The sequence below is a fragment of the Malus domestica genome, chromosome 09 (assembly GCF_042453785.1).
Source record: "Malus domestica chromosome 09, GDT2T_hap1".
Lineage (NCBI taxonomy): Eukaryota > Viridiplantae > Streptophyta > Magnoliopsida > Rosales > Rosaceae > Malus > Malus domestica.
In genome coordinates, this window is record NC_091669.1 from 32,692,852 (window position 1) to 32,764,940 (window position 72,089).

Consider the following 72,089-nt stretch of genomic DNA (forward strand, 5'->3'; position numbering starts at 1 on the left):
AGCAAGACATGTGTGGAGAAGAACCCCTTAGCTAGCCTTCCATTATCCATTCAACCCAAATTTGTTTAAAATCTATTTAAGTTTTTAGTTTATTCGTTTTTACTTTCAACTTCACCAAACTCAAATCCCCCTTTTACTTTCTTGTTTTAAAATCTTTTGTTTACATTTTTAACTTTGTTTTTATGTTTTTAAATTAGTTTTCAAGTGATTTAGCAATCCCTCCTAATCCCCGGTTTAGAACGATCCCTACTTACATCTATACTACAATTGTCAAAAAGAGGGTTAAATTTGTGTGCTTATATTATTCGCATCAAATTTTTGGTGCCGTTGCCGGGGATTAGCAACTTTGCTAATCCCTTTATTGTTTCTTTTTATTTCTTTTTTTTGTGTGTTTTAATTTTAGTTTTAATTTTATTTGATTTTGTTTATTTCAGGTACTAGTTTATGACTCGTAGTTCTCAACCAGTTCGTGCACATATATCGGAGTTTGACAACAATTTTGAACGAACTTTGAGAAGGAAAAGGAAAGTACCAGAACCTAGTTCACCTAGTTCTAGTTCTGAATCCGAATTTGAAGAAAAGGAGGAGACAGAAAAAGACATGGAAGTGGACAATCGAACAATCAAAGAACTTTCAGCCTCGGGATTGGACAATGCTGCGCCTCTATGCATCCAATACCCCGCAGCAGCCCAAGGAAAGACAGAAGAATTTGAATTGAAGTCAAGCTTGTTACACCACATTCCGAAGTACCATGGGTTGTCCATGGAAGATCCTAACAAACACTTGAAAGAATTTGAGGTGGTGTGTTCGAGCATGACCCCCGTCAATGTCGATGGGAGTATTTTGAAGATGAAAGCCTTCCCTTTTTCTCTCTTGGAAAAGGCGAAGGATTGGTTGTACGAATTGGCGCCCGGAACCGTCACATCATGGGAAAGCATGAAATGGGCCTTCTTGGAGAAGTTTTTCCCAACTTCTCGAGTCATCCTCCTACGGAAAAGGATAAGTGGAATTCAACAAGAGGAAGGTGAATCTTTTCCTACTTATTATGAACGTTTTAAATCTCTTGTTGCTTCTTGTCCACAGCATCAGATGAAGGAGGAACTTCTTTTGCAATACTTCTACGAGGGGCTACTACCTATCGAACGTCAAATGCTAGATGCCTCGGCAGGAAGAGCCTTGGTGGACAAGACCCCCACGGCAGCAAAGACTTTAATTTCCAACCGTGCGTTGAATGCTCAACAATACGAAGGCGTTGGACAAAGGAGTAACCCACGGCCACATCAAGTCAATGAGGTAAGTGCCATAACCGAACTTCAAAATCAAATGGCTAACCTTACTACTTTGCTTTCTCAGGTGGTGGAAGGTCCAAAAGTGAAAAACGTGGCAGCTTGTGGCGTGTGTTCCATGTAAGGCCACCTCACGGACAAGTGCCCACAGTTGATAGAAAATGGAGGGTGGGAGACCCTCAATGCCGTGGGATTTGGCAACCAATACCAACCAAGGAATGACCCCTTTTCCAATACTTACAATCCTGGTTGGCGTGATCATCCAAATTTCAAATGGCGAGAACCCCAACAAGGCCAACAACAAAGCGGATCCCCGGGTTTCTATCAAAAGCCGTTTGCACCAACTCAACCCCAAGCACAACCTGCCCAAAAGTCAGGTACTTCTAGTGATAATGATCAGATTTTGAATTTACTAACTTCTATGGCGCAGAGCATGCAAACTAGGGACAAGAAGGTGGATGAGTTGGAGAAGCAAGTGGGACAAATTGCCGAGTTTATGGGGCAGTTTCGTGAGCAAGGCAAGTTGCCTAGCTCAACCGTAGTGAATCCAAAGGGTGGATTTGAAACCGCCAAGGCCATCACATTGAGAAGTGGTAGGCAAGTTGGGGCTGATCCAAACTCATCAAAATCAAGTCAAATAGAGGATGAAAAGCTGCTGCAAGAAGAAAAACATGGAGCCCAACCCACGGCAAGGGTAGAACCACCCTTGCCACAACCACAACATGCCCCTAAACCATCTCAACCCGTCAAGGTAAGTCCAAATTTGAATTCTTCTAGTTCATTTCCACTAAATGTGCCCTTTCCTGGTAGGTTTTTGCAATCCAAGAAAGAAGAGGAGGAAAAAGATGTTCTAGAGACATTTAGGAAAGTTCAAGTCAATATACCCCTCTTGGATGCAATCAAGCAAATCCCGAAATACGCCAAGTGTTTAAAGAAGCTTTGTACAACAAGGAAACGTTTTCGGGAGAAAGAAGTGGTACAGGTTAGTGAGAATGTGTCTGCCATAATACAACGTGAACTACCTCCTAAATGCAAAGATCCGGGTAGTTTCACCATTCCTTGTGTCATTTGTAATACTAGGTTCAAATCTGCCATGTTAGACTTAGGTGCATCTATAAATGTTATGTCATATTCCGTTTATGCATCTATGAATCTAGGAGTGTTGAAAAATGATGGTGTAATCATACAATTGGCCGATAGATCTAATGCCTATCGAAAGGGAATTGTGGAAGATGTTTTGGTGCAGGTTAACCATTTGATCTTTCCGGCGGATTTCTATGTTCTTGAAATGGATGAATCGGATCATGCTCCTTCATTGCCCATTCTCCTTGGACGACCTTTCATGAAAACGGCTCAAACCAAGATTGATGTAACCAAAGGAGAAGTAACTATGGCATTTGGTGGTGATATGATTTGTTTTAAAATTTCTGAATCCATTGAGACTCCTAACGTTGTTCGTTCTTGTTGTGTTATTGATACAATAGAAAAGATAGGGACGGACCATTCAGCCCCTAAGGTTGCTTCAAGAACCATGCAAGATGAAGGAATTGGAGTGAAGCATAAGGACCACACGGCCACTGCCCTCAAAATGTCCAATTTGGCCGAAAGCACCATGGGAAAGAATGTTCACATTGCTACCACTTCATCACATCACATAGGTAAGCCACCTAATCCAAATCCAACGCCCATTAAAGTTGATAGGTGGTTTCCTTCTTTGGTGCAGGTACCCAAGCATATCCCGGATGGTGGGAGAATTCACATGGATTGTAGGATGCTCAATGGCCCAATCAAGGAGAATTACTATCCGCTTCCATTCATAGAGTTAGAGGATGAAAACCCACTCCATGTTGGGGGAACTCATGGGGCATGATTGTGAGTTTCGTCCGGCTGTACGACGTTAAAGCAAGCGCTACTTGGGAGGCAACCCATGCAATTCAACAAAGGAAGCTCGAGGAATCACTCCAATTCCAGATTTGCACTCCTAAACCCTTCTCTTTGTTGAATCTTTCTAATCTGCCTATTTAGTTGTTGTAGTTGCTGTTTGTGTGTTTCTTTTTGTTTAGTGTGATTTTATGCTAGAAACATTGAGGACAATGTTTGATTTAAGTGTGGGGGGGGGGGGTAACTAAGTGTTTTTGATGCAAATTCGTGGGATTTTATCACCCTTAACTTAAAGACTTGTTCCTTGCTGTTTTTAAGTGTTTTTAAGTTGTTTTGATGTGTTTTAGTGTGTTTTGAAGTAAAAATCCGAAAATCACATAACAATTTGAAAAATTTGTTTTAAAAACCCAAAAAGGGTTGTTTTTGTGTGTTTGTTTGCGTCTTAGGGTACCTTCCAACACAATAATGAGGATTCGGTTTGTAATTGCATAACTGTTGAAGTAAGTTACAAACATGGATGAAAGTTTGACATGCTCTTTGGTTTATGCTTAGTTGTAATTATAGTTCATGAATTCACATGTAGTCAAAAGAAAAATTAGTATTTGTAACATGCTTGAAGGAAGAAACTCAAACTAACGCTACAACCCTGAGAGACTTGAGCTTTTAACGTTCTTTGGAGAGTTAATAATCTGTGCATTTGTTGTCTTCTAAAGTCGTTGCATGATCTCATTATTCTTTGATTGGTCACTACTTAGAAGGCGTTTTATCATGTAGTTCCAAATGCTAGAACTCATGCCCATTTCATTCAAAGCATGCTATTGATTTGCATAACACATATTCAAGATGAAGTTGTGTAGTGACCACCACCAAAGCCAAATTGTCGTGTATCCTATTTCATTATGTGTTTAAATTTAACCCCATTGAACCTTGTTTAGCCTTTTCTTTGTTAACCCACATCATCCTCACCTAGCCTAGATTAGGACTATCCATACCCTCGTTCTTAAAGTATAGTAAGCATGATTCAAATTGAATTCCTTTTGATTAATGTGGGCAGAAAATAAGTGTGGGGGAAGTGTTTATCATGTGAGTTTGTGTGCCATAGGCACGAGTAAAAAAAAAAAAAAGAGTTCCAAAATATTGTTTGTTGAAGAAAGGGTCCAAAACAATGAATTCGGCCCTAAGAAGTTGTTTAAATCTTCCCTTTGTGTTTTAAAGTTAATTTCTGCAATCTAAGTGAATTCTAAGTCTCAAATTTACTACTTTGCTTACTAATGCTTGAAGAACGTTTGTTTTCCCTATCCTTTCTTTGTTAACCATTCCCCAAGCCCCGTTACAACCCTTAACTTCTATCTTGAGTGTTATGTATTTCAATATGTGGAGTTTGGGATTGGTTTGAGCATATGGTGTCCCTGGTTCTCGCATCTAAGTAGTAGCGTTCCATTCATGAGATCATATCTATAAATGCTTAATCATTCCAGAAAATTGCTTCTTTTATAACATGTGTGAGTGTTCGTTTCCATGTTTACATCAATCTTCTCACATATACTTAGTATAGGGAGAGTAGTTAGAAAATCTGTGTGAAAATAAGAGTGTATCCAGTAAGGAATTGAGTGGATTCTCTAAGGCATGTTACTACGTCCATAATGTTGTTTTAAACGATTAAATGTGAGCTAGTGAATGGTAACTATGATTAAGTATATGCTCAAGAGTAGGGATGACTAAAATCTGTGGGAATAATGATCTTTGGCATGTTATGTATCGTTGGAAATCCCTGTAGCAAATGTTGGAAGGTTAGGTTATGTTTTGTTTGTTTTATTTTGCTCGAGGACTAGCAAAAGCTAAGTGTGGGGGAATTTGATAGACGCATATTTATGCGACTTAGTTAACTAGTTTTCTTGCATTTACGTTATTAGTTCTTAGTTATTTTAGTACTTTAAGCCATTTTCGTGTGTTTGTAGGTCCAAAGGGCTAAGGTAGCAAGAAAGTGCATTTTGGTGCATTTTGGAGCAGTTTTGAGCTTGGAATGGATTACATATAATATGAGCAAGATGGATGGACGAATTTGAAGACAAAAGAGGCTAAGAACATGCTAAAAATCTGGTGAAACAAATACAAGTTGCAAGAAGGGATAAATTTCTAGAAGGATTGGCTAAAACTTCACTCAAAACACATCAATGCCGTGGCTTTTATTCCACCTCCACCAGAAATTTGAGTAATGATGCAATGCTTAACTCACCATGACATGTGAGTGGATGATGCAATGCTTAGCTCACCATGACATGTGAGTGGATGATGCAATGCTTAGCTAACCATGACATGTGAGTGGATGACTCAATACCTAACCCACCAACAATTCCCACTCTTTGCCATGCTCACCTACTCAATTCCACCAACATTTTGTGTTAAAGTATGAAGTAAGACAGGGGGAGGCACCGCTGCCCCTTGGTTATCGCGGTCCCTTACTCCTTTTACTAAAATGAGACTGGTGAGGATGGAAATCTTTCCTTTTGCCCTGAGATTGATATGTCTGTTGACTTGGTAAAGTATGAAGTAAGACAGGGGGAGGCACCGCTGCCGTTTGGAAGGTCGATGTCTTCTCATTTGGTTGGATTTGGCTTCCACTCCCTACTTGCTGATAAGGGGTGGTTGTGGGGGGTTTCCCTTGATATGTCATTGCCTCGGTGGAGGCATGGTTGTAAGCCTGTGCCATCACCTCAGAGTAAGTCTTCCAAGTGTCTTGTCATCTACCTCAGTGCAGCGAGAATACTCATGGCTGAAACGACCGGCATACTCTCGTAGTCACTCGTTCGTCTTCTGGCGAATAGTGTACAAGTCATCTGTAGAATGCAAGCGATCGGTCTAGAAGATGTGTTAAGAGACAAACAGTTTCCTCAGTTCCTCAAATGAGTCTACTGTCTCAAGTGGAAGACGGCAATACCAGTTTAGAGCTCCGCTAGAAAGGGTAGAGGGGAAGAGAAGACATCGCTCTTCGTCGGTGTGCATCCAATATGCCATGGTGGACTCAAAGAGGTTAAAGTGTTCAATTGGGTATTCCCTTCCAGTATAGAGTTATAAACCAAGCTTTTGTTTTATCTTTGCTTGAAGGGGGGTGTCGAGGATCCTCCCTGTGAGAGGGCCAAGCCTGGGTTGGTTCCAATCAGGTATCTCAGCCTGACGTTCGGCCTTCAACTTGTTTACTTTCTCAAGGAGCTGTAAGACAAGGTGGTCCTGAGTGGAGTCATGTACCACTGGGATTTTCTTTCGTAAGTCTCTATCGCCTTTTAGAAGTAGGAAAGTTTGAGCAAAGGCGTGTGATTTTTCCTTAGACTCGCCGTACTGATTTCTAGGGCGAGTCTGTCGGAATACCTCAGAGTCCCCTATACCTTCATATCTCTCTGGGACCTGTCGTTCCTTTCCTAGATTGGCAGATGGCCTGGGTCGTGGGAGGGGACTGAGTATTTCAGAAACCCTTGGGTCATTGATCTTTGAGCATATGTGGAGGGGATTCTCTCGACGTTGCTTTAGGAAGTCTCGACAGTCACGATAAACGGCTTTTGATCATTCCAACCTTTTTGCAAGGAGGTGTCTTCCTCCACTTCTCCTGCTTTGGGTCGAAGCAGCTGGGTTGAGAGATGTCTCATGTTGATCAATGTTTTGATGATTAGCTCACTCTTCATCGGGGATACCCATGTCGAATGAAGGTGACCCTCCGTGTTAGAGGGCACCCAGATGATAGTTGATGTCCACATGGGCAACGAGCTTGTGTGTTTGAGTATGCCTAGTTTCGAGGAGTGTCTCAAATAGCTTCTCATACTGTTCTTGGAGGACCTCATTCTTCATTGCTATCTTGTTGTTCTGAGCTTCTAGCTCATCGACTTTAGCTTGAAGAGCAACCGTCTTTCCTTCATTCTTTCGTTGCTTCACACTAGGTGCAAGATGGGTGTCATTCTGTATGTTGTGGCTTCCTTCGCTCCCCATGTTAGAGAGGGATGCTTGGTCAAAAGAGAGTGTACGAATGGTGGAAATCAGCTTGACAAAGCTGAAGAGAGTGGGAATAAGTGTCGTTCCCACAGACGGCGCCAAATGTTGATGCACAAAATCAGTGAGGACTTTGGTATAACAGAAAGTGTTAAGTTTATGACCTTCTTTAGATTGCTCCGGTCACTAGTGTGGATAAGTATGTAAATGGATATGGACAAGGAAGCAAACACAAGATGTACATGGTTCACCCAGATTGGCTACGTCTACGGAGTAGAGGAGTTCTCATTAATTGTGAAGGGTTTACACAAGTACATAGGTTCAAGCTCTCCTTTAGTGAGTACTAGTGAATGATTTAGTATACATGACATTAGGAAATATTGTGAGACAATGATCTCTATTTATAGAAGAGAGTTTCTAGTTTCATTCTGACATTGACACGTGTCGTGTTGTGATTGGCTTCTGATGTTGACACGTGTCGCGCTATGATTGGCTTCTGATATCGACACGTGTTACGCTGTGATTGGCCTCTTGGTTAGAGGGAAACTCTTCTGGGTCCTTGACGGTATAACGTTGACCAGTGCTCAATAGTTTTGGAATTTGTCAAGTATGGTACAAACAAGGCTTATTTATACTATTACACAATAAAACTCTACATAGAAAATAAGACCAAGAAACCAAATAAATTAAAATAAATTAGGAAACATAATTCTAAATTAACTTGGAAATTCGCCCAAATTCCTTCACAGCTATGTTTTGGACCCATATCAGCTCGAAAACCAGCCCAAAATAGCTGGATTTAAAGCTTGGACTATTCTGAACACTTCTCCAGAAGGCCATGAACCCATCTGAGATCATCTTGGGCTCCAAAAACGTTACTTTCCAGCAATGCGCACTGCTTCTTTATTTAATTGCTAGAAAATAACAGCTTGGTAGAAATTGCTGAAATTTTGACACGAACAAGTTGAGAGATATATGAACGTTCTTCAATTTGAATCATTCCAAAATTTGTCCATTTCATCACTTTTTGCTCCAGAGGAAGTCGAATATCCTACATTGAAAATACGTAACAAAATATCAAAATTTTATCAAAATAACCAATAAATTAATACTAAAATTCGTGTAAAATATACAGTACAATAACGCCTCATCACTGATCACCTTGAACAAATCGCCCTTAACAGCTTGTCACACTCTTTCATACGAGAGTGAGTTTCTCGGACTTGGATTCTCTGCCCTCCCATTTCGATGCCCTCCCCGTGCCCTCCTGTTTTGTGTGGTCACGGTTAATCCATGCTAACATTTTATATTGTTTTTTATAAAAATAATAAGACAAAAAAAAATAGTAATATAAAATATTGACGTGGCTTAACCGTGACCACACAAACAGGAGGGCACGGGAAGGGCACCGAATTGGGAGGGCACCGAATTGGGAGGGCAGAGAATCCAAGTCTGAGTTTCTCACCCTTGATTTTTTTTTCAGATTGAATTTGTATTTGACAAGTGTTCTTGTGGGTTGTCCTTCAGTTGCTCCAAAGAAACCATTTTCTTGATAAAAAGCTTTGGGTGGTGGTCATTGGATTTTGGGGAAACAAAGGAGAGAGGAAGGAAAAAAGATGGGTTCTTTAGATCTCAAATTCTAAAGCTTGTTTCTTTTTGTTGGGTTCGTTGTGCTATGCCTTTTTATCATAACAGGGTGAGCTGCTGCAGTGGTGGAGGCAGAGGCAGTGGCGGAGGCAGAGACAGCGGCGGAGTCGAAGACATTGCCGAAGGCGGAGAAGAGAAGGAACAGAACCTGCCCTTTTCCAGCTCTTCTCCTTTGCAGTACGTTTGGCTGCGAATGATCTTCAGAAGCTTAGGGACCCTCGTGCACGGCTCCTCCGTGTTCTTCCTCATATTTGACTAAACGGTTGACAGATTCGACAAAAACCAAATGAATTTGTAGAAAATAACCAGCTGGAGGCAGAAATGGCACGTTGGATGTACACCGACTACCGACTAGAGGCAGGTGAGCACTCGATGATGAACATCGTTTGGGTTGTGCAACCACGCAGATTCCACTCTTTTTTTTTTTCAAGTTTTTAATTATACAAAAAATTTGTGTATTCGGTATTTAAATTTCAACATAAAAATATTTAATTAGACTTATGAGATCAAATTATATGCCAAAGGAGCACATAACAAATTTTTTTACAGAATTACGATGGAATGACCATTGCAACATTTATTTTTAAGAATTACATTCATCGATTTTTAATTTCAAAGAGTATTTTCACCTAATGTGTGTGTATATATATATATATATTTTTTTTTATCAAAAAATTATATGTATTCAGTTAGCTTTCAATTGCAAAATTGATTCAGTTATTGCAGAACAAAATCAACAGAAAACCATTGTAGCAAAAGTTTACAACGACGACCGCATCCAATCGAGAATCAAACTGGTTGTTTGAAACTTTTATGTGATTTTTACAAATAAAGATATATATCAAGATTTTACAGATGTTTAATAAGGTGGGGGAGCTTTTATTTTTTTATTTTTTTATAATCATACGACAATACTAAACTAGTACGATCGAGCAAAGAAAATAATAGTAAGCAAGCTTGATGATACTAAAGAAGTGGAATCATTTTCTCTAGCTATTCTTCTTTTGAATGATTCCAAAGGTCCATGTAAAAGGAGAAATCACCTCTATTTTTTCCTACTTCCGGAAAAGTGACACATGATCTTGACGACTGTTGCATATCATCAACTGAAGTGTTCTTCCTCTAACTCAAGGCTGGGACATGCAATTCTTTCAAAAGCATCCTCGTCTTCTAACAAGGTTTCCCACCAATCATTTCCATTCTTTGTCGATGACGACGTTTGTGGTAGCGTACTTAAATCTTCTGCTGCTTGAATGTGGTCCAGAATTGGTTCTTTACTGTTCAAGTAATATGAACCTTGGATGAATTTCTGGGGTTGAGGTCTTATCGCTATGGTCTTCCTCGTTTCTTGGAATTTATTTTTCATCGTTTTCACGCCAGAATCGATCCGCAATTGAGTGTTCCAATAATTTTTCACATCATTCGATGTTCTTCCTGGAAGTCTTCCAGCAATCAATGACCACCTGTGTACATTACACGCATGAAAAAAAAATTTATGACTACATTTGGATGAGAATTAAGATGAACAAAGCAAAAAAGAAAAAAAGAAAAAAAAGAAAAAAAAAATGTTAGAGTGCATAAACATTTGTCTCTCTAGAATTTAATGTAGTGAACTAATTCTAATACAAAAATCACATTTCTGCGTGTAATTATTACATAACAATATAGGTTGGTAAAGAATTAATTTAAGCTCTAAAATATAATAACATTTTTTTGAACAAATAAAATATAATAACTTAAGATAATTATTTGAACCACTGCATATTGAGTTCAAACCATTTATCATCCTACAACGCTTGAAATAAAAAAAAAAAATTATTTGAATTCCTTTGGTACGTTGAACTTTATTAATTATTTAACAAAAAAAAAATTGTTAATTATTAGTCTTGGCTATATTTTCATGCAATTGATTGTCCTATCAGGTGTTTAGTGTTGTGAATCCAGATTCTTGCCGAATCTTTTTGTGAGAATCTCAAGAATTCGTGAATCGTGTTCATTCATCGTACATCATGCGATCAGAAATTATTTTAAAATTTTTATTTAAAATTAAACACAAACAGTACTTGATAAAAATTAACCACATAATGTATAATAAACGGACATGATTTACGAATTTCCAGGATCTTTACCAAAAGGATCCGGAAAAGATCCTGTTGGTACTCTTGTATCTGATTAAAAATATTAACTATTTTATACTATATTTGGTATTATTCGAGCACCAAATAAGGGATACAGGAGAAGTACCGTTTAATGGGGTGTTTCTACACAGCGGTTAATTTCTACTAATTAATAAAACACTCATTGTCAACCAAAATTCTATGAAATTATCAGTTTAATCCTCTAATTAAAACAGAACATGAATAAGAAATATGGAGCAAAAATATAATTTCACACAACCAAATTTTGTTGTTTTTTTCTTTCTAAAACCTCACTTACATGTAATCCTAACATATCTCATCTCTTATTTATAAAAATAAAAATAAAAAAACTTCTCACTCTCACATTCTCTATCACTCTTTTCCTCTCTCATTCTATTTCAAAAACAAAAATAAAAAATGTTCTCACACACTTTGTGTGTGTCCATATGCTAGTATATTTTAAGAGACTATATATATCTTACACCGAAGATTTCCCAATTTTATTTTTACGACAAATTTTTTATTTTTAGTTTTCTCATGACTGAAAACTACATTGATAATGACAGAGAAACTTGTTCAGCATTAAGAAAGAGAGTCAGCATAATGGTTACTCCTAGCGTATTCGTAAAAACTTTCTTTTGAATTTGTTCTTAGTTGGATCCTTTTGAAGAACCAAGATTCAGATAGCCAATGATTTTGTAATTCTTTATTTTTCCTAAACAAAAAATATTGAAGAAGCTTCCTCTTCGTACGTCTATCATGCGCCCTATACAAACCGTCCGCTTTTTAGATTGTAATTTGTAAATCCCTCTTATATGCTTTCAAAAAACTCATTGATTGCTGTGTTACTCCTTTATTAACATTTTGCGTCTATTTGTTACTAACTTGGCTTCAATCTCTTGAGACATGAAAATCTCTCGTCCAAACATAACCTAAAAAGATCATGTTGAGAGATTAGAATGGGATTAGACATGAAGGAAACTTCATCTTTCTAATCTTATCACTTTGAGGAGATAGGAATGAATAAGTTTTCTTCATAAGTAATTCATATTTTACCTCCAAGTTGAAGGTATATTCTTATTCATAAGGGTTGAAGTAGGGATTAGACTTGAAGAAAAGTTCTCCCTTCTAATACACTTTTTGTGGAGACTTTGAATGGATAAAGTTTCATCTATTCTAATCCAAGCTTCGATACCGAATGAGGCCGAATACAAAATCTCAAAGGTTTGTTGAGTCGAGTAGGGATTAAAAGCATGAAAATGACTTTACTTAACAAAAATCATTAAGAAATATTTATCTTCCATAAGAAGCATTATTTGAGTCGAACGTAATATTAGAGCATGAGTTCAATTAATTGGTAATATGAGGAGTATTTCAATTACTTGTAAGTAAATGCAAGGTTTCTCTTCTCATCAATTTGGGACTCATCTCCAATACACCCCCTTATGTATGTTGAATTTTCAAGTCAAATACGTGGACAACACAAACAGGATAACGTGGAGCACGTGTGACAGTTGGGCTTCACACGTACTTTGATACCATAAAAAAAAGTTGAAGTTCCATCGTAAAACTAATAGGTAGTATAAAAACTAGCCCAATTTACTTCTCATGCAAGGTCCTTAATAAGGACGATAGGAATTGAAAGAGACATTTATTTATTTATTAGTACCTGTTTCCTAAAAGCTTGTGAAGTCTAACTATAAGATCTACTTCATCCTCTGTAAAGTCTCCTCTCTTGATATTTGGCTTCAGATAGTTCAACCATCTTAGTCTGCAGCTCTTCCTGCACCTGTTTAAGCCTAAGTTTATATAACATCTTTCTACGTGAACAATTATGTGAGGGACTAAGTCTCTCGGCATGGCCCTCTTCACATATGCAGAGGTCACTTTAGCCATATATGTAAACAACATATATTATGTGAGGTGAGAGCAGGTATGACCGTTAGACAGTTAGCATGTTCTAAAGTATTAATAAAAATTAGAACATTCAACTTCTTGATACCAATTAGCAAAAGGTCTTACATTGTATGATTGTAACACTAATGAAATGCTTTACTGGCAATACACATATCCATCTTTCATAGTTAAATATACACATTAACATATATACCCGCTTTGTAAGGAACTTGGTGCCACTTTCCTTCCCCAAGAGTCTCTATGCACCGCCTGAGAAGATCATCTTCCTCTCGAGTCCAGGCACCTTTTCTCATCACACTCAAGTTAACGTTATATCCCTCCATCTCTTATCTGCTAGCTAGCATCAAAGCTTAGCTTATCTTTTGCCTGCGAGCCACTTCAAAGACTCCAGAAAGCTACCTAGCTACCATTATGTATAAATAGAGTGTCTGCCATAACGTTAAAGCCATGGATACGACCGAACTAACTAAATCTTATACGGCCAGTGACGTGCATGTCTGGATATCCACAGAAGCAAAAAGTGACAGGTTTAAAACATTTAACAGTTGGTAGCTACCAGTCTAACCTTTGAAATATATGCATATACACACACGTACATTATATGTATAACACAGAAAAGCTAACATTTATGTATGAGACCTACCACATCTTGGAGTAAAACTTAAATTTTAGGTTCTAAACTTACCCCAGCTTGTTCCAACCCTTGGGCTAAATATGAGTTTTAACCCAAACCCTTTTTTGGGGAAAATTCAATCCATAATTCTCCCCTGAGTTAGTGGGCTAGTCCAAATTTAAATATAACTGCTAAAAGAATTAAAAAACAAATTCTTCATGTGTTTCATATTCTTTCATAATGTTACACAAGTTTCATAGTGTCAGTTTAGTGATTGTTCAATATTTATTGGAATCTAAATATTTTTAGGTTACAATGTTCTTTAAATTAAATTAGGATAATATATATTAAAAGTTATTTTAAGAAAAACAATTATCCTAAATTCATTGTTTAATAAGCTCAGGCTCAAATTTAACCCATAAGACTATTTCCAACCCTTAGGTTAAAACTTAAAATTTTTAGCCCAAAAAATTTAGGTTTTAACCCAGAAACAACTTTTTTTGTTTCAATCCTTTGGAGTAAAAATTTTAGCCTAGATTATTAAAGAATGAATTTAGGCTAATTTTTTTTTTCTTAAAATAACTTTTTTAAAAAGAAAAAAAATTATGTAGACTATCCTAATTTAATTTTATGAACATTTTAACCTAAAAATATTTAGATTCCGACAAATATTGAAAAATCACTAACCGACACCATGAAACTCGTGTAACACTATAAAAAAATATGAAACGCATAAAAGAATTTCTTTTTAATAGCCGTTGGATTTAAATTTAGACCGTTAGATAATTTTTTACCATTGGATTTCATCAAATTAGATCTTAACCATTGGATTCAATAAATTTATAAATATAAAACTAAAAAAATATACATATATGGTGGGCCAGCCCCTCTAACCCTAAGGGAAATCCTGGGCTAAATTTGGCCCAGAAATGAGTTTCGAGTTTTAACTCATATTTGCCCTATGGGTTGGAGCAAACTGGGGTAAGTTTAGAACCTAAAATTTGAGTTTTACTCAAATGATTGGAGTAGGTTTAAGGGTTAGAGTAGAAAAACGGTTTCTAATTAAAAATTTTAGGTTTTAACCTAAAGGTTGGAGATGGTTTGACAAAAAGAAAATTTAAAATTTGAGTTTTACTCCAAGGATGATTGGAGTAGGTCTAAGGGTTAGAGTAGAAAAACGGTTTCTGGATAAAAAAATTTAGGTTTTAACCTAAGGATTGGAGATGGTTTGACAAAGAAAAGTCAATTTTCTAGGCATAAAATTATATAGCTATAATATAAAATTTTGTAGCTGCAATATAATAATTAGACGTTATTACATTACAATATTTGACGAAAGTTGGGATTCCAACATAAAACTAATTGGCAATATGGGGATTAGGCCAACTTACTTATAAAGTCATGTAAGGTCCCTCCTCCCATCAATGTTGGATTCATTTTCTACACGTCCCCTCACATGTGACGAATTTTCAAGTCTAAGAAGTGGACAACACAAAATGGGTGATGTGGAACGCATGTAGTCGGCGACTTCAGACTAAGACAACATGCTCTGATATGATGAATGCGACAACCCATCCCAAATTTTATATTTTTATTAATTTTAAAAGCGTGAATTTATGAAAATGCCCTCAGAGGCGAGGGTCTTGACTTCTGTTGACCAACACATAGCGAGGTGTATGAATTAATCCATTAGTGTTTTCTTGAAGTGCTCGACATTACGGAACTGTAAACCCGAGAATTACTTTTGGTTTGGTCACTATTTATATATTTGTATATATATTTTTCTAATGTATATATTTTATTTATCATTTAGTGATATATAAAAAAATAAAAAAGGGAAAAAGAGGAAGAAAAAAAAAGGAAGAAGGGGGAATGGGAGAGGGAAGACAGATGGGCTGCTGCCCAATCGCAGGAGAGGGAAGACAAATGGGCTGCTGAGGAACTAACCAACCAGTGAGAAGGGAAAGGAGGGAAATAAGGGAAGGGGAAAAAGAGAGAAGGAAACAGGGTCTCCTCTTTGACCCACGTGACCCGGTCCGAGATACCAAGCTCCGACGCCAATTCTGACGTTTTTCTGGCGAGTTGGACATCGCCACCTCTTTCAATCGACTCAATGACTCTCCTTCTTCCAATTTCAGCTTAAAATACTAGGGAATTGGTTTTGATTTAGTGTAACGCGCACCGGTGGGTGCGATGGGTCCGTGTCTTCAATTCCCCAATTCTGAAACAATTCCATCAAATTACTATCACCAATAGACTCCCCTGAAGCTCAGGAACAAAGCCCAAACAAGTTTGGGGGTGTCAGAGTTGCTATGAAGCCGAATTGAGGACACCAAAAACTAGGGTTTTCGATGGGTTTGAGCAAAATTTGGGCTCTTCTAGGCCAAATTGGAATTGGCCACATGTATAAAATTTACTTTACTCATTGAGATCTTCATTTCTGTAAATTTTGATAATTTTTTGAAATAGTTGGATTTTCCGGCTAGTCGGGGCGGCCGACCGCCACCCGCGGCGGCGTGTGGCCAGGGGACCGTCGATGTTATTCTTAGGCTAAATTAGATGTCTTGAGTTCATTTTTGGTGATTGTATATCGTAGGTTGATCGTTTGGACCTAAATTCATTAAGATACGTTACTTGGTAAATATGTGAATCGACAATCCGACCGTTGGATCGTTACCAAACTTTAAGACATTATAGTACATAATATTTAAGGAACATAGAAACTTACGGATCTGGAATCCGATGCACGGATCTTTCCGAATTGGATTTGTAAGTTCATAAAATAAAATGTTGACCGCCACTTGGTTTTTGGCAATTGGCGGAGATCCGACCGTTGGATCATAATGAAATTTTACGATATTGTTCTAGAAGTATAATGTGTATCTTTGGATTTAACAGATCGGAAATCCCTAATGCGGATCTTCCGGATCAAATCTTAGGGGTGTGTTTTATTTAAATTATGTATTTTTATCGATCAGAACTCTGGAATGTGATTTGATAATTGATCATAGGCGACAATGGTTCATGACGTCTCGATATGTGTGCTAGGGATTCGTAGCGCGGACCTCAGGTGAGTGGGTATTTTCCATTCTATCGTGTATTATATATATATATGATTGACAATTCCATAAATGTTTATGAATTGATTATTGCTTATGATTACTGTGAATGCTTTGAAATACTATTGTGAACTACGAATGGCTTGATCCCTGTTTAGGGTACGTAGGCAGTCTAACGAGACGTTAGATGCAGCCATACAGGAAGTGAAACTAAATAATTGAGGTAATAGTCTTGTTAGGGAATTGAGTAATGTGAGGGACATTGGTGGAAAGTGTGAGAGTTAACCTTACTACTTGGAGCTTAATTGTTGGTCATAAATCAATGTGTGAAGAATCAAGAATTTGAAGTAAGGAAACGTAAGTAATGATAGTTAAATGAACTAGTGTCTAGTGGGCCTATCACCAATAATTATTTCCGGAAATAAATAGTTCGAGAGTAGGACGTTACAACTTATACATTTTATGCCATATTATATATATATATATATATATATATGGATGTATATAATTGATAATGCTATGACATATTTGAGTATCAGATTGCATCATGGTTTATTTATATGTATATTACCTGCACATAATTATTGTGAACGTTTGAAGTGCAAAAGTGAACGCAGGACACCCAGGTAAGTTCAGGTAAATTTATGGTATTAGTTGAAATTATGGAGTTATGGCATGACTACATGCATGTTTTAAGCAACTCCGACATTGTCGTACGGGTTGCCCATGAGTCGTATATGTTATATTGAGATACATTGAAAGCTCATAAACCTGCACCCCTATGTTAGTGCTCCCGTTCGTGGCTAGGGCACAGTCCTTCACGTGATGTTCACCTCCCGCACCTTATGCTCACCTTGGATCCAAGGTAAGTGCACATGCCTGTTGTATAGACCACTATAGGTGGTTTCGACTTGTAGGTGACCCGTGATTATTCACACAGTTTTCACGTGATCGTAGCACTTGAGCATATTTATTTACACCCAATCCTATCCTACAGACCACTTTAGGTGGTCTCGACTCGTGTGCAGGTATACTTATTGAGCTATTGATAGGTCGTACAGGTCACCAGAGGTGACTCCGACTTATGAGCTAGCATATGTGATGAATATGTGATGAGCTAGCATATATGATGAATATGTGATGAGCTAGCATATGTGATGAGATATGTGATAAGCTAGCATATGTGATGAGATATGTGATAAGCTAGCATATATGATGAAATATGTGATGAACTAGTATATGTGATGAGATATGAGTAAGTTGTACATGTCACTATATGTGACTCTGACTTGCGTGCTAGTATGAGTTATTAATCACATGATTATTTGATATTGCTGATGAGATGCTGTGTTATGATATGTTTATGATTTTTCTGGAAATTATACAGGTGTTGTGGCGAGGGGTTATAATGTTTTATATGATTTCTATTAAAATTGTATTTACAGGGTCATTCACCCTTGTCTTGTCTTCACCCTCCAGGTTTTATCAGTTGAGCTTTCTTATCGTCGAAGATTCGTGACGATTCTTAGTATTGGAGATTATTTCGAGGGTACAATTCTTAATTCACTCTTATGTATTTGCTTGTGCTCTAACGTCACGTGTGAAGTGGGTTCATTCCTGCTCACTAATGCACTCTGATATTTAGGCACTCTTAGGAATAAATTTATTCACATTTTCCCACATCATCACACTTTATGGCTACGTCATATTCCAGGTGTCAGCCAGCACATCTCGATTCGGAGTCCTAGTGGACATTCCGGGTCGGTGTGTGTCAATGAAGAAAGTTGATGTTCTACCATAAAATCAATTGGCAACATGGGGAGTAGCCCAATTTACTTATAAACCCATACAAATTCTCTCATCTCATCAATGTGAGATTCACGCTCAACAATATTAATGTTCAAATAAATGGTACTGGTACTCTTTTCTTTAAAAAAATATTATTAGAAAATTCAAGACAACAACAACAACAACAAAGCCTTTTCCCACTAAGTGGGGTCGGCTATATGAATCATAGAACGTCATTACGCTCGGTCCTGTGTCATGTCCTCCGTTAAATCCAAGTACTCTAAGTCTTTTCTTAGAGTTTCTTCCAAAGTTTTCCTAGGTCTTCATCTACCCCTTCGGCCCTGAACCTATGTCACGTAGTTGCATCTTCTAACCGGAGCGTCAGTAGGCCTTTTTTGCACATGCCTAAACCACTGTAACCGATTTTCTCTCAGCTTTCCTTCAATTTTGGCTACTCTTACTTTACCTCGGATATCCTCATTCCTAGTCTTATCCTTTCTCGTGTGCCCATACATCCAACGAAGTATCCTCATCTCCGCTACACCCATTTTATGTATGTGTTGATGCTTCACTGCCCAACATTCTGTGCCATATAGCATCGCCGGCCTTATTGCCGTCCTATAAAATTTTTCCTTGAGCTTTAGTGGCATACGGCGGTCACACAACACGCCGGATGCACTCTTCCACTTCATCCATCCAGCTTGTATTCTATGGTTGAGATCTCTATCTAATTCTCCGTTCTTTTGCAAGATAGATCATAGGTAGCGAAAACAGTCGCTCTTTGGTATTTCCTGATCTCCGATCCTCACCCCTAACTCATTTTGGCCTCCATTTGCACTGAACTTGCACTCCATATATTCTGTCTTTGATCGGCTTAGGCGAAAACCTTTAGATTCCAACACTTCTCTCCAAAGGTTAAGCTTTGTATTTACCCCTTCTTGAGTTTCATCTATCAACACTATATCATCTGCGAAAAGCATACACCAAGGAATATCCTCTTGAATATGTCCTATTAACTCATCCATTACCAACGCAAAAAGGTAAGGACAAGCCTTGATGTAATCCTACAGTTATGGGGAAGCTTTCGGTTTGTCCTTCATGAGTTCTTACAGCAGTCTTTGCTCCATCATACATATCCTTTATAACTTGGATATATGATACTCGTACTCTTTTCTTCTCTAAAATCCTCCAAAGAATGTCTCTTGGGACCCTATCATACGCTTTCTCCCAATCTATAAAGACCATGTGTAAATCCTTTTTCCCATCTCTATATCTTTCCATCAATTTTCATAAGAGATAGATTGCCTCCATGGTTGAGCGTCTTGGCATGAACCCGAATTGGTTGTCCGAAACCCGTGTCTCTTGCCTCAATCTATGCTCAAGACTTATTAGCTTAATACCCCTATAGTTCATGCAATTTTGTATGTCGCCCTTATTCTTGTAGATAGGCACCAAAGTGCTATTTCGCCACTCATTTGGCATCTTCTTCATTTTCAAAATCATATTGAAAAGGTCAGTGAGCCATGCTATACCTGTCTCTCCCAAGACTTTCCATACTTCGATCGGTATATCATCTGGGCCCACTGCTTTTCTATGCTTCATCTTTTTCAAAACTACAACCACTTCTTCTTTCCTGATTGGACGGTAAAAGGAGTAGTTTCTACACTCTTCAGAGTTACTCAACTCCCCTAAAGAAGTACTCATTTCATGTCCTTCATTGAAAAGATTATGAAAATAACCTCTCCATCTGTCTTTGTCCTCGTTCTCTGTAGCAAGAACCTTTCCATCCTCATCCTTGATGCACCTCACTTGGTTTAGGTCTCTTGTCTTCTTTTCCCTTGCTCTAGCTAGTTTATAGATAACCAACTCTTCTTCTTTGGTATCTAGTCACTTATACATATCGTCATAAGCCGCTAACTTAGCTTCTCTCACAGCTTTCTTCGCCTCTTGCTTCGCTCTTCTATACCTTTCACCATTTTCATCGGTCCTTTCCTTGTATAAGGCTTTACAACATTCCTTCTTATCCTTCACCTTTGTTTGTACCTCCTCATTCCACCACCAAGATTCCTTTTGGTGTGGAGCAAAGCCCTTGGACTCTCTTAATACCTCTTTTGCTACTTTTCGGATACAACTAGCCATGGAATCCCACATTTGGCTAGCTTCCCCCTCTCTATCCCACACGCACTGGGTGATTACTTTCTCTTTGAAAATGACTTGTTTTTCTCCTTTTAGATTCCACCATCTAGTCCTTGGGCACTTCCAAGTCTTGTTCTTTTTTCTCTCTCTTTTGATATGTACATCTATCACCAACAAGCGATGTTGATTAGCCAAGCTCTCTCCCGGTATAACTTTGCAATCCTTACATGTTATACGATCCCCTTTCCTCATTAGTAGAAAATTCAAGACAATTATGAAATTATTATTTGAAAATTTACTATGGTTGCCCTTGATTGAGCACTAATTTTCTTACGATGAAAGAAGTTTCAAGTTCAATTATTGCTCCTCTCTATAATTTGTTTAAAAAAAAAAACAAATAAAAATCTAGAACTTTTAATTTGAGTTTAAACACATGCTTGCATGTAATATACGTCATGAACAATGTTAACTAACATATATACCTGATCAAGAATCAATTAGGATAATCACAATTTAAATACCATATACAATAAAAATCCTGAAAGATAAAAATTATTTTCATAAACTTGAAAGTTATTAACATTATGCTGAAAGTGCGATGAGTAGGAAAAGAAGAGATTGTGATATTCCACAGTGGGTCTTATTATTGAAAGCGAATCAATCACAACGACTGTTTACTCGAAGAAACTAACCTAATATGATGTGACACTTAAGTACGTAGTACTGCATGTCTCTTATATGTGAAGGAACATTGAATAATAATAGGAAAGTGATTGTCCAAAGAGTAGATCCATGCACTGTTTAGTAATTCTCTATCCGATCATTTTCAGTTTCGCTATTATACTGTAATTGTTTCGTTATTCGGGGTGAAAAATCTCGTTTGAAATTGGGACCACGATTTGCTGGATCGATCAGTAGAGTGAGTATCCTCCATTCGATTGTTTGGGACCACGATTTGCTCGATCGATCAGTAGAGTTCTTACTTTGTAATTTACTAACTTTGGCTTCTCATTTTGGTCATAGCATTGCCTTTGATTTCGCGTCATACGAAGATAATAACAACCTCTTGCTACCTGTTCAAATATTGAAAGCAATTTAAATAAGTAAAATTTAGTGACGTCTAGTTTTTATTTGGTTAGCATCGCATCTCCTACTGTCGCATCGCATCTCTCATCTGCATCTGCATCGCAACTCGCGTCTGCATCTGAATATAGTTGCTTTTGCTTGCTAGAGATTTTTTGAAAAGGTGTAGGATTATTTCTTCTTCTATTCTCATCCTCTTTCTCTTCCTTTTCTCATACTTTGTGTTTTATCTTATTATCTTTATAAAACATTAATATAAAATATTGATATGATTTAATTGTAACCGTTCAAATAGTAAGAAAATAAAATAAAAAATGATTAGAAGAGAAGATAATCATTCTCTTATCAAAGAGAGAGAGAGAAACCTTTTTGGGTTTTTGTGTCATGGGTTCACGGGCTGGTAAGAAATTAAAGTAGGAAGATAGTTGTGGAAACAAGGAAACGAGGCTGTTTTTTAGCCACATCTATGACATTAGGGAATACATTTATTTTTGAGATACAAACTAGGCTGTTTTTTTGCCACATCTGTGACATTAGGGAATACATTTATTTTTGAGATACAAACTAGGCTGTTTTTTTGCCACATCTGTGACATTAGGGAATACATTTATTTTTGAGAAGGAAACTAGGCTGTTTTTTAAATGAAAAGCAAAGCCCAAAGAAAAAAGCAAATCCAATATGATTAAAACGTGTGAGCTGAGTAAATGTTACAAAATTAACATAAAAGGTTCTAAATTTTACAAATATACTTATATTTTATAACATATATAATAAATTTACGTAGATCCATCTAGTTCACTTAGGCTTTACGTAGGCGCTAGGCCTTATCTCACTGTCCGACTAGCACCTAGCGCCTAGCGTCTTTTAAAATCTTGTATGGTATTACAAAAGTAGCTAGCTAACTAAGTTTTAACTTTAGTTGGTAGGGCGAAGACGGTCAATATTAAGGCTTTACTAAAAAAGCTTTAGGAGATGCAAGAATGTAGTAGGGCAGGAATAAATCCGTTAGACAAGGTTTTGACGCCTAGAAGAAAATTGTAATTAATCAGGACATTAAAATAATTGTCGTGTGATGAAGCTTAGGCTAAGTGGATATATATAGTGCTTGAAATTTGTTCAATAAGTTAGTCGGATTAGTAGAACTCCTCTTTCGTCATTCGTTACGATTGCGCAGAAAACTTTGATTGGGACTTGGGAGTTGTCTAGAACGACCTTCTATGTTCACCAATGAAGGGGCACAACTGTCCTTTTCATAAAGAAAACTAAATAAGGCCGCCTGGACCATAGTCATCATCACAGACAGGATTATTCCCACCGCCATATTCGCTAATCGCTGTATCAGATTTGCTCAGTCCTTGCTCACTCAACCGTCCGTTAAGTCCCCCAATGGCGGAGCCGTACGGAACCAACGGCGGAGTCGACGTCGACGTTACCGACAACGACGGCGAGATCCACACCAACCGGGAGGAGACTCTCTACGGCATCTTCCACCATCTGATTGTTGAGATCCTCTTCCCCGGCTCCACCAGTGCCGGTGGTGCTGCTCCGCTGTTTCAGCGGATCAAAACCTCTCTAGCCAAGAACGGCCCGCTACTTCACGAAGCTTCCAGAAACAGTGGGCGAAACGTTTTTCTCTGGACTCGGAGGGGAAGCCCTCTCCGTGCACTGCTAGTCATCTCTGTGAGTATTGTCGGTGATCTTAGCTTTTGAATTAGTTGTACCTTGTGCTTTTGATTACTTGTACATTGCAATCTAGGAAAGATTGTGCATTTTGTTTCAAGAGCTCTGTGTGCTTCTGAAGGTTGTACATTTTCGATATAAAAGCAACACAATTTTTTTAGCTCTGGAAGTAACATTTTGTTTGGTCTAATGAAAATTCTTTTATGTTCCGGTGTATGCTATGCACGATGTGCGTCAAGGGGATTGCAGACGAATATGGTGCATTGGGAACCTTAACCTTTTCCTTAGAGATACCAAGTTCGGATCTCATTTGCTTAGGATGGCGGTTAATGACAGAAAAAGGAGAGGAAGGAGGCATTACAAGGGTATTCACAGGGACTGAAGTGTCATAAGAAGCTAAAGATGAAACAGTTGATAAATCTTCCATAAGAACTGCACGTAAAATAGAGGAAGAAGAATTAGAAGAACAAGACGAAACATAAAGTAGAACAGAAGTTGAAGAATGTATTGTTGTTAGAAGAATTCAAGGAAATTCAAAGAAGTGAATACTTTGTTAGGGAAAAAGTTACCTGTAAGGATATCCCTTGTTCATTATGTGCTCGGTCAGGATCAACTTACTGAGATATTTCCCGAAGCTTTGGCTTCTGCTAGATTTCTTTTTGCACTCCAAGTTTGCGGGGGCATGATAGACAACAGAGTTCACAGTACAGTTGTAACACTAGATGATAGCTCAATTGTGTGTGAGTCTTAGACTCTTAGTTGCAGTTGTAAAGAGAGTTTGTCTGGTAGTTGTGATTACCTATTCTTGTGAATGATAAATCTGTTTCCTTCATCAGATAAATTCGTGTGATATAGCTTCTTAATTGTTTGGTATATGTTGAGTAAGGATAATTTATTTTTTATGCCTACTTTTGGGCGCAATTTTCTATATCATGGATGCAGGACATTTCATGTTATGCATATTATTCCATGTAGGATCTTATTGATATTCCTCTTCATGTTTAATGAGTCTTCATGAATAATAACTAATCACCACAGAAAATGTACTTACCCTCAAATTCTTTGTCCTATTGTTCTTGGTTTTTTCAATTAATTTTATTAGATCCATTCTAATTTTTCACTTGCTGTGATTCCAACAAGTCTAATTTTTAAATGTAAGTGTTGATATCGATTGATATATATAGATCGATTCAAGTCGACACTTGAGTTAACAACTGACTCTTTTGATGCAGGTTGGCACGATTACTCTTCTTGCCTTGACAGGGTTGCTTGTCTTCATGCTTTTCTTTGTGGCAGCAACTTTCAATGCCGTTGTTATCTCTCTCCTACTGTCTCTGGCAGCTGCAGGAGGATTCTTGGCCATTTTCTTTGCCTGTGTAACAGCGATATACATAGGAGCGTTATCAGTGGCTGTTTTTGTTATTTCCGTCACAACAATATCGACAATTGGAGCTGTTCTGATAGCTACAGGTAGGGCTGGTCAACCAATTGACCATTACTTCTCCTACCTCTTTTTAGTTTTTAATACCTAACCCCTACATATCTAAGGACAACCTTATTGTCTAAAAGTGTTATATAACCAGAAGCATCACATTTACGACTATATTGATTGTAGGTTTCTAAATTTTCAACCATTATACTTATCAGGCCTACACATATGGATGAAAAAGTAGTTAGTTTATCTACTTGAGAAGGACCAATTTACTGACTTTGTTTTGCTTCTGTTGAAGTGTTTGCATACCCCTTGGTACCGATTTCCCAGGCTTCAGATCAGTTCATGTCCTGTATAATACAATTTATTGATGGCTGATGGATCTATATTTTGAATTGTCTATAATTCCACTTCCCATCGAGTCAAGGTTCTTATCATATTTCTTTGTTCCCCTAACTAGGTTGGATTGGATTCTTCTGGATCATGTGGCTGGCAACAAAGAAATCTCTGGGCCTTGCTAAGCAATCGTTGAATGTGACTGGTTCGGCGATTTCAGCGTACTCTTATGGCAGGCATGCTCGCTATCATTCAGCGATAGGTAAAGCTTCCGATTGAAGAATAATAAAAATAAATTGTCCGATTGAAGCATATGCCAGGTTTCTAGGCCCTTCCTAAGATCTACGACAACGTCGGTTCTTATCTTCAGTTTGATGTATATTTGTTGGACTACTATTAAGGCAAGATAGGCCAGCTATTGTATAGGTTTTACCTAGTTTGTCTATCTTCTTGTCCATATGCAACTACTATGTATTGGCCGATTTTGTATAATTAAACGCAGCCACTCTTCCCTTGAGCAGTTGTGATCTGTTCACGAACTTCACGTTAGCAATCTGCAGCTTGGGTCGTTTATTGCTAGTAAAATGCTGTATCGTTCTTTTTTGGGTCCGTACATGTATGATCAGGCTGTGTTAGCAGCACTGGGTATCATTTGTTTGGATTCCAGTTAACCAGTCCATGTGGTATACTGCTTGTGCTTCGGGTACATGGAAAAATCTCGCATGGAGATGAACACTGAGACTAGTCAATCACACCTAGCATTTCTGACTGACTTGTTTAGATATCAATTAGTTACAAAACAACAAATCTTGATACCCAAGAAATCTCGGCCAATAAATAAGCCGCAAACAAAACCCTATCTGAAACTCAAACTTTTTCTCACTGCACCGTGGATGTTTTCCCCACTTTGTCTTCTAGGCCCTCCAGAGCTCCAGCAGCCTGCCTGACTCCTCCACAAACTACCAAACCCCGATCAGGTTCACCACCTGTAAATGCCACCGTTGACATCTCCCCCGCTTTGTGTTCCCAATGAGTCAAGGTTCTTACACACTGCCATCACACAAACTTTAAGTGATGGAGGGTTTAATTGTTGTGCTAGAGGTGTTGGATTGGTTATATAGGTTCAAATAAAACTTCCTTTTCTATATTCATTAACTTGAGGTTATAGTTTAGTAAGTGCTTTGTTGACTTCAAAACTGTTTGGATGGAAGGAAATTAATGAGCTTTAAACATAAAGTTTTGAATCATTTGACATTAAAATCTTACTAGAATTGGAGGATGCAAAAATATTGGGCATGAACCTAATATTATATTTCTTAACTAAGATATGCTCCTAATCCTATAAATACCATCACCATCTCAAAGCCATGTAGCATTATAATTAGTTGAAATCGAAAGTAAAATGGCTTGTGGTTATCTCTCCCTCATTACCAAGAACTTAATCGTTGCAGTAGCCATAGTCATCATCTTCTTTTCACTCGGTATGTAGTCGATATATATGTTTGACCTTTAATTTCTTGCATTTTTGTTCTCTTAAGCACCAAATTAAATTCCTGTTAATTATTTTGATGTTTTCAATTGTTTTTCAGTAAGCGCTGAAATAATATGCCAGGGATATTGTAAAGATATTGCTTGTTGCAATGCCTTTTTGCACGAGAGCTAGTTATAAGGGAGGAAAATGCTATCCACCATTTAACCAATTTAATTTGTCGTTGTGAAAAATAATAGTGGCCTTGTGTATTGAGGGATGGGCAGGGACAGGGCAGAAGGAATCCCATTATAATTTCTGTTGTTGTAATAAACTCCCTTTGAATAAAACTAATGATTATTCTATAACGTCTTCTTGTTTTAATTATTTTCTTTTTTAAGAGAGGTATTCGGTTCGATTCTCGCCAAATGCGAATTTAAACTACATTATTGGTAGCCCATTGGTAGCCCATTGTGAGGCTAAGCCCACCCTCTCTCTCCCTTAGTGCAGATAATATTGTTTGTTAAAAAAAAAAATCTTCTTTGATAACGATATGCGTTCCATTATAATTTATGTTGTTGTAATAAACTCCCTTTGAATGAAACTCTTACATGAGTTTTTTTTTTTTGATACAACAAGGGTGTGTTTGTTTGATCTCCTTAGGTTTCACTGGACTAGACTGGCTTATTAGTCTGTTTTTGGTTTGATCTGGGACTCCCATCACCAAATCTTGCCGTCTTGCCGATCTCCTTCGTCTCGCGAACCCAACCTTCTATTTGCTTCAAATTGATTTCTCTCCCTCTTATGAAACCCAACGAACCCATAACCCAGATTTCCCCTCTTTGCTTCAAGAAAGAATACCTAGCCGGATTTGTTTTGGATTTAATCCAACGCCAAGAACTGAAATTGTAATCTCAAAGAACTGAAATGTAAATATCAAAACAAATTATGTGAAATCCCGTTCTTGGATTTCATTGTTATAATCTACGTAATTGTATTATTGAGATTTTATGTTATTTTTGAGAAATTATATTAATTTATTTGGATTTAGATTTTAATTAAATTAGTTATGAAGTTTGAAGTTTAGAAAGTAATTATCTAAAATTCGTAGACCTTTCGAGGTCACAATTTATATTGTTGAATAGATATCGAGATCACGAACGCATAGGCTAAAACTGTTTGCGAGTCCGAATTATGATGGTATAGTTATGGACGTTTGAAGTTGTCGCTAAAAAAAAAACTGAAAAGAGAAGAAAAAGCCACGGGAGTGGCTGAAAGAAAAAAAAATTCCTTTGCACCTGTGCACCAACCCAACTCCATTTCTGATGGTCTCTGCAATTCTTTCTGTCAATTCATCACCATCCATCGCCTACAGCGTATTCCTCAACCTTCCCTCTACCATCTCCACCCATATTTGAGAGTTTTTAGGCCCAATTTCATGAAGAACTTCACCGGGTTCGCGGGTGAGTTCGACGGTGATTCCGTCGTTCCGGTGACTTGCACCACTTACCACCACCCTTAATCAACTTCCCTTAGACCCAGGAACAAGACCCAATTGGTGGTTGGAGCGTTGGAACACCAAGGAAGCCGAATTGAGGAACACCCACCTTAGGGTTTCGACGGGTACGAGCCAATTTGAGGGCCTTCCTGGTCAAATTGGACTTGGCCATAGGTATAAAGTTTACTCTTCTTGTTGAGGCCTTCATTCTTGTAAAATTTGAGAATTTTTGGAAAAAGTCGAATTTCCAATGTGTGACATTAGATTTATGAAATTCTTCTTTCGTTACCAAGCATCTAGACCTAGAAGGGAATTATAGTTGAAATGACATCCTTGTTAATCTTGTGCTTATTTGAGTGTGTTTGGTTGGAGTTGAAGAGTTTAGATTGTTTACTAGTAGTTGTATTCAAGTTATTAGTAAACGATCTAGTTTCTCTTAATATATATATATATATATATATATTGCCGCATATACATGTCAAAAGGGGTAGTGGCATGAGTGAAGAGGTGGTGTTTTAAGTTGAAAAACCATTAACTTTGGGTTGGTTTATTAAAGGATGGAGAATGAAGGTTACAAGCATAGGAATAGAACGTTAAAATGTTGATTTCATGGATGATTAAAATATGTATGGTTACTAGTATAAAAGGGTGACTGACTTTAATATATGTGTTATAGATGATTACTCTATTTTCATAATTATTAACCTGAGAGGGTATGAGACGGTTTTATGATTATGTTTCCTATAAAGTGCCATCGTTATAGTTTATGATGTGGGATTTGACGTGCATATTAGAAACATGGTTTGCTTTGTATGGTTGGCTTGATGTGATGAAATGTGAGGACCAGTGGTGGACTGTGAATTATCCATAGACCTTGTGAGTATAAATTAGAATTACCATGTTATTACTCATAACCCAAGTAGGGAATTATATAGAGTTCTCTAATTGAATTGGTGAAATGGTATGTTATCTCATTGATTGATTAACATAGTTAAATGCTAAGATCAAGCATCCTTGATACATGAAGGGATTAATTGACGGGAATTGTGGAATGACGTTGGATATGATTGTTATTATTATGATTATTTAGTGATCAATGTGGCTTAAGAATAATATTGTGCTTCGTTGGTTATTGGATAAGTTACATGCTGTGGATGGAGATATCACGTTGAAAACATAGTGATTTATATGATAGATGGAATGGAAACCTTGAATGTCATGTGGATTTGTTATGTAACCATGAATCTAGTAATTCATGCTTGTTAAGTTCTAATAATTGATTGAGGAATGCTATGCTTTTCGATTTGAACGTATTGTGATAAACGTCGAGGTGTAATGAATGGCGAACTACGAATGGCTTGATCCCAAATGAGGGTACATAGGCAGTCTAACGAGGAGGTTAGATGCAGCCATAAAGTATACGAAAAATTCTATGCAATTCGAGGCATGGCATGTGCTTGATACATATCCCGAGGGACATGTATGTTAGATATGTGATTTGATGACGTCACGTGTCGATCCGGACGTATGTCCGAATCGACACGTGACAAATTCAGAGTTTCATATTTTGAAGAAAAGAAGAACAGAGCAAAGTAATTTGAGTGAAAATGGCGAAAAAGAGAGAGTGGGGAGGGTGACAGTGGACGAAGAAAAAAGAGAGTAAAAATGGGAAAGGGCAAGAAGACCATGGGCGGAGAAAAAGAGAGGTTAAGAAGGAGGAAGAAATTATAAAAGAATAAATAAATATATTAATATTAAAATATTAATAGATATTGGTTATGTTTATACTATATTTAGGGTCTCGTATTTAGATCTCGTACAAATACTCGAGGGAATTAAATGTAATTATGTGATAAAGGAAGGGGCAAATATGTAATAAGTGAGGAGTCCTTATTCTATAAAAGGACCCCTCACCCTCACAATTGAAAGAGGCCATTTCTTAAGCCTTCTCACCCCTCTCACATCCCCTTTCATATTCAGAGGTTTTCTCCCTCACCTCTAAGAGAAATATATAATCAGTGTGGACGTAGCCCAAACATTGGGGTGAACCACGATACATCTTGTGTTATTTACATTTCATGCAGATCTACGGTTGGATTTACGTTGTTCCAAGACCTCCGGTTTTGTGCATCAACATTTGGCGCCGTCTGTGGGAATCGATACGAAAAGTTGTGTCGGTTCTCTTTCATTTTTTCACCTCTATCGTGAATCTGCAAAAAAAAAAAAAAAACAAACCCAGGAAACCAAATACTCTATCTCTCACTCTGCTATCCTCCTACAAAAAAAAAAATTCATAAAAACCAAGAACACCACTATCTCTTTCTAAAAATCCTAAGATTCTCTCTCTAAATACCCAGAAAAGCCCATCTCTCTGTTTTGAAGAAGAAGAGAGTGGCAGAGTTGATTTTTTACTATCTTCTCCAATCTTTCACTGCTCCAAGTAGACTGAAGAATTTTAGAAGGCATTGGACTTTGATCTCTTCACACTCCAAAAGACGTCGCCGGAATCACTGTAAAGTTACTATAGTTGGTCGAGGTGGAGGTAGGGACTGGTTTCTGGAGAGACACGGTGGGCACGGGTTACGACGGGTGGACTCCAAAGGTGGGAAAGCTCCGCCATCCAGGAACCAGTCTCCCACATCGAGCTCTTATCTCTCTTCCTCTTCTCCTTATTTCTCTTTCATACAAATGGCTATAACCCCTCACCAGAAGTGTTACTCGAAGTCTTTCCATACCTCCGGGTCCTCAAAGACGGCACAATCGATAGACTTGCCGGAACCCAAGTCGCTCATCCAGGCTTAGATCCCGAAACCGGAGTTTTATCCAAAGACATCGTCATCTTACCCAAAACCGGCGTCTCAGCCCGACTCTACTGACCCATCACCACCAAACCTGGCACAAAACTCCCTATTTTCAAACCCTTCACTCAAACCCTCTTCCTCAGCTTCCAAAAAACCTAAAACCCATCTCCAATCTCTTCATCGCAACACAATCTGATGCCTTTTCATCGGCATCGTCGAGGAAATTGGCCAAATCAAACGAATTGACACCTCCCAAAATGGTGGTTTCGACATGAAAATTGGCGCCAAAACCGTTCTGGAGGGCATTCACCTTGGGGATAGTAATGCAGTCAATAGAACATGCCTGACGGTCACCGAATTCGATACCCAATTGTCCGATTTCACAGTCGGGCTGTCGCCGAAGATGCTTAGGAAGACATCTCTGATCGAACTCGAAGCTGGGTCACTTATGAATTTGGAGCGGGCAGTGCAGCCCACCAGCAGAATGGGCGGGCATTTTGTGCAGGGTCATGTGGATGGAACATGGGAGATAGTGCCAATGGAGCCTGAGGGAGATTTGCTGTGGATCAAGGTAAAGACATCAAATGAGGTGTTGAGTATGTGGTGCCGAAAGGGTTTATAGCCGTCGATGGTACTAGTTTAACTGTGGTGGATGTGTTTGATAAAGAAGAGTGCTTTAACTTCATGTTGGTTGCTTATACTCAGCAGAAAGTGGTGATTCCGTTGAAAAAAATCAGGTCAAAGGTGAATTTGGAGGTTGATATACTCGGGAAGTATGTCGAAAGACTTCTCAGTAGTGGGTTTGTCGAGTCATTCAAATCTTCATGACTCATAAGGTATTACTCAGATATAGTTCCATTACTGCAATCCTGATTTGGCTTCATGTATAATTAAGCAAGTACCGTATCGATAGGGAGTCTGTGATGTGGGAAGAAAAAAAAAACCCATCTTTGATTTGCTTTGCAAGACTACTGCAACCTCTGTCTCTCTGTGTTTGCAGCACATCTTGTTCTTGTGCAGTTTGTAGTTGTTATACTTGCAACGGGTCAAATATTTGAATATGTACAATTTTGGGGATGAATTTACAATAGAAAGCTACAGAATCCCATGGCTGGTATGGATCCAGGTGATGGTGATGGTCCTCCTCCTCATCCTTCTCTACTGCTTCAGCTTATTAGTCATATATCTCTCCAACGATGACATCACCACCACCACTTCCAGGTTCTCCCTATGCCTCACAGACGTAGCAAGTGCAACAAAGATAGGTGGCTCCACCTTCACATTTTCCGGGCTCTCCTCGAACCAAAGCTCCACTCAGTTTCACCATGTGAGGTAGGACAAGCAAGAAAATCATCACCCCCGGCACAACTGTGAAGAAATCCACTTTTCTGAGAAAGCAAAAGTGGAATAAAGGAAAAAGAGGAAGGAGGAAAGCACTTGGATAAGTATACTGACTTTAGACAGATCTCATGGTGGAGGTGGGATGGCATTTCGCGGCTCACCTATGCTGTAAACCTGTAGTGCAGCAGAAAAAGAAAAAGGAAAGAAAAGGAATACATAAAGGAAAAAGCCAGGATTATACTTTTGCTTTTGTCGACCACCAAAGCAGAAGATGCTATCAACGTTTGAAAAAAAGAAAACTTTCATCATGTATGTTCCCACTTTTCTGAAGAAGCCACTGGAAGACGCACATGAAAAAAGATCTGCAACAACCCAGTACACAGTAGGTGCAGTACGCACCAACGACTGCTTTATTTATTTTTGAATGATATAATTTATTTTTCTTATCTTTCGGAGACATCTGTATAAACCCCATCAGAGGGTAAAAAAAAAAAAACGGCAAAGCCGAAAATAATGGGCTAGAATGTTATGTGGAGGGCGAAGGTCCATATGCCCAAAAGAGTTAGGTATTCTATTATCACTAACCAAGTGATCAAAAGTACGTCCAGTACTCCAAAAATTATTCGGCACCCTACCGCTACCAACCAATGATCAAAAGTATGCCCAGTACTCCACAATTATTCGGCAACCCGCTGCTATTACCACCAACCAGGTGATGAAATGTACAACCCGTACTCTTCTTCATGCCACCAACTAGCTGATCAAAAGTACGCCCAGTACTCCAAATTATACATGAGCATTACTCATGTCATTCATACATAAACATTCATGAGCATCACTCATGACAATCATACATAAACATTCATGATCATCATTCACGTCAACATTCATGAGCATCACTCATGTCAACATTCATGAGCATCACTCATGACAACATTCATGAGCATCACTCATGTCAATCAACATAAACATTCATGAGTATCACTCATGTCAATCAACATAATTATTCATGAGCATCACTCATGTCAATCAGCTTCAAAAGCTCATTTACAGAGCTCTAGCTTCAAAAGCTTCATTTACAAAAGCTCTAGCTTCAAAACCTTCATTTACAGAGCTCCAGCTTCAAAGCTTCACTTGCAAAGCTTCACTTACAAAGCTTCAGTGCAGGGTATACAAATACCACCTCCGAACAACCGCCACTTCGGCCCATACATGGATTCAATTTGAAGTCTCTAGCCAACAGACTCTATTGACTGAAGACTTGGGGGGACTACACTATACACCATATATTGGGCCTCAACTAGGCCTCATGAAAAATACTTAGGGGACTTAGCCCATTATTTATGTATTAAGGAGCGAGCCCTTATTCTATAAAAGAGACTCCCTCACTTTCATTAGAGAGCACCCATTACTTATGTATTGAGGAACGAGCCCTTATTATATAAAAGGGACTCCCTTACCTTTATTAGAGAGCAACGCCGCCAGTTGAGCAACCGCCTCGCCGCGAGCATCACTCCTAACCTATCACTTATGTATTGAGGAGCGAGCCCTTATTCTATAAAAGGAACTCCCTCACCATCATTAGAGAGCATCAACTTTAGCCCATCATTCATGTATTGAGAAGCGAGCCCTTATTCTATAAAGGGGACTCCCTCACCTTCATTAGAGAGCAATGCCGCCAGCTGAGCAACCGCCTCACTGCGAGCATCACTCCTAGCCCATCACTTATGTATTGAAGAACGAGCCCTTATTCTATAAAAGGGACTCCCTCACCTTCATTAGAGAGCAACGCCGCCAGCTGAGCAACCGCCTCGCCGCGAGTATCATTCTTAACCCATCACTTATGTATTGAGGAGCGAGCCATTATTCTATAAAAAGGACTCCCTCACCATCATTAGAGAGCATCAACTCTAGCCCATCATTCATATATTGAGAAGCGAGCCCTTATTTTATAAAAGGGACTCCCTCACCTTCAACGCCACAAGCCGATCCAACCAAGGCAACATAAGCTAAGAGCCGAGCAGCCTTGCAGCATGTGCTACTTCTAGTTGAGCATCATTTCAGATTGAGCACCGCCTCATATCGAACATCAGTTTAAGACAACATCTAATTACTTCGGCCCACACATGGACTGGATTTCAAGTCTCTAGCCAAAAGACTCTCTTGACTGAAGACTTGAGGGACTACTGTTTATACCATATTTAGGGCCTCGTATTTAGATCTAGTACAAATACTCGAGGGACTTAAATGTAATTATGTGATAAAGGAAGGGGTAAATATGTAATAAGTGAGGAATCCTTATTTTATAAAAGGCCCATCACCCTCACAATTGAAAGAGGCCATTTCTTAAGCCTTCTCACCCTTCTTACATCCCCTTTCATATTCAGAGGTTCTCTCCCTCACCTCTCAGAGAAATACATAATCAGTGTGGACGTAGCCCAAACCTTAGGGTGAACCACGATACATCTTGTGTTATTTACATTTCATGCAGATCCACGGTTGGATTTACGTTGTTCCAAGACCTCCGGTTTTGTGCATCAACAATGTTTGATTAGTTACTTTTTGTTTGAGTTCTCTAATTGATCACCTTAGGACTTTGCATCTAGTAAGATTGGAAGATGAATTTGAGGCTGAACTAGCAATATAAGTCAATTAAACTATAAGGTTCGTTGAGAAAGTGTAACACTGAGATGTTAAAAAAACCACCGAAACTTCATTTGCTCGACATGTTTTTTTCATTGCCCGACAAACCATTTTGTCAAGCAAAATCCTGTTTATTAAAACAGGTTGTGCAGCTTTCTCTTTCTCATTCTCCTTTCTTTCTTTTCTTTCCCAGCCTCTGAAAATATGCTTTCTATCCCTTGCCTATAAATGGAGCCAGAAGCCTCAATCTTAGGACATTCATCAAATACAATCTCTACAATTAAACAAAACCATGAAGGATTCTTCAATCAACCCAACTGTTTTTCAGCACAAACCCAATTGCTCTTCAGCAAAACTGTCTTAGCTCTTCAGCTACAACCTCAAAGCAATAATACTGCCTACGATCGCTGAGACCTAAAAAAATTTCAACTATGCCACGTCGTGGTATGATTAGGTTGATAAGCAAATTCTAACCACCCAGATTTCCTTTACAAGGCGCATGTTTTGTACTAAGTCTTATCCGAAAACAGTGATCTCAGTGGACTTTTCTATTCATGGCACGAGTCTTGCTAGAATTTATTTATTATGTTCTATATATTTCTAGTCAAATTAAAATTTAAGTTATGTATCTCAGCCCATCGGCATAGATTTTACTTTTGTGAACGTTTGTAATCTTGGCTCCATCGATGAAAGGATTATATTATGCTCCCCATTTTAGTTTCTATTTCACTCTCATTCACTTTTTAGGCAAGTATAGATGAAGTTACACCGAATTTTAAGTTGTCCTTAGATCAAGGTACACAAAAGAACTTAACCAATCCAACATCTCACCTGGTGCACAATCATTTAGTTAAGATGTCAAATTAACGCACATCTTCACATACTCAAACACAAACAATGTCTGTTGGCAGCCTCCAACAGTGGCAAGCCTATTCTTTCTTACTTTGGAATCATTTCATGGTACTAAGACTGAAAGCAACAATCGGGCCAATACGTGTTTAAACGAATCCAGACTCTGTCTAAATTTTGACAACAACATTTTATCCATCATATTTTTTCCTTCCAAATTTTTCCTTAGTCTTCTTTCATGACGGAGACAATTCTTCTTCTAAAAAATTGTAGATAACCTTCACCCTTAGGTTCATGGCCTACTTGTGCATGAAGAAAATTAGCTTTTTGCACCCACATGGAAGTGCTCACAACAAATGTCAACCAAGAATCAAACTCTGGTTTGATACCAAGTTGAAAAATAAAGAGTTTTGGTAAATTGAGAGTTCTCTAATGACCTCACAAACTTCAGAATACTTTATTCTTTTCCATAAGGGATTTTTATATGATTACAAAGGAGCCATAACAAGAAATAAGTAAAATCAAATCTTTGTCCACAAGACAAGGAGACCCAAACAAAATCAAATTAAATCCTAGTTAAATAAAATCTCTAAAATACTTTCTTTTATGTTTCCCAACCCAACAGATTTGAACTATGGTGCAAGTGGTGAGCACACTACTCTTAACAACTTGGTTTAATTTGTCATGTACAATAATATCTTGTTTATTTATCATAATATGGAAGCATTCTTTAGTACAAAGTCACATCCATTATCTCTTATTTTTCTCATTAATGCTTAAGGTTTAGTGACCATGTCATTGGTAAACTCAAACACGATCATAAGGTGCAGACTTTGATTGATAAAGCTAAAATAAAAAGATGTTAGAGTGGAATATATCCACCCATTGGAGTATAATATTATATATCTCACCTCTTCAGGTAGAATATTGGGGTGTGTTTGTTGTACTGGACTATCTCGTACTGGACTAGCTTTAGTGACTAAGCTGGACTGGCTTAGACTAGACTAAACTAGATTAACTTAGTGAAGCGTTTGGTGCAGTGTCAGACTTAAAATTAGGATAATTAAGAAACTTTAATATTATATTATTTAACATGTTGATGCACAAAACCGGAAGTCTTGGAACAACGTAAATCCAACCGTGGATTTGCATGAAATGTAAATAACACAAGATGTATCGTGGTTCACCCCAATGTTTGGGCTACGTCCACACTGATTATGTATTTCTCTGAGAGGTGAGGGGGAGAACCTCTGAATATGATAGGGGATGTGAGAGGGGTGAGAAGGCTTAAGAAATGGCCTCTTTCAATTGTGAGGGTGAGGGGTCATTTTATAGAATAAGGACTCCTCACTTATTACATGTTTGCCCATTTCTTTATCACATAATTACATTTAAGTCCCTCGAGTATTTGTACGAGATCTAAATACGAAGCCCTAAATATGGTATAAACAAACATCAATTAAGCATTCATCTAAAAGAAACTAGAAATCTAATGAATAACATTAAAAACCATAAACATCCAGGGCTAGGGCATCATCCTAACACTAGAAAAAGAGTTTAGTTACTCATAGAATACGAAAACATAATTACAAATCTTAAAAACATGAAAATTTTCCGAACGATGAAGATGGATAAGATAGATGATTGGCGGCTGCGACCTTTCCTTTTCTCCTTCAACTCCAAAATCACGTTCCCCCAGATTTGGTCCCCCAAAAATCCTTCCTTTTGTCTTCCTTCTTTTTCTCTTAAATAAATGCTAAAATCCTTACTTGAATAGGACTCTTTAATTCTCTTCTTACTTGGATGAGTATATTGATGATGTGGCACACCACTTGTAAATATATTAACTATGAACCTTTTAGGATAGCCTTGAACTCTTCTAATAACTCTCCTTTTGCTCTGCACGTTTCCTTTTATTAAAATTTGTAAATCTAAAATCTCTTTGCAAATCCCACATAAGCATTGCTAGCAAACGTGTGGTACAAGAATCACTATAATGTCTTCTAGGAAACTCGGAATCACAAACCGTAAATTCCTCTAAAAGCTAACTTCCATATCTTTCCAATGGTACAAGGCTCAATGGTTGGTTCATTCTAAGGAAGTACAGTTTAATCCGTAAAATTGTCTGATATGCACAAAAGCTTCTGCTTCTAGCATGCTAAACTCATTTCTATCGCAAAAGTTCTTCTGTTTCTTCTTTCTTCATCTTCACTCTTCAAATCTAACAAAAACATAAGACTAAGTGAAACAAACTAAATTCACTCAAAAATATAACAAGAACTAAACTAAAGGGCATGAGAATGTATGCAATTATGGTTATATCAATAAGCCGATGTACTGAATTTTCTTTGTGCAAGATACGACATAACAAACGCTAAAGTTTTTCCTTGGAGCCAAAACATTGCCAGACAAAAATACTTCGTCTGGCAAATTTTTTTTGTCGCCTAAAGCCTCTGAAAATAAAAACTTAAACGTTGACCACTTTTGCCTCATTAAATCTTTTTTTTCTTCGGGTAAAGTTTGTTTGCCTAACCAAATAAGGTTCATCGGGCAAATGATAATTTTTGGTAGTGGAGGGATTTGAATTTTTGGATTAAAATGTGTTTGCACTCAAAATATACCCATTTTTACTTATTTGGGCAATTTGGGTAAAATATGGCATTTGGAGGATTAATATGCAAGAAAGCTAAATTTGGAAAGATATTTGGCTTCAAGTGGAGGGGATTGGCACTATAATATTGTTTCTCCCATTTGTTTGGGTGGTGGAGGTTTGCCAAGAGAATTGTTTAATCAAGATAAGTGCATGCTTTTTCATGCAAGTGGGTGGAAAGACACCATGCATGCTTTCGGGCAAGAATGTGTGATGAAAGAAGCCAACTAGCCAACTTGTTTCTTTTAAATGTTAGTTTATTACAAGTGGGAAATCATGTGCTAAAAACATGTGGTGGAGATGCAATTTCCCCTTTTAATATTGTTTCTACATGCAAGTTGGCAAAAGCAATGCAAGCTACCCAAGTAAGGAAATGCAAGCTGCCCAAGCTTCTTTCGAACAAGTACAAAACCTCAGCATGAGGGTTTCCTCCAGACCTCTATAAAAAGGAGCAGATGCACAAGGATTATGGACACTCAATCAACCAAACAAAAGCACAAACTCTGCTCAAACCAGATTTGCCAAAAGCCTTCTTTTATCTAGTTTATTAGCTTTGCTGCTCACTTGCGGTATCGATCTCATTTGTAGCTTTTATGTACTTATTTCCAGTCATATAAATTACAAGCAATCTGCAATATTAGTCACTTTCCTTTGTCATTTATATTTCCAAGCAACCTTGTCATTTACATATTGTTCTATCTCTCCATATAAGTAAAGTCCTTATTTTTAAGGCAAACAAAGAACCTTAATTTGAGCAACTCCCACTCAAATGGCACAATCTCTTGATTTGAAGTCAAAAGGCGCAACCTCAATCATTCAAATCCCGTCTAATAGCGGCATCTAGTAGTGGCACGCCCGCACCAACCAATCTCGTATGTGAAGTAAATCCCCGGCTTGCCCGCAAGGCGCCATGGCGGATTTAGGGAGCGAACAGAATGATGGATAGTTAGGTTGAATGAAAGGAGAGAAAATTTAAGGAAATGAGTTAATGTCATGGCATTCGTTGCCAAATTTGGTTGTGCTATAACTTGTGTGCGCCTCTTAGCTGAGATACACAAGTTCCTTTTCTATGAGCTGGTATATACTAAGATACTCTAGAAATTTTATTGTAGTAATGTAACATAGTTAAGTGGAATATATGGTACTATACTAGTCCAAAGATGCTTTTTCACCAACAAAATCTAGAGTTGTCTTATTTTATGAAGTGACGACAACATATTGTCACTACTACAAAACTATCCATTACTGGCACAAATAAAAACGACAAGAAAAGGTTATTTCTGTCTTATTTTAAGTAAAATAAGATAGAAAATGGATGCAGTGGCGGATATAATAAGCAACAAATTTGCCAGCGTCAGGAAATGAATTTTTAGACAGAAAATACTCTAAAACCGACAGAGAATATATTAATAATTAATAAATAACAACATTTTATGTCGGATACTGACAGAAAATATAAAACCGCCAGAATTTGTGTCGGCTATAACCGACAGGGAACATATTAATAATGAATGTAAGCGCATTTTCTGTCGGTTAAAATCGATAGAAAATATATTTTAAAAAAAATAAAAAAAAACATGAGAGCATAATTAGGTTCAAAAAGACCAAATTGCATAATAAATTGGGCAAATCCTGCTTCTCTGCAGCCATTCCGCAATACAATCTCTATAGTAATGATGTGAGCACGGCATCCGAGTTGCTTCTGAGCCAACCATCATCTCCTCCCTGCAAATAGAACACATTGTTGAGGTTTCGACTGTCATCCTCTTCAACTCCTCAATGGACGATTTACTTGCCGGTACAAATTGAGGCTCATCACCACCATCCTCTACTTCTATGTCAGTGTCCCCAATATCTGACAGGTATGTCGATAAACGATTTGATGATTTTTTAAAGATTGACCTGTGAAATTGAACTAGATGCAGAGCAAATCAGAGCAAGAAAGCAAAGAATGCAGAGGTATGAGAAAATGTAAATTTTGGAACCTGGGTTTTTGCTAATGATGCCCATTTCATGAACTTTGAGAATTGCATGCATTCGACAAAAGTTTTGAACTGGGTTTCTTCAGCCCGGGGAGTTCATTTTTCCGATACGTTGGAATTTAGTAGTACAACATTTCAGCGCCGTCGGTCACTTGTTGGGTTGGAAACAGATAGAACCCCATTTCTGATAAGGTGGGTCTTGAAAATTGCTGAGGATTGAGCTTTGGTTGCCTTAGATGGAAATCAAACTCTAGTTCTGTGGAGGATCATCTCCCATGGCCTCGTGGGTGCGCTTCTAAGCTTAACAAAAAATATAAAAAGGAGAAGGAAATGAGGAGAGGAGAAAAGGGGGAAGGAAGGGGGAAGGGAGAAGTCACCGGCGCAAGGAAGAGAATGAGGGGTTATATTGTGAAAAAGTTTCATTATTGTCGGTTAAAACTGACAGAAACAATTTTTTAGAATAAAAACCGACATAAACATTTCATTAATACCGGTTATAACCGACAGAAACAAAATGGCGGCAAAAATCCCCCAAAATTCCCTCTGAAAATTTTTAATTTTCCCCCAAAATTTTAAATTCCCCCCCCAAATTTTGTTACGATTTTAAACAATAAAATAATAATTATTTGGTTTAATAAATAAATAAATAATATGTATTTAAATAGAATATGTTTTTAAAAATTAAATAAATAATTGTTTCCAAAATTTTGTTACGATTTTAAAAAATAAAATAATAATTATTTGGTTTAATAAATAAATAAATAAATAATATGTATTTAAATAGAATATGTTTTTTAAAATTAAATAAATAATTGTTTGGTTTAATAGATAATTTTTACATTTTTCGTTTAATAGATAATAATCCATGTAAAATATGCGATAAAGAAACAAAAAGAGAATTGTACAATGAAAATGTCATCGCACAAACTAAATATTGTCTAATAAATACTTGAAAAACATAAAAAAAAATTTAGCACAAATTACTTTTCCCACTTCAAAATTTAGGCAAATTTATGCATTCTACGAAACTAGTTTCCATGCTGTAACCGTCAAACTTGTTTGTAAATACTACAAGATTGCATACGTAAAAAATCGTAAAAAATAAACATTCAGAGATTACGTAACGAATAAATTTGATCTTTAATTTAAAATATTTACACTAGTGGATACCACAAAATCTTATTTTATACTTAATAGAAGTATAATATTAACTCTAAGTGTTTGTTTAATCTGCCGTTTTGACGCAATATGCATTCTACGAAACTTTTTTCAACAATCCAACCGTCAAACTTATTTGTACACACTCCGAGATTGCATACATAAAAAATCGTAAAAAACAAACATTAAGAGATTACGTAACGGAACAAAAGTTTTCGACGGTTATAAAAGAAAAATCACAATTTAACGGTTATTTTTGCTCCGATTTTGATGATTGTTTACAGCTACACTCCTCAACCCTATAAGACTGTAATGAATAAATTTGATCTTCAATTTAAAATATTTACACTAGTGAATACCACAAAATCTTATTTTATACTTAATTGAAGTACAATATTAACTCAAGTGTTTGTTTAATCTACTGTTTTGACGCACCACTACGAAACTTTTTTAAACGATCCAACCGTCAAACTTATTTGTATACACTACGAGATTGCATACGTAAAAAATCGTAAAAAACAAACATTCAGAGATTACGTAACGGAACAAAAAATTTCGACGTTTATAAACGAAAAATCACAATTTATCGGTTATTTTAGCTCCGATTTTGATGATTTTTTTAGAGCTACACTCCTCGACCCTATAAGAATGTAATGAATAAATTCGATCTTTAATTTAAAATATTTACACTAGTGGATACCACAAAATCTTATTTTATACTTAATAGAAGTATAATATTAACTCTAAGTGTTTGTTTAATCTACCGTTTTGATGCAATATGCATTCTACGAAACTTTTTTGCAACAATCCAACCGTCAAACTTATTTGTACACACTCCGAGATTGCATACGTAAAAAACAAACATTAAGAGATTGGGTAACGGAACAAAAGTTTTCAACGGTTATAAAAGAAAAATCACAATTTAACGGTTATTTTAGCTCCAATTTTGATGATTTTTTACTGCTACACTCCTCAACCCTATAAGAATGTAATGAATAAATTTGATCTTCAATTTAAAATATTTACACTAGTGGATACCACAAAATCTTATTTTATACTTAATAGAAGTATAATATTAACTCAAGTGTTTGTTTAATCTACCATTTTGACGCAACATGCATTCTACGAAACTTTTTTCAACGATCCAACCGTCAAACTTATTTGTACACACTCTGAGATTGCATACGTAAAAAATCGTAAAAAAAAAACATTCAAAGATTACGTAACGGAACAAAATTTTCAACGGTTATAAATGAAAAATCACAATTTAACAGTTATTTTAGCTCCGATTTTGATGATTTTTTACAGCTACACTCCTCGACCCTATAAGAATGTAATGAATAAATTTGATCTTTAATTTAAAATATTTACACTAGTGGATACCACAAAATCTTATTTTATACTTAATAAAAGTATAATATTAACTCTAAGTGTTTGTTTAATCTACCGTTTTGACTCAATATGCATTCTACGAAACCTTTTTCAACTATCCAACCGCCAAACTTATTTGTACACACTCCGAGATTGCATACGTAAAAAATCGTAAAAAAAAAACATTCAGAGATTAGGTAACAGAACAAAAGTTTTCGACGGTTATAAAAGAAAAACCACAATTTAATGGGTATTTTAGCTCCGATGTTGATGATTTTTTACAGCTACCCTCCTCAACCCTATAAGAATGTAATGAATAAATTTGATCTTCAATTTAAAATATTTAGACTAGTTGATACCACAAAATCTTATTTTATACTTAATAGAAGTATAATATTAACTCTAAGTATTTGTTTAATCTACAGTTTTGATGCAATATGCATTCCATGAAACTTTTTTCAACGATCCAACCGTCAAACTTATTTTTACACCTTCGAGATTGTATACGTAAAAAATTGTAAAAAACAAATATTCAGAGATTAGGTAACGAAGCAAAAAATTTTGATGGTTATAAACAAAAAATCAAAATTTAACGGTTATTTTAGCTCCGATTTTGATGATTTTTTACAGCTACACTCCTCGACCCTATAAGAATGCATTGAACGAATTTGATCTTCGATTTAAAATATTTACACTAGTGGATAATGTTTTGTACTTAATGGAAGTATAACATTAACTCGTTAGTGTTTGTTAAATCTATCAATTTGATAGGATATGCATTATACGAAACTAGTTTCAACGATGCAACCGTCAAATATGTTTGTATATTCTCCGAGATAGCATGTGTAAAAAATCGCAAAAAAAAACATTCAGAGATTAGGTAATGAGATCGTGAGTGAAAAAAAACATTTAAACCATTTGTTTATTTATTTATAATCAATGTAACATTTTAAAATAATAAAATAGTCAATTTCTATCGGTTATAACCGTCACCATTAACTTAGAAACAGCCAGAATATGTTAAAAATATTAAAAAGAAAGAATTAAAAAATACCGAGGGTTATAATAGTTTTATGGCGGTTAATCCGTCAAGAAAAATCCGCCAAGAATTTATGTCGGATATAGCCGACAGAAAGTAACTTTAATCTGATAGTAAATAAATTTTGTGTCAGATATCTTTTATCCGTTAGAATGACTTATTAATCGTCAGGATCGTCCGACACCTAAAGCTAATATTATAGTAGTGTGTTTATCCTTTGAAAATGTATTTTATGTCTGTATATGTATATATGTGTGAAGTCTAGACTTTTGTAATTTCTTTGTCATTATTTTAAATTGTACCACACATGTTCGAATTAGGTTTTAGGAGTCTCTGATTATGGGTTGTTGTTATTGGAAACAAATGTTCAAGGTTGTGGCATATCACCTTAAATGTTTGTTCATGTATATGCATTTCATGCTTAAAATTTTCTTTTTGTCTAGTGGTCGTGTCTTGTCAAAATTTCTTGCTGCTTTCATGCAAGGTGGGCACACACATTAAGACAGCCCACATGGGCTAATTGGCAACTTTTTCCCGATAGGGGCTTTGTGATTGGTTTTTGACTTGACACATGTCTCTTGGTCCCCTGAAATATTCACGCCTTCTGTAAAGAAAGGGTCATAGGTTTCATTTGTTCCTTGGTTAGATAGTTTAGATTTCTAAGAGTGCATTAAAAAGTTTTGAGCTTCCTCTTGTGTTCTTTACTAGAAACCCTAATTGCATAACCTTTTCTCATGCATTAAATCTGTGTCAACTCTGTAGTATATGATTTCTGGTTTAACGTTTGGATCATTCTGGGTCTAGATCTCAGTTTCAAATCTTCATATAAAACTTAGATTGGATTCTCAGTCATTTTCCCCCTTTAACGGTTTGACTAGAAACTGACTTGTCGTTTGAAACGACATTCCATATCATCTTCAGCATCACATAATTTGTTTTGGATGTGTTGCTCTTGGTGCCACAAGGTGATGAGTTCATGAAATGAGTACTTCATGTGAAGACTGAATCTGTCTCCATCACGTGCAAAGTAAGGTTGCACAAAGGTAAAGCTGCTTCATGGATTAGATCTAGGAATGAGCTTGATGTGGTACTTTATATGAACCTTATGTGCACTGGTGGATTGGACTCGGTAGTCCCTGGTTTTTTAATGTGATTTGGAATTTTTTTAGTCTCATTTATGTGAGATTGAATACTGTCACTACTGTGCTTTGGATTTTTTTTAGTAGTTTAAAATTATCAAACTAACTTTTTTGTAACGAGTTGAAATGGTTACTTGCGGGTAAACTTAATAGAACCTGTTCATAATGGGTTCTCAACGTGTGACCCGATAATGACCTATTGACCTGAAATCCGTTATTTTGTTGTTGTTTTAGGTCGAATTAATAGATCGTATAAGAAATTGCCAAGTCTATCTCCCACAACATCCCCCTCCTCTAGTCCTTCAATTTTGTTGAAATATCCTGATCTTCCTCTTGATCAATTTTTATTTATTTATTTCTTTAAAAAAGGGGACAATTGGTGGCAAACCATGGTTATCCACCCCTTCCGGGGGCTAGAAAGACTCACAGAGGCATTTCAACATTCCCCTAGCCACAAGTCTAGCTTCCATACCAGCATCAGGTTTCGAACCCAAGACCTCCAGTTTTTAGTTGAAAGAAGTATCGCAATTCACCCTCTACCACTGGGCCACCAGCTCGTGGATTATGATCAATTTTTATTCAATTTTAACATTATGCTAATCAACTTAAAAATTTTTAAATAGCTTAAAAACCCTTATAATTTCAGAAAACTAATTTTAAGAAATTTTTTTAACCGCAATTTAACTAAAAGGATGACATTGGCTAACTCTCTCAAACATTAGAATTAAATTGGCTAAATTAAAAATACATGAACTAAATTGGCTAAAGGGATATAACACATGGACCATTTTGACATTTAAGCCTAAAGATAAAGTAACATTAATTTATGAGCCAAACTTTAACTAACGAGCCAAAGTCAAACCAAATTAAGTTGTATCACAAAAAAGTATCAGTTGTTTACGAGTTTTATATACGTTGAACATATCAAAGTTCAATTGGCTCATTTTTTAAAGGAGCCTAATTTATGTTTTGTTCTAGCTCAATTCATTTCAATTACGAATTGAGGTTGAATATGTTGGAACTTGTGGGGGACTCCCAGCCCCACATCGCCCAAAACCTTATTGAAAGTTACCCTTATAAGTGAGTTCACTCACTTATAGTTTGAAAAGAATTGGGCCAAGGCATGGATCTTGGGCCTTAGACTTGGAGGGTTTGAGTGTATATATTAAATGTCAAAGATGGGCCTTGGGCCTCTTGGGCTCAGATGGACGAAAAACACAAGTATCATTTTTACGTTTTGGATTTTTGCATTCAGTTTTTTCCGAAAGGATAAAATTGATCACGTGAACATTTACAACCGTTCTTAGAGATAAACATGAATGGCTTTAACTGCTCCATTACGCCATTATAAATATGGCCGTTAGATCAGAAACCAAAACAACAATTCCATTGCTTCCTTTTCATACTTCACAGAGAAACACCACAACCAATTCGCCAAGAATCCAAGTTCGAGTGCAAGAACTTGGGTTAGATAGTTGTATCCCGCAAGATAGATGTCCATTGAACTGCTGCACTGGTGTAGGGATGAATTTCTGTCTTAGGAGATTACTTCTGCAAGCCTCTATCTTCAAAGAACAAGTCAGTGATTTTATATGCAATTTCATTTAGTGCTTATATTTTGATATATTGTATTTGTTGTTGAATTTTTCATTACAAATAAATTGTGCAAATTGTTATATATTATATACTTGACATTTGATTGGTTCTAACAATCTAAGACAAAAAATTTAGATTCCATGGATCAATCAAATGTTGGTGTCATTAAGCAACACGTTGAGAAACCTGAGAAATTCAAGGGAGTTTATTTCAAACGTTGGCAACAGAAGATGTTGTTCTACTTAATAACTCTAAACTTGAGTCATGTCATTATTTCTGAGGCCCGTAAAGCACCAGAAGAGGGAGATATTCCTGCCAAAATTTTGCATGCTATAGAAGCCTGGACTCATAGTGAATTTCTATTCAGGAACTACATTCTAAATGCTTTAGATGACTCTTTGTATGATGTTTATTCATCATATAAGACAGCGAAACAACTGTGGGAGTCTTTGGACAAGAAGTATAAGTCTGAAGTGGCTAGTTCCAAGAAGTTTGTGATTGGAAAATTCTCGAATTACAAGATGAGTGACACCAAGTCCGTTGTCAAGCAAGTTGAAGAACTCCAAGTGATTGTTCATAAGTTAGATGAGGAAAATCTTGATCTGAAACAAGGTTTTGTGGTTGGCTCTATTAAAGAGAAACTGCCTTCGAATTTGAAGGATTTTAAGATTTATCTGAAGCGTCTAACTGAAGACATAAGCATGGATTAGTTGATTTTTAAACTGCGTGTGGAGGAGGATCATCGCAAAAATGAGAAGCATGATGTCTCATTACTGGAGGCAAAAGCCAATGTTGTGGAATGAGGTGACTCACACAAGGCAAGGCACTATCAGAAAAAAAAGAAAAAAAAAGAGGCGATGATGCTGCAAAGAAAGCACTGACTGCTGTGAAAGGGAAAACCTTCAAGAAAATCAAAGGAGGTTGCTGGGTTTATGGAAAGACAGGTCATAGGGCAAAGGATTGCCGCCACAAGAAGGATCAGAATTCTAAGAATTCCAATCAAGCAAACGTTGTAGAAGACAAGTTTGTCTGACGTCAATTTATTGACTAATTCCAATGACCGGTGGGTTGATAGAGGAGCAACAAAGCATGTGTGTGCTGATCGAAATTTATTTGTTACTTACCAATCTGTTAATGGTGGAGAAAATCTGTACATGGGAAATGCAACTGCATCTGTTGTTGCAGGGAAGGGAAAAGTGACGCTGAAACTCACTTTTGGAAAAGAGCTTTCACTCACCAATGTTCTGCATGTTCCTAATATTCGCAAGAATTTGATTTCTGGTTCGCTTATGAGTAACAAAGGTTTCAAAATAGTCTTTGAATCTGATAAGTTTGTAATCACCAAGGGTGAGGTGTATGTGAGAAAGGGCTACCTGGCTGAGGGGTTCATCAAACTGAATGTACTTTCTGCTGATGCTATTAATAATAACAACAAGCCTGGTGCTTCTTCTGCTTACTTGATTGAGTTCTCTACAGTATGGCATGCAAGATTAGGTCATGTTAATTTTCGTTCTCTTCAAAGAATGGTTAAGTTAGGCCTATTGCCCAAATGTTCCATGAACAAAGTATCTAAATGTCAGATATGCACATAATGTAAATATGCAAGACACTCATATAAATCAGTGGAAAAATCCAACGAAATACTTGGTTTAATCCATAGTGATCTTTGTGATTTCAAATCCACACCAACTCGTGGAGGAAAGAACTACTATATTTCTTTCATTGATGATTGTAGCAAGTACTGTTATGTCTATTTGATTCATAGTAAAGATGAAGCTTTAAATATGTTTAAGACGTTTAAAGCCGAAGTCGAAAATCAACTAGACAAAAGAATAAAAGTCTTAGTATTGGATAGAGGTGGTGAATACGAATCTAATGACTTTGCAAATTTTTTTTCAACACATGGAATAATACATCAAACGATAGCACCATATACTCCTCAACAAAATGGAGTGGCTGGACAAAAAAATGGTACATTGAAGGATATGATTAATTCCATGTTGAACAGTTCTGGTGCACCACATAATTTCTGGGGTGAGGCAGTCCTTGCTGCAAACACGATTTTAAACTGAGTTCCACATAAGAAGACTAATCAATCTCCTTATGAAATCTGGAAAGGTAGGTTACCTACATACAAAACCTTGAAAGTGTGGGGTTGTCTTGTGAAAGTTCAAGTGCCTCTTCCAAAGAGGCAAAAACTTGGACCAAAAACAGTGGATTGTATATTTACTAGTCACACCAATAATAGTTCGGCGTATAGATTTTTGGTTCATAAATATGAAATTGCAGACATTCATGTAAATACAATACTTGAATCTACAGAAGTTGAGTTCTTTGAGGAATTTTTTCCTTATAAAGATAGGTCATATGTTTTGAACAAAAGAGTACATGATGTTACTACAAGAAATGATGACGATAATCATGCTTCAACTTCTAGAGTTCAAAGCCAAGATTTGGAACCACGGAAGAGTAAAAGAGCAAAATTGCAAAGGATTTTGGTCATGATTTCCTCACTTTTGTAACCGAAGAAGAGCCTCAAACTTGTAAGGCTGCATTAGAATCATCTGAAGCGCCTCATTGGAAAGAAGCTATTCAAAGTGAAATGGAATCCATCATGCAAAATAATACATGGGAATTGGTTAATTTGCCTCTTGGAAATAAACCAATAGGACACAAATGGATTTTTAAGAGGAAATTGAGATTGGATGGTACCATAGACAAGTATAAAGCTCATCTAGTTGCCAAAGGGTATCGTAAACAAGAAGGACTTGACTATTTTGACACTTATTCACCCGTAGCTAGAATAACATCTATAAGGTTATTAATAGCTATAACGTCTGTGTACAATCTCGAGATACATCAAATGGATGTCAAGACTGCATTTCTAAATGGTGAATTTGATGAAGAAATATATATGGAACAACCTGAAGGTTTCATTGTCAAAGGTCAAGAAAAGAAAGTTTGCAAATTGATTAAGTCATTATATGGACTTAAACAAGCGCGTAAGCAATGACATGAAAACTTCAATCATAATATGATAACAAATGGATTTGTGATCAATGAAAGTGATAAATGCATTTATGTTAAGCAAACGAAAAATGCTTATGTTATTTTATGTCTATATGTTGATAACATGCTTATAATGGGAACAAATAAAGATGTGATTAACTCAACAAAGAAAATGATAAATTCTAGCTTTGATATGGAAGATATGGGAATAGTTGATGTGATTCTTGGAGTTCAAATTCTAAGGAATTCATATGGATATGTCCTAACTTAATCACATTATGTTGAAAAGGTTCTATAAGGGTTTGGACATTATGATTGTAAACCTGCAGTAACTCCATTTGATCACATTCATAAACTTACTAAAAATGAAGAAGATAGCATATCTCAATTGGAGTATACCCAAATTATAGGTTGCTTGATGTACATTATGAATTGTACAAGACCTGATCTTGCTTATTCAATAAGCCGACTAAGTAGGTATTCAAGTAATCCTGGAAGAGATCATTGGAATACTTTAATAAGGGTATTAAGATACTTAAAGCATACAATAAACTATGGTTTGCATTACACTCAATAACCCCCAGTATTAGAAGGATATAGTGATGCAAATTGGATTTCTGGGAGCACCAACAGTAAATCCACATGCGGATATGTATTTACACTTAGTGGAGTAGCTGTGTCATGGAAATCGTGTAAGCAAACATGTATAGCACGTTTGACAATGGAATTAGAGTTTATAGCCTTAGATACAGCTGCTGATGAAGTTGAATGGCTTAAACATTTTTTGGAAGATATTCCATTATGGCCCAAGCCTGTGACTGCAATATGTATACATTGTGACAGCATGGTTGCACAAGGTCGAGCCAAAAACGCTGAATATAATGGGAAGTCGAGACATATAAGACAACGACATAGAACCATTAGACAATTACTCAAGAATGGAACTATATCCATTGACTATATTAAATCTAAGGAGAATATTGCCGATCCTTTGACAAAAGGCCTATCCAAGGATCAAGTGGCATTTACATCGAGGGGAATGGGTTTAAAGCCAACTCAATGAGTTATAACTTGATGGAAATCTAACCTAGCTAATTGGAGATCCCATGGTCTAGTTTCAATAGGCAAACTAGTTGTGGAAAATTGAAAGTAAGAAACACACAATCCTTACTCATTCCTATGATGAAAAACAGTGTGTTTCCCGTAAGACGAAGAGGGTGAATCATTATTCTTAATAATGCTAATATCTTATGGTTAAGGTGAATAGAACGGGATATTCTTTATTAGCATTACCTATACGAGATGATGTGGGATCGCATATTTGAGAATTGGTATAGCTACAATTCTCTAAAGGTCTCATGAAATCAGGATATGTTTAGGACCAAAATGAACACAACCGTATGAATTGAAGTGTGTCACGATCTGATATGTGTGATACTTATTGTTTCGATTTACTACCAAGAATGATCAGTTCAAGATATTAAATTCACTGCTTCATCATGTAAATCTGATAAGTACTCACTAGAGAAGGTTCAAGTCCAAAAGACACCTATCCCAATGCATATCCTATGTAAGTTCTCTTGGACGGACGTTACTAATTTAGTCAGTATCTTATTTTCTATTCAAATGTGGGGTATTGTTGGAACTTGTGGGGGACTCCCAGTCCCACATTGCCAAAACCTTATTGAAAGTCACCCTTATAAGTGAGTTCACTCACTTATAGTTTGAAAAGAATTGGGCCAAAGCCAGGACCTTGGGCCTTAGACATGGAGGGTTTGGGTGTATATATTAAATGTCAAAAAAGGGCCTTGGGCCTCTTGGGCTCGGATGGATGAAAAACACAAGTATCATTTTTATGTTAATGATTTTTGCATTCAGTTTTTTCCGAAAGGATAAAGCTGATCACGTGAACAGTTACAACCATTCTTAAAGATAAACATGAACGACTTTAACTGCTCCATTACGCCATTATAAATATGGCTGTCAGATCAAAAACCAAAACAACAATTCCATTGCTTCATTTTCATACTTCACAGAGAAACACCACAACCAATTCGCCAAGAATCCAAGTTCGAGTGCAAGAACTTGGGTTAGATAGTTGTATCCTACAATATAGATGTCCATTGAACTGCTGCACTGGTGTAGGGATGAATTTCTGTCTTAGGAGATTGCTTTTGCAAGCCTCTATCTTCAAAGAACAAGTCAGTGATTTGTGATTTTATATGCAATTTCATTTAGTGCTTATATTTTGATATATTGTATCTGTTGTTGAATTTTTCATTACAAATAAACTGTGCAAAACTGCATGGGGAAGGGAAGATATAATCAAATAAATAAATCCTCGGATTAAGAAAATTTTGGAGTTGGAAAGGACAAACACCATAGCTAATTAGTTATAGCAGAGTTTTAATCGTTACTTTATCAGTAACCCAGCCAACTATGGTCGGATACAACAAGTACTTGGGCGACAACAAAGACGATGTCAAACTAATGAAATACAAGCTCTGTTCATTTCTGGTACAGAAAAAAACCCACTGCCAACTGTTACAAGTATGATGTTATAAACTCTCATTTTATCAAACACAAAAATCACGAATTTCCGTCTAACTTACACTGATTTTTGCACGAAACCAAAGCTGTAATTCACCAGGAAAATTCCAAGGTTCCGGCTGACATGGATGGCTGGGATATACATAGCCATAATCGAATTGAGGAGGTGAAACAAACCACCATTGTTATGTGATTACTCCCAGTTAAAGGACTAGTGAAACTTAAGCAACTACATATAATATAGCCGCTCATCATAGCAATCCTAAAACAATTTCAATCTACTCAAATAACTTAACTAACCTCTTCTAACATTTTGATTCCAAGAGAGTAGGTAAACAATGAAAAGATGGAAACTGAATCAGTCATGTGCTTTGCCATTCCAGTCCGGTCTGCCTAACGTGAATTCTAAGCTTGGATTTCTGGTATCAAAATTAGATCCCAAATAGCTCTTCAGGTTGTCTGAATCACATTCCTGTAAGACATCCATGAGTATGTTATACCAAAATAAATGCATTAAATGCAGTGGTGTGCATGTGAAGAGATGCTTCATGCGGGAGAAAAGTTTTGATGGGACGACCTCATGAGTCTTTATGTTTCTCTCTCATCAGACTAGATCATATGATGACAAATACACAAACAACTACTATAAGGCCCAGATAATTGCTTTCGATTCTAATGAGTATAAAACAGAAAGTGGAAGGTGGCTATGTCGGGCAAATGGAGGCCTTAGTGACCTCAGGCAAGGGACGCACAGTGGCGATGGTGGCCATTTGGTACTGAGTAAATGAAGATTGCATGGGAGAGAGGGGATATACAATTTTTTGTGTTAGCTTTTGAAGAAAGTTGAGGTTTCACTATAAAACTAATTAGCAATATAGGAAGTAGCCCAATCTCTTATAAGCCCATACACTCCTATCAATGTGAGACTCATTCTCAACACGTCCTCTCACATGTGGTGAATTTTTGAGCCTAACATGTGGACAACACAACAGGGTGATGTGGAGCACATGTGGCTGTTTGACTTTACATGTGGGACAACCTACTCTGATACCATGAAGAAAGTTGAGGTTCTACCATAAAATCAATTGACAATATGGGGAGTAGCCTAACCTCTTAAAAGCCCATGCAAGGTTCCTCCTCCCATTAATGTGGGACTAATTCTCAACAGCTTTTAGAGTGTACATATGTGTGGAATGTGGGTTTGAGTTTATGCTTTGTTTTGGTCTAGAGGCAAGAAATGGGCTCACATCTCACTTTCTTTTTGGTTGTCTAATATGAAATTCCTAACCGTTTGTGTGTGGTCGGTATGCATAAACTTTTCTTTTTATGTACTTTGTCTACGTTAGACTGAGATTTGCTAGCAAGAAGGAAAAATGAGCTTCGTCATTCTAAATGAAAATCATCTCAACTTTTAAATTTTATAGGTCCTAATGGGCTACTATGCATGCTCTTGCACGAATGCTCGTACGGTGGATGTTCTCTATACAGGAAGTTGGTTGAATGATTATGAAAATTGAAAACATTGATTTAGTACCTGAATTTTATGACCAGACATTTTCTGTAGTTGGGATGATACTGCTGGTATTTGCCCGCCCATGTCATGAGAATTAGCATGTGGAAACGCCTCTCTAATACTGAGATTAATTTCATGGAGAAAAACAACTTTAGCACCAAATTCAAATCAAATTTCAAGTGATATATATAGCACAAAAGATCAAAATATAACAGATTGTCCCGTTATATCATGGGTGGAATCTTTTAGTCTTTTATGGCAACTAAAACTAAACCTTCCGTAAAGTTGAGGAGAAGGTCTCCAGTAAAAAGGGCTACTCGTTAGGCTACTCGTTAGGCTAAGTTTTGGGTTCGCTATGCCTCCACCAGCCATTTTCAGAGTAAACTGACACCGTATTAGATGTACCTGTTGAACTGCTCATGGCGTGTCAAATAATTAGCACAAATGTGGTTGTCTTGTAACACAATTTTCACAATCATCAGCTGCAGAAAAGCACATTTATTGGTAGTTCTTATATAAAGCACGGCCCACTATTTCACACTCAGCCTTTATCAACCATTCGCTCCAAAGGTTCATGGCGATCCTTATCAAGTACGGACCATTCCTTTCGGTCATTGCTTGAATAGTCACTGTTAGAATATTCATGTTCAACAACTGAAAACCCTAACTCAAATATCACAAAAGAAGAACATTATTACAAATTGAAAAGAAAATAATGTCTCCTGAATTCTCAAATAATTACCTACTCTAAGCACAATTCATAAAGGAGAATTCTCAACACACTCCAATCTCACAAGCTAGCAAAATTCAAACCCTAAATCCCAAATAGTCAAGCTCTACCAAACATAGGAAGGTAAGGACGGATTAAACTAGTGATGGGTGCACAGTTTAGCCTAGGGTAACATAAGAAACATCACATAAACCTATTGTAAATTCCAAATACTCCAAAATAGACTATACAATAGAACTCTAAAAGATGAACTTGGTGAACTTAGCTATGATAACTAGCAAACGCTCCAAAAGATTCAGAGAATGAAATAATAATGTATATCGAACTAAAATTATGCATTTTATAATTTTATTTACATTCATCAACTTTCTAAATAAAATGCCTTATTAGTCTTTACTTTAGTATCTAGCTAAGCCCAATTAAGCTACCATATGAGTAAAGCACAAGACAGAATAATGTTGCATTCAATTGGGGTATTCCTGGGGCCACAACCAGGATTCTCCCAAAACTAGGCAAAATCGGGCATGATGAGGCACAAGAAGAATGACGTACATGCTTGACGTGACACAAGAGATGATCTCTTCTAGCTTAAATGAGTTTCAGGATTTCTTCAATCAGTGCACATACCCCGCCATTTTTCGGTCTTCTGATAACTTAAGTGCTGAGAGAGTACGCGTGTTGCACGTATAGTTAGTTGTTAATTACTATTTTGTTATAACTAGTTAAGCATTAGTTCATTAACTCTCTCTTTTTTTATTTTGTCGAAAGTTCATTAACTCTCTTGATTAATAAGAGTTGGTTGCTTTACTATCTGGGTATATACTTACTCATTGATGTACTGATCACTACCATTAATCATTCTTATCAGATACCAAATATAGAGCTTTCAATTCTTTCAGAGGTTTTCTCAATCGGCTTGCTTTCATTCTCCAAATCTTCTAGTCACCATGGTATCAAAGCTTAGGAAAGATTTATTCTCCTCACTCATGGCGAGGATTACAAAATTCAATTTAACGTATCTAACTTTACAATTGACTCATCTAAATCCTCTATAAATTATACATAAACCCTTGTCAATTCATCCAACTGATCTTCTATTTGCAACTAACTTTACTATTGTTGAACGAGTTGAGTTAACTAGTGAGCATGTTTAGTAGCATATCCACAAGTAATTCTCCTGTATATGTAGCTATAGCTGGTGGGATAGAAGTTACAGTTAGCTCCCTAACCTAATAGCCATGATGCCGAGGCTACACGACTAGTCGATCCACATGCCAAGAGTGGCATTGGAGCATATCTCTCTGTTATTAGTTGTGATCGCCATTCGCATACTTCCTCTCCACAAAATTCACATTCCTGCATGTATTGGTTATTTTCCTCCGAATATGGCACCTGGTTAGATCATCCCAACAGCCGTATGGGTAACTAGCAGGACTCAAGTTCCTACTATTGGGTATATGATACGTCGGTATAAGTGCGCATAATTAAGGAACACTTCCCTCAAGTGTTTGTTGCTCTGAGATTTTCTTAAATTTAGTTTATTCAAAGAAATAAACTAATAAAACGAAATACAAAAATAAGACTTTATCTTTTTGTTTTAGTTAAAGAGAAGCCAAAAGACATTTGAGATGATATGTCAAGGGTGGAGTACAGTTTATAAAATACATATAGTTATTCGAACTTTGGAAAAAGGTGGGGAGCAAGAGCAAGAGGGAATGACATTTTTGGTCATATATTGTAATGTCCTTGTGGAGAGAATAAGAACCAGATTATAATATCAGTAACATAAGGAAACAGCTCTAAGTTAAATTAATAATTCTCAAGAAAAAAGAAAAAGTGTAACTGTATTTGCTTTCTGTTATCTTCGCTAACGATTCTGATTGTGTTTGCTGCTTTTTCTTTAAAACCCATCAAAGCTGATGCCACAAATCTGATTATTTGAGCTGGAATTTTTTTTAAAGGAAAGAATATTGATCTAAAATTGTTTCTTTAATTTATTTGTAATTTTGTATAATGGAATATATTGTTTTATTCTTACTTTGATTTTTGTCAGTGCGAGTCTTAGCTATATTTTAATAAGAATTCTTAATCAACCAAAGAAAATCTTGCAGAAGAGAAAAGACAAAGAAAGAGGAAATTAACCAACAGAAAATAAAGCAAAAGCTGCTTGGCCACAGCCCACAGGGAGCCCTTTTATTCTTTAAAAAAATGGTGGACGTGGTTTTGCATTAAGCTACATAAGGTACCATGCAAAAGCAAAGAAAGGAATCACCTATAGTACGCTTATAATTTAAGTTCACCCACACACACAAAAAAAAAAAAAAAAGTTCAGGCATATATATACATATAGCATCGTATATATAACATTAGAGAGAGAAAGAGAGAGTGATGAGGACTCTACCTTGAAGAGTTACTCCAAAGAGTGGTACTGGAAGTGCAGTCCACGTCTGGTCTCACAGACTGATCACACAGTCCTCGTTGCTCCGGAAACTGTTGAGTATTGTGTAGTCCATGATGATCCGTTGCGCTGCTAATCGGAGAGAGAATGTCGTCCTCGCCAGATCCATCCGATTGCCCTTAATTTCAAGGGAAAACAAATCAAAATTAATCAAGTTACACCCGTATTAATTATTTCTATTTAAGCTATATGTACAATGTACATTGTATTATTTGCATATGGTACAATAATATTATGTGTATCATGACACGATGACATGATGTATGCATGGAATGGAAGCATGGGATGCATGTGAGTGCATATATGTATTAGCTAACTAGGTTTTATGGTCAAATGTTGACTACATATACATATATATATATACACACACACATATACATATACATATACATATACGTGTATATATATATATATATATATATAGCTCTATCTATCTAAGACAGGGTTTAGTACAATTAGAAGGAAAATAAATAACAGGAGGAAAGGAAAGCAAAGATTTATAAATTTGTGCGGTAAAAAATTAATGTGAAGTGAAGGGTAATAAGTAAGAAAAAGTTAACTAGTTAAGGCTGTTAAAGGAGCAAAAACTCATAAAAAGAGGTAAGGGGCTAGCAATACGAATTACCTGAAGAAGCTGCAGGCTTGTCAGTGGTCTTAACAGTTCGATACATCTGCAAAAGTCATCGGCCATTTAATTAATAATAATTATAAATTCAATGTCTACATAAAAACTCACATAAAAATCATAAAACTATTCCCCTTCCCATTAATTAATCACTTAGTTAATATAATTCAGATCTCTTAATTTGTAGCTAGGTTTCTCTCTCCGCGGGCTTCTGGGACTGTCTTGGTTTTCATGTATGAATTAATAAAAATGGAAGGACGACACATTAATCACGAGGTTGATGTTGGATAAGGAAATAATTATATGAACAATACTTCATTATTGAGAAATGATGACTACTTTTGTCTGTTTTATGACATGCATTTGTTTTTTAAATTTACTCTGCAATAAAGCAGACAGAGAGAGGGGAAGACAGTACTGTAGTAGTCCAGAAGTTTCAGACAAACTCAATACAAATATTATAGCTTACTACTCTTTCATTCGTTCATTCACAGCTCCGCATTGGTAACTGTACCACATGAGAGAGAGAGAGAGAGAGAGAGAGAGAGAGAGAGAGAGAGAGAGAGAGAGAGAGAGAGAGAGTAGCTTGCTACCTGTAAATGGCTCTTGACATGAGCTAGAGTGAGATCCTTGACATTCATGAGCTCAAGAACTGACTTTGGAGTAGCTCCTTAAAATCATAACAAAAATTTAAGCCAGAAAAAGAAGAAAATTAAGAACAAGAAATGAAGGAATTAAAAGGGAATTACTTTTTTTTTCTTTCCAAATATATATTAAGAAATGAAGTAAAAAAGAGGGGTTTGAATAATTGATTACTTTCATGGCCACCAAGATGCTCAACAGCATGAACAAATCTACCATGGAGAGTGCTTGTCCATCGCATCCTCGGAGCTCTCATACTCCGCTTTGTCGGTAGCTTTGGCAAGAATCTCGATCTCATAATCCCATGATGAGAACCTTCAGAAATAGGTGCAACTCCTCCAATTCCATACTGATTGTGATGATGAAGATGGTGGTGGTGGTGCAGTTGGTTGTTTGATTTAAACGCATCCACTGATGAGAACCCGTTAAATCTTGACATGGGCTCCAAGCCGGTGGCTCCTCCTCCTCCGAAATAAGGTGTAGACTGGGTGTTATGGGAGGCAGCTGAAGGAAAAGAAGGATGGTTAAAGGAAGGTGGTGGAGGTCTTGGGTAAAAGCACATCTTGGAATCCTTGTGATGATCTCTTGTGATAATATTGTCCATAGGCAAGAAAGGGAATGAACGGTTCTGATGATAAACCGGAATCCCTTTAATCGGCCTTAAACCCTCCGATGATGAGACATCAAGCAGCGAAACGCCATGATTTAAGTGGCTTAAATGACTGTTGGAACTGTGAAGATGAAAACTTTGTCGTTGATATGGGTTTTGTGGGGGTTCTTGTTCGTGAGCTCCGCCGGTGAAGCATCGCCCTAGGGATAGCTCAGTGTGAGCTTGGGTAGTGGGATTTTGGGGTTCATTAGTGGTCGTACTATTGAAAATTGATGATGAATTAGAGGAAGTAGTGTTGGGAGGACTAATATGAAGAGAAAGATCAGGAATTTGAGAACTAGTAGTTCTGGTTGTAGAGGGTTCTATGAAAATCCCTTCCAAGGGCATTTTCTGATTCACTACTTTACTAAACCAAATACTAGCTAGCCTCTCTTTTCTTCGTGAGTGAAGAAAGTTGAGGAAAATAATTAAAGAAAAAGGTAGAGGTAATTTCTTTTGAGCTTCAAGATATTTGGGGGAGGTTTGGTTCTTTTTTTCTTTTTCTTTTTTTTTTTTTACAAAGAATATGTGGAAAGCTAGCTATCAATTAAAGAAGAACAAAGAAGAAGGCTTGAAGGGTTGTGTGTGTGTGCTTTGAAGACCAAATTATTGAGTGCAGGAACAAGTTAAAAGGGTTACCGAGCTAAAGCAAACAAAGACAGCAATCTTCTGGAACAGACATGCTCGAGAGAGAGAGAGAGAGAGAGAGAGAGAGAGAGAGAGAGAGAGAGAGAGAGAAGTCATGGAAAGAAAAAATAGAAAGAAAGAGAGAAAGTCATAAGTTATAGGATTTGGGTTTGGTTATTCTCGAGAGTATATCTTGGAAAATGACACTAGAAGAAGAAGGAGAAAAGAAAGAGCACAAGGTCCCTCGCTCTCTCTCCTCTCTCTCCCTCACTAGTCAAAACCCATCAAATGCACCAAAAACTGTGGTCCCTTTGGGTTTCCCTGCTCCGGAGACGACGGGATTAAAAATATTAGAGAGAGAAAGACACCCTCTTCCTGATTCCTTTTCCCCCACCCTCTTCGCTCCTTGGTTCTCTTCTCTCCCTATTTTTGTAATTTTTTATATACCTTTTTGTATTTTTTACAGTACAGTAGTCAATAGAATATATATATGCATATATATAAACTAATATAGGGTTTGTACTTATTAGCTTAAATTTTCTACATATTGGAAGCACATAATATATGTAATAGTAATAAAAACAAAATATTTTGTCTCTGGATTTTCCAAATTCTCGTGAGATTCTGAAATTATGAGTGTGTGATAAGATAATATTGAAAAATATTGAGGCATTGACCTTATGATATCTGAGTGAGCTAGCTAGAGACCCACAAAGGGGTTTTTGTTTGCTTGCACATTGTACACCTCGCAAACCCTAATCCCACGTTAATTATTTTACGGAGCAATTAAGTTCTCATCTTTCATTTTGCTACTCTATTGATTAAAATCCTATTCCTTTTCAATTTTTGATCAATGTCATTGGGTATTAATAACATCATTAATTATTTTAATAATAAAATATATTTTTTTTTATTTCTAAATATATTCATTTAATGTTAAAAATACAATTAGTATATTTATATTTATGACTAAATTTTTTATCATATATTTTTAGTTTTAGTTTTTAATTTGTAATTTTTTTTTAATTTGTACCAATTTTATTTTCAGTTTTAATTTGTACCCATATATTAATTTCTTTTTGTGCCCATATTTTTTAAAGTTTATTTGTATTTGTACCCATATATTTTTTTTATTTGTACTTTTTATTTTGCTAAATGTACCCATGCTAATTATATGTACCCATTCATGTAAAACTTTTTAATCTTAAAGTGTACTCATTCTTAAATATACCAATTTGTAATATGTAAAATGTACCTTTTTTTTATATAAAATGGATTCAATTTTTTTTCTATTCCATTTTTAAACTTATATGGGTACATTCTTTTTTCTTTGATTTTAAAATGTCTCCATGTCAAGTTTAATCGAAGAAATTTACTAATGTTATTAAGCCTATTATCTTTTTTTTTTTTTGGTGATTTTCAAGAATGTACCCATGTTTTGATACAATAATTTTTTTGGTTAATTTTGATGAATGTACCCATGTTTATATATATAGACACACACTATAGTATATTTATATTTTAATATTTTTAATCCCACAAATTATGGTTTTTTATTTAAAATCTCATTTATATAAACAACTATAATTTCTAATTTTAATTTAAAAAATATAGTAACGTACATAGAAATAAATTATCACATTAATTTCAGGTACCTCGATCAAAAATTAAAAACCAACAAGATTTCAATCAAAGAATATTCATAACTAAGGACTGCATCCAAAGTCTCCCATAGTTTACCGTCTAATTTGTAAACTACTGAAGAATGTTACTGAAGATAGTTATGCAGAGAGAGAGAAAGAGAAGAAAAGAAGATCGAGAGTTTAGAGAGAAGAGAATTTCAGAAAATGTATTATCTTTCTTGTTAGTTACAAAATGATTGTTACAAAGCTTATATAGTTTGCATTTGTAGCTTACACTCTAAGCTACACTATAACAAACTTTAACTAACTCTTTAATCTCTTGACACATGTCTAATTCACAGCCATAGGATCTTAATACTCCTAACATCCCCCCTCAAGCTCAGGAGCAGAGAAATTGAGCCTGAGATTGGCACAATGAGTCCGAAAAATAGGTGCAGAAAGCCCTTTGGTAAGGATATCCGCGAACTGCTCAGTTGAAGACACAAAGTACACCTGTAGTTGTTGTGTTGCCACCCTTTCGCGAACAAAAGGGACATCAACCTCAATATGTTTTGTTCGTTGATGTTGAATAGGGTTGCAAGTCAAAGCTATCGCAGACAGATTGTCACAAAAGATTAGGGTTTTTCAGTAATTGGAATTTGTAGAAAATGTAGCAGAGACTTGATCCAATCCAGTTCAGCAACCGTAGTAGACAATGCCCAATATTCAGCATTCGTTGATGATCTACAGACAGTGTTTTGTTTCTTGGACATCCAGGAAATAGGATTAGAACCCAAGAACACCACCATTCCAGTAGTTGACCATCGATCATTAGGGTCTCCAGCCTAATCTATATCACTATATGTAGTTATATCAAGAGAGCCTTTGACATATTGAATACCACAGTCTCGAGTAGCCTTTAGGTACCGGAGGATTCATTTTACAGCCACAAAATGGGATTCCATTGGTCTTTGCATAAAATGACAGACCTGATGCACTGCAAAAGCAATATCCAGTCTAGTAAATGTCAAGTATTGTAGGGCACCAACCAAGCTCCTGTACAATGAAGATTATTGTACGACTTTCCATCATTTGTGAGCAATCTATTGTATGGAAAACATGGAGTAGCACAAGGTTTGGAAAGTAGCATGTTTGACTTAGTTAAAAGATTAGTAACATACTTATCTTGGGAAAGAAACAGGCCATCCTTATTCTGCACAATTTGAATCCTCAGAAAGTAGTGAAGGGGTCCCAAATCTTTTATTTCACACTCCTTAGCAAGGGATTGAATAACTGTAGTGATAGTTTGCGTAGCACTCCTTGTTATGATTATGTCATCCACATATAAAAGCAAGATCACCACAGAATTATCAACAGTTTTCACAAACAAGGATGAATCTGCATATGTAGACTTGAACCCCAAAGATGGTAGAAAAGTCGTGAACCACTCATTCCAGGCCCGTGGTGCCTGTTTTAAACTGTAGAGTGATTTATGCAACCTGTAAACATAATCTTCAAGCTTTGGATCAACAAACCCAGGTGGTTGTGTCGTATAGACCTTTTCTTGCAATATGCTATGGAGGAAGGCATTTTTCACATCCAATTGTCTCAAAGTCCAGCCAAAATGTGCTGATAAAGCCAGGACTAGTCTCACTGTTGTTGGTTTAACAACAGGACTAAAGGTCTCTCTATAATCGATGCCCTCTTCTTGACTAAAACCTTTTGCCACCAGCCGTGCCTTATATTTCCCAATTGAACCATCATCATTCTTTTTGATCTTATACACCCATTTACACCCAACTAAGTTCTTGTGTTTGGGCAATGGAACCAAGGACCATGTACCTTGATTATGGAGAGTGGATATTTCATCCTTCATAGCATCATACCAAACTGGATATTTCAATGCAGATTTATATGTTGCAGGTTCCACTTTATTCAAATCCACACCTTCATTTTCATGAACAGTAGCCAGTAGGGCAATTTTCTTAACAATCCCACTCTTTGACCATGTCTGCATTGGATGTAAATTAACTGGAGGAATAGAGAGAACCACTTCCAGTTGGTTAGTTTGGAATTCATGTACCATAGGGAGTGTAAAGGATAAGGGCTGTGTTGTTGATGAAACAATGAATTGACCATCAGAAGAACCATTAGTACTGGAGCTTGCAACTGTACCTGGGACTGTAGGAGAATCTACTGAAAAGTGATGTAGGCTAGTATTTGGCATGACACTAGATATAGAATCTGAATCTAATGGTACAGAACTTGATGATGAACTCAAAGTCGAGTGTTAAGGTGACTGTGGAAACACAAGAACATTACATTGATCTGGAACTGGATTTGGGATTAGTATATGTGATGGTAGTGGTGAAAAAGAATTAGGGTAAGATTTAGACACCAGAGAATGATAAGGAAACTCTGTCTCATCAAATAAGACATGTCTAGAAACATACATTTTGTTTTTAGAAACATCATAACTGAGAAAACCTTTATACTTTGATGCATACCCAAAAAATACACATTTTGTTGTTTTGGGATCTAATTTGGTACTAGTGTATGGCCTCAACCAAGGGCAACAGGAACACCCAAACACTTTCAGATGTTGGATTGCAGGTATAGAGTTGTACAACAACTGAAATGGAGACTTATTTCCCAGTGCAGGAGATGGCATCCTATTAATCAAATATACGGAGGTTTGACAAGCAAAAGACCAAAACAAAGATGGTAAAGAAGCAGATTGTAATAAAGTGATGGATGTTTCAATGATATGTCTATGTTTTCTTTCGGCTATCCCATTCTATTCAGGTGTGTGAGGGCAGGACAATTGATGCTTTATTCCTTTATCATAAAGAAACTTTTGAAATACTTTACCTATATATTCACCACCACCATCACTTTGGAGAGTTTTAATGGAAGTTTGAAACTGATTGAAGATAAAATTGTAAAGGGAAACAAATATACCAGAAACATCACTTTTATTGCATATGGGAAAAATCCAGCAAAATTTTGTACAATGATCAATGAATGTGACATAATATTTGAATCCTTCTGGAGAAACACAAGGGGCATGACCCCATACATCACTGTGGACAATATCAAAGGTTTGTACAAATTTGTCTCCTGAGCAAGAAAAGGGTAGTTTACTGAATTTGCCCTCTAAACATGGTTGACACATAGAAGGATCTTGATCAGCAACACAAGAAACATGAGAGGAAGTTAAAATTTGAGAAACAATGGTATTAGATGGATAACCTAGTCGTTTATGCCAAATGCTGACTGTAACTTGTTTGCCCAAAAAAGCTGCAATTTTTCCTTTGTTGATAGTAGGATAAGACCGTGGTGAGAGGATAGGATACAATCCATTATGACACAACCCTTTGTAGAGTATCCTCCCTGTGGTTTTGTCCTGAATCCAAAATGAAAAAGCATCGAAAATTAACCAACAGTTATTATCCAAACAGATCTTATGCACAGATAACAAATTTTGAGACAGTTTTGGCACATATAGAATAGAATTAAGCCTAATAGGCTGCATTGGAGTTCGGAGAAGACTAGAACCAATATGGGAGATAGCTAAACCTTCACCATTAGCTGTTTAAATGATCTCATTTAAAGGATATGGAGTGGACAATGAAAGATTTCGCATTTCAGAGGTCATATGATTATTTGCACCAGAATTAGTAAGCCAAACTTGTTGCTGAGATGGTGCTGATGGTGCTGAGAATGAAGAGTAAGGACCATTGGTTGTTCCAACATGCATATCACTCATTGGGGAGGTTCCATTCTTATAAAAACATGTTTCGGAACTATGATATGGATTCCCACATACATGACAACCAGATGCACCACTTGTATTTCGATATTGGTAGGTGTCAGCAAGATGATTATGCTTACCACAAATTTGACAGCCTTACGAGACATTGGTATTTCTGAATCAACATGAAGATGCCAAATGATTATTTTCCCACAAATTTGACAAATTTGAGCCTGAAAGCATAGTTATGTGTTCTTGGTGGTGATGTACCAAGAATGCCAGGTGCCGAACTTGAATGAAAATTCTTGCTAGTCCCATATTTCGGATTGAAGTTGTTTCCATACCGATTTCTGCCTTTACCATTTTGATTAAAGGACTTATATGCATTGGAATTAGAAGTAACATAATTTCCACCAGAACCGGAAAAAGATTGATTCTTGGATGGCAAGCCATTGGTTTGTGCCATTAGTGCAGATAACACCGGTGATGAAGGAATAGTGTCAACCAGAACTTCTTCAGCAAGCAATTGAGACCGAAGATCTTTCAATGATATCATAGTTTCACGACCCCTAATCACAGATCTTATGGTGTTGAACTCAACAGGCAGACCATTTAGTGTAAGAATCACTATATCATCATCATAAAAAAAGACACTAGCAGCAGACAACAAATCCCGAGCTTCTTTATTTTCTGCAAATACACAGTGATAGAATCACTACCTTTCTTTATGGTTTGCAACTCGGATTTGAGTTGAAATATACTTGTTCTTGTAACTGTAAAGAATTGTTCTCGAAGACGGCTCCACAATTCTTTGGAGCTAGTACTCCCAATGGCACAGGATATCGCAACCGAAGACAATGTTGCAGTGATCAATTGCATTAATGCTTTATCTTGCATTTTCCCCACCTTATAGTCATCAGATTGAACCCTTGTAGCCGAATCACCAGAAGAGTCATGACAGAACTGAGCAGGACAAGGTATCGAACCATCAACAAAACCAATTAAGCTATGTTCTTCAAGAAGCAACTCCGTCTGAAAATGCCAAGCCAAGTAATTTGTTTCATCTAATTTCACATTTACCGAGCTTGAGACTGATGGAATTAAAGACATAATCGAAGATTGTAGAATCTGTAATTGAGCAGCGGTCACCATTGTTGTCAATTACATAGGAATCTTGACAGAGAACTAACCACAAACACTTTTGGTGGGCACACTTTTGAGAAGACGAAATCAGACGAAATAATACAGATGAAATACCCCAATTTATCAGAAAAGATCACAAATCCACAGAGACAAGATCGGATAGAAGAGATTGTAGAAGCGGAAGCAAATGAAACCAAGATCGAAAGACCGCCAAGCTGCTATGCTTGTTTAGGCTCTGATACCATTTAAACTACTGAAGAATGTTACTGAAGATAGTTATGCAGAGAGAGAGAAAGAGAAGAAAAGAAGATCGAGAGTTTAGAAAGAGAAGAGAATTTCATAAAATGTATTATCTTTCTTGTTAGTTACAAAATGATTGTTACAAAGCTCATATAGTTTGCATTTGTAGCTTACACACTAAGCTACACTATAACAAACTTTAACCAACTCTTTAATCTCTTGACACATGTCTAATTCACAGCCATAGGATCTTAATACTCCTAACATAATTCCCTCTACATCCCTCCTAGATAATCCCTTCTAATCTCTCACCAACCTTGTCTGCCATACATGGTGATTTTATTATGTCTTCCTCCCACATTACTCTCATTTCCAAGCCCACCATCCTCCTCCATCTTTAACGATCTCCAATCTTATGCTTGCAGCTAGCAAAGGTTTTCAAATCCAATCCTTGAGCATAAAAATAGTAACATAGACTTGGGTTTAGTCAAGTTGTCTAGTGTATTTCACCATCTATATCCGAATTCCTACTTCTCCCTCTAATTTAAATGCATTTAATACGATTATTTTTCTCACTTGTCAAAAAAGAGTATAATATTGGTAACTAGTTACATCCTTGATTAATTACCTATTTCCTTATCATACTAATCTTTTACTTGAATATAATTGATAGGGTTTTCAGTTTACTACTGTGCCACCACCCTCTCCATCGACCCTAATTCTTACTACTGAAATTGAATCACTCATCCATAAGTTGTGTTTTTTATGGTGCATTAAATTATGAATTGAATATAGTAATTGTCATGATTTCGATTTCTTGGAGCAGGTTTCTATCACATCCTCCTCCAAAAAGAATTCCACAAAATTCACTTGTGTGTAGTTACTGATGCCTTGTTACAAAGGGATGATTTTTCTTTTCCACTAAGTACAGAAGAGTGATGTATTCTATTAAATTTTGTTTGGGTAAATGTAGGAAGTAAGTGACATGCATACTTCATTGTCTCCAGACCTTGGGGTTCGTATCAAACAACCACCATGGCAACATTAGTTGGAATGAGTAATTAAAAAAATAAAAGACAACGCCTAGAATGATAGTAGCACTTAGAAAAATAAGGGTTTGTGTTGGTAACGTTTTGCAAAATAATTTTTCGTTTTACAGATTCAATAACGAGTGTAAAATGTTTTAATATGTTATATTTAAATATGTTGATGCACAAAATCAGCGAGGACTTTGGTACAACAGAAAGTGTTAAGTTTGTGACCTTCGCTAGATTGTTCCGGTCACTAGTGTGGATAAGTAAGTAAATGGATAGGGACAGGGAAGCAAACACAAGATGTACGTCGTTTACGCAGATTGGCTATGTCCACGGAGTAGAGGAGTTCTTATTAATTGTGAAGGGTTTACACAAGTACTAGTGAATGATTTAGTACAAATGACATTAGGAAATATTGTGAGAGAATGATCTCTATTTATAGAAGAAAGTTTCTAATTTCATTTTGACATTGACACGTGTTGTGTTGTGATTGGCTTCTGATGTTGACACGTGTCGTGCTATGATTGGCTTCTGATGTCGACACGTGTCGCACTGTGATTGGCCTCCTGGTTGGAGGGAAACTCTTTTGGGTCCTTGACAGTATAACGTTGATTGGTGCTCAGTAGTTTCGGGATTGGTCAAGTATGGTAAAAATAGTGCTCCCCTAAGTTCCCAAGTAAGGGAAGCTCATCGGTTGAGGACTTGCAAGATCTAAGCTATTGAGTAATCATGAAACTTCTAAGTACTGAAGTGTGGTTTCATTTTCACTTGCCTTATCTGTCTCATATGTTGATGTGGCATCTTCTCTGGAAGTACTTTTCCTCCATCCAGGGGTGGTATCATTAACCGATGAAGATGCACAAGGTAATGTATCAATTTCACTTGAAGCTTACTTGTAGTTTCGGGCTTAGTCAAGTGTGATACAAACCCTATAGTAGGAGTCCCCCAAGTCACTGAGCTAGGAGATTTGCCGAAGGAGGTAACAGACAAGGTAAGCAATCAGACTTCCAAGTAAGCAACCTGGATCGGAGGTTCGACTTCGGCTTCCGGTTGATTATTCTCCTTCTTCTTGTGTCGTAAACATCACCAAGGATAAGGAGAAGGAAATGGAGAAGATATGATATGAGATACTTTTGCTTTTGAAGAAGTAACTTTCCACAGGCTTATTCTTGAACTCGGCTGGAGGGTTTTCTGGTTTCCTCCAGAGTATAAGGCCGACTCAAGAATTTGAGGGTCAAAACAAGTCCATCAAATCTAGAGTACGTTCGACCCTGATGATATGGGATACTTTTATTGTTCACAAAGTAGTGGATGTATTGGCACATGTTCTGTTACGCTTGTATGCACATGCTTTCTTATATCCTTCTCACTTGCCTTATCTATTCCTCAGGCATATGTGGTATCTTCTTTGGAAGCATAAGATGTTGAAGATGAGTACTCGAGAGCAATGCCAGGTAAGTAATCAAGCAAGGGGTTCCAGGCAGTCAGTTCCTGACTGGAAGCTTGATTCCAAGTGTTGACTGATTGCTCTCGTTCTCCTTGTCTTGCAGGTAAGAACAAGGCCAAAGGAAAAGACAGGGAAAAAGCATGATATGGGATACTCTTGCTTTTAACCCTGATGATATGAGATACTCTTGCTCTAGTGTAGCTTGTTTGCAGAGGTATTATCAGGAAGAAAAGAAGCTGAGTATTTCGAGAGACTCTGCTAAGAGTGCCCTATCGGATGTGAAGAAAAGTTAAGCATTTTTTTTTATTTGCAAGTATGCCTGGCTGTGGAGGATGGAGGTCGACATATATAAGAGTCTCCCTAACAACAAGTAGTAGTGCTATTCATTTACCCTTCTTGGTCATAGCAATGTAGTGGGAGCTGCAGGCTTCACGTGTTTTAACTTTGCCAGAGCACTTTGAAAAAGTGGTCTATGGTATCCGGAAAGCTGATGTTGCGTGTGAAGATGACAGACAAGCTTTATCCAAGGAAATCTAGCTCTCGAAGTTCGGAGAGCGGTGCCTCTTCAGTTTTCGAACAAGCAATCTTATCGGGGATCTGGCTCTCGAGATTCAGAGAACGGTGCCTCTTCGATTTTTGAGAAAGCAATCCTGTTGGGAGTCTGACTCTTGAGATTCGAAGAGTAGTGTCTCTTCAATTTTTGAGAAAGTAATCTTGTTGGGAGTCTGGCTCTCAAGATTTGGAGGGCGACGCCTCTTTGATTTTTAAACACGTAATCCTGTTGGGAGTCTGGCTCTTGAGATTCGGAAAGCGGTGCCTCTTCGATTTTTGAGAAAGCAATCATGTTGGGAGTCTAACTCTTGAGATTCGGATAGCAGTGTCTCTTCGATTTTTGAGAAAGTAATCATGTTGGGAGTCTGGCTCTCGAGATTCGGAGGGCGGTGCCTCTTTGATTTTTGAGCAAGCAATCTTGTTGGGAGTGTTTTCTCGAATGTGAGTAAAGGTTGGGCATTTTTTATAGTCTGCCTTGCCACGGAGCGCGTAGGTTGACACACATTAGGACTTTCTAGTTATCAACCAGTGGTGCTGTTCCTTTACCCTTGTGGGTAATAGTAAGGTAGCTGGACCTTTAAAATTTATGTGTCTAAACTTTGTTAGAGATCTTTGGCAAAGTTATTTGTGGTACCCGATGAGCTGATGTTGCATGTGGAAAGTGGTACCTCTTCGGAATCTGGAGAGTGGTGCCTCTTCGATTTTTGAACCAACGACCCTGTTGCCCTTTCTTTTATAAGGGCACCAATTGTGTGCAAGAAGTACATTCAGAAAGTTATTGCTTGTAGGAATTTTCCCCTTACTTCAGAGATTTATTGCACCTCATTTCTCATTCATCATTTCTGAGAATGTCTGGCCCATTCGACCGTCATTTTGACTCGAACTTTGGTGAAGAGGCAGCCATGCCTTCTCAAGACAACTTATGGCGCTCATCATTCTTATCCCCTACTGGTCCTCTTACTGTTGGGGACTCTGTGATGAAGAATGATATGACCGTTGTGGGGTGGCCAGGAACCTTCTCACTCTCAAAGATAACAGACTACTTTCCAAACGATCTGATGAGTTGGCTGTTAAGGATTCTCTGGGTCTCAGTGTTCAGTGTGCAGGTTCTATGTCTAATATGGCCCAGTTGCAAGAATCTGATGGTCAGATTTTACTTGATTATCAGAGGTTTGTGGGTTTGTTCCAAAGGCATTTATTGCATTCGTCTTCTGGGGCTGTACCGCGTAATGAAGCTCCAAATGATCAACCTTCGATGCCTCCTCCTTCTGGGGTTCTGCCTAGTACTGAGGCTCCGAATAATCACTCTCTGGTGCCTCCTCTTTTTGGGGCTCTGCCGACTGCTGAGACTTCTCCTGAGCAACCTTTGTGAAGGCTCCCTCTTGTTTGTTTATTTTAATTCATGTATATGTACATATTTGTAACTTATCGGAGATATCAATAAACAAGTTTTGCTTCATTTCAACGTATTGTGTTAAATACACCAAGGCCTTCTTCACTAAGTTCTTTGAATTTTTCCTTTTGTTGAATCTTGTATGTTGAAGCTTTGTGAGTGAACCATGTAGGTTGAGGCAGTGCTCCCTTAATTTCCCGAGTAAGGAAAACTTCTCGGTTGGAGACTTAAAAAAATCCAAGTCACTGAGTGGTCGTGAGACTTCCGAGTATCAAGGTGCAGTAGCATATGGTAGGAGTCCCCCAAGTCTCTGGTCGAAGGAGTTGACGAATAAGGTGTCTTGCTAGTAGCCAAGTTTCCAAAGTAACAAAACTTCACCATTTTCCTTTCTAAGTGGTGCCCAAAACTCCTCCTTCATATATATTTGTTATGAAAGTTGTTAGGCACAAAGAAAAGAAGGCCTAGGCATTTTTTTTTTTTTTGAATTTTTGAATTTTTGAATTTTTGAATTTTTGAATTTTTGAATTTTTGAATTTTCGAATTTCCAAAATATATATATATATATATATATATATATATATATTAAGCTTTGTAGGTGAAACTTTGAGGTTGAAGCTTTGTTAGGTAACATGAATTGATTTTGCTTCACACTATCTTGATCAAGATAGTGTGAAGCTTTTGTAGGTGAAGCTTTTGTGTTGAAGCTTTGTAGGTGAAGCTTTTGTGGGTGAAGCTTTTGTGGGTGAAACTTTTGTGGTGGGTGAAGCTTTTATGGTGGGGGAAGCTTTTGTGGGTGAAGCTTTTGTTGGTGAAGCTTTTATGGGTGAAGCTTTTGTAGGTGAAGCTTTTGTGGTGGGTGAAGCTTTTGTGGGTGAAGCTTTTGTGGTGGGTGAAGCTTTTGTAGGTGAAGCTATTGTGGGTGAAGCTTTTGTAGGTGAATCTTTTGTGGTGGGTGAAGCTTTTATGGGTGAAGCTTTTGTAGGTGAAGCTATTGTGGGTGAAGCTTTTGTAGGTGAAGCTTTGGAGTTGAAGCTTTGTAGGTGGAGCTTTGGAGTTGAAGCTTTTGTTAAGTACCATGAATTGATTTTGCTTCACACTATCTTGATCAAGATAGTGTGAAGCTTTTGAGAATTTGTAGTTGTCCTCCATTGATGAAGCTTTTGTTGAATTTCCCTTTTTTTTTTTTTTTTTTTTTTTTTGGGAAACTAGAAATTTGAAAATGTGGGAAAGACAACATACACAAATTTTGCTCCCACACTGTTGAGCAAGAGATGGTGATGCAAGCCACACCTTGTAGTAGTCGAAGGTTTGGATGAACCATATAAATTGAATTTGCTTTGAACAGTCTTGAATTTGCCTCGAAGGTTTGAGAATTGTAGTTGCCCTCCATTGATGAAGCTTTTGTTGGCACCATAAATTGGTTTTGCTTCATACTATCTTGATCAAGAGTGTGTGAAGCTTTTGAGAATTGTGGTTGCCCTCCATTGATGAAGCTCTTGTTGGCACCATAAATTGGTTTTGCTTCACACTGTCTTGATCAAGAATGTGTGAGCTTTTGAGAATTGTGGTTGAACTCCTTTGATGAAGCTTTT

General features: G+C 37.0%; 2 protein-coding genes and 2 pseudogenes across 3 annotated transcripts; 2 read left to right on the forward strand and 2 right to left on the reverse strand.

Annotated features, from left to right (window-relative positions):
* Positions 1-9,573: 9,573 nt before the first annotated feature.
* On the reverse strand, positions 9,574-13,274 carry LOC103411755 (transcription factor MYB1-like; annotated as a pseudogene). The gene is made up of 3 exons (XR_011570998.1): positions 13,041-13,274; positions 12,600-12,729; positions 9,574-10,255 (listed from the first exon to the last, which is right to left on the reverse strand). The product of XR_011570998.1 is annotated as a transcription factor MYB1-like (transcript).
* A 9,295-nt stretch (positions 13,275-22,569) lies between these two features.
* On the forward strand, positions 22,570-25,513 carry LOC103421899 (uncharacterized). Its single transcript, XM_029108595.2, has 3 exons — positions 22,570-23,206; positions 24,439-24,676; positions 25,099-25,513. The coding sequence occupies exons 1-3, from the start codon at positions 22,913-22,915 to the stop codon at positions 25,251-25,253; spliced, it is 687 nt and encodes a 228-aa protein (XP_028964428.2). The 5' UTR covers positions 22,570-22,912; the 3' UTR covers positions 25,254-25,513.
* Positions 25,514-26,376: 863 nt separating this feature from the next.
* On the forward strand, positions 26,377-31,628 carry LOC103421951 (riboflavin synthase-like; annotated as a pseudogene).
* Positions 31,629-52,000: 20,372 nt separating this feature from the next.
* Positions 52,001-59,505, reverse strand: LOC103444205 (transcription repressor KAN1). Its single transcript, XM_008383130.4, has 6 exons — positions 58,211-59,505; positions 57,988-58,064; positions 57,395-57,440; positions 56,713-56,887; positions 53,603-53,702; positions 52,001-52,540 (listed from the first exon to the last, which is right to left on the reverse strand). The coding sequence occupies exons 1-6, from the start codon at positions 59,031-59,033 to the stop codon at positions 52,427-52,429; spliced, it is 1,335 nt and encodes a 444-aa protein (XP_008381352.3). The 5' UTR covers positions 59,034-59,505; the 3' UTR covers positions 52,001-52,426.
* Between the last annotated feature and the right edge of the window lie 12,584 nt (positions 59,506-72,089).

Bases quoted from the DNA above. Each gene is read 5' to 3' on its own strand.
- LOC103421899 (XM_029108595.2), top strand. From the start codon at position 22,913: ATGGCGGAGCCGTACGGAACCAACGGCGGAGTCGACGTCGACGTTACC. The intron at 23,207-24,438 runs GTGAGTATTGTC...CTTTTGATGCAG, and splicing joins GTGCACTGCTAGTCATCTCT to GTTGGCACGATTACTCTTCT. The intron at 24,677-25,098 runs GTAGGGCTGGTC...TCCCCTAACTAG, and splicing joins AGCTGTTCTGATAGCTACAG to GTTGGATTGGATTCTTCTGG.
- LOC103444205 (XM_008383130.4), bottom strand. From the start codon at position 59,033: ATGCCCTTGGAAGGGATTTTCATAGAACCCTCTACAACCAGAACTACT. The intron at 53,703-56,712 runs GTAGAGTCCTCA...AATTAATCTCAG, and splicing joins CTTTGGAGTAACTCTTCAAG to TATTAGAGAGGCGTTTCCAC. The intron at 52,541-53,602 runs GTACTAAATCAA...GATGTCTTACAG, and splicing joins TGTCTGGTCATAAAATTCAG to GAATGTGATTCAGACAACCT.